The 69,186-nt window shown below is 47.8% G+C and overlaps 5 protein-coding genes and 1 pseudogene across 8 annotated transcripts in view; 4 read left to right on the top strand and 2 right to left on the bottom strand.

Annotated features, from left to right (window-relative positions):
* Positions 1 to 19,651: 19,651 nt before the first annotated feature.
* Positions 19,652 to 27,079, top strand: LOC118621288 (annotated as a pseudogene).
* Positions 27,080 to 30,167: 3,088 nt separating this feature from the next.
* Positions 30,168 to 34,692, top strand: RNF39 (ring finger protein 39). 2 transcript variants are annotated; one of them, XM_036247909.1, is made up of 5 exons: positions 30,168 to 30,792; positions 32,223 to 32,245; positions 32,457 to 32,548; positions 34,001 to 34,290; positions 34,489 to 34,692. In XM_036247909.1, exons 1-5 carry the CDS (start codon positions 30,430 to 30,432, stop codon positions 34,576 to 34,578), a joined length of 858 nt encoding a protein of 285 aa, XP_036103802.1. In that variant the 5' UTR covers positions 30,168 to 30,429; the 3' UTR covers positions 34,579 to 34,692. The 2 variants fall into 2 exon arrangements, with proteins under 2 accessions (XP_036103802.1, XP_036103801.1); XM_036247908.1 differs by having other exon boundaries at positions 34,001 to 34,692.
* Positions 34,693 to 35,079: 387 nt separating this feature from the next.
* On the bottom strand, positions 35,080 to 38,701 carry PPP1R11 (protein phosphatase 1 regulatory inhibitor subunit 11). Its single transcript, XM_036247913.1, has 3 exons — positions 38,418 to 38,701; positions 37,030 to 37,138; positions 35,080 to 36,590 (listed from the first exon to the last, which is right to left on the bottom strand). The coding sequence occupies exons 1-3, from the start codon at positions 38,484 to 38,486 to the stop codon at positions 36,388 to 36,390; spliced, it is 381 nt and encodes a 126-aa protein (XP_036103806.1). The 5' UTR covers positions 38,487 to 38,701; the 3' UTR covers positions 35,080 to 36,387.
* Positions 38,702 to 41,319: 2,618 nt separating this feature from the next.
* Positions 41,320 to 45,854, bottom strand: POLR1H (RNA polymerase I subunit H). Of its 3 annotated transcripts, none has more exons than XM_036247914.1 (5): positions 45,823 to 45,854; positions 45,119 to 45,271; positions 44,781 to 44,881; positions 44,470 to 44,579; positions 41,320 to 41,551 (listed from the first exon to the last, which is right to left on the bottom strand). In XM_036247914.1, exons 2-5 carry the CDS (start codon positions 45,252 to 45,254, stop codon positions 41,527 to 41,529), a joined length of 372 nt encoding a protein of 123 aa, XP_036103807.1. In that variant the 5' UTR covers positions 45,255 to 45,271; positions 45,823 to 45,854; the 3' UTR covers positions 41,320 to 41,526. The 3 variants fall into 3 exon arrangements, with proteins under 3 accessions (XP_036103807.1, XP_036103809.1, XP_036103808.1); XM_036247916.1 differs by lacking the exon at positions 45,823 to 45,854 and adding an exon at positions 45,664 to 45,783; XM_036247915.1 differs by lacking the exon at positions 45,823 to 45,854 and adding an exon at positions 45,452 to 45,514.
* A 1,978-nt stretch (positions 45,855 to 47,832) lies between these two features.
* Positions 47,833 to 50,752, top strand: CUNH10orf120 (chromosome unknown C10orf120 homolog). The gene is given in 6 exon segments (XM_036248616.1): positions 47,833 to 47,852; positions 48,098 to 48,183; positions 48,186 to 48,234; positions 48,493 to 48,565; positions 49,163 to 49,801; positions 49,803 to 50,752. Coding segments are annotated over 6 exon segments (999 nt in total). The 3' UTR covers positions 49,935 to 50,752.
* Positions 50,753 to 65,830: 15,078 nt separating this feature from the next.
* The window catches only part of ZFP57 (ZFP57 zinc finger protein), a 4,019-nt gene continuing 663 nt past the window's right edge, over positions 65,831 to 69,186 (top strand). Inside the window, 5 exon segments of the mRNA XM_036248615.1 lie at positions 65,831 to 65,947; positions 66,379 to 66,505; positions 67,407 to 67,511; positions 68,054 to 69,104; positions 69,106 to 69,186. The exon segment at positions 69,106 to 69,186 is cut by the window's right edge and continues 663 nt beyond it. Coding sequence (XP_036104508.1) covers positions 65,831 to 65,947; positions 66,379 to 66,505; positions 67,407 to 67,511; positions 68,054 to 69,104; positions 69,106 to 69,186 — 1,481 coding nt within the window.

Raw genomic sequence — 69,186 nt, 5'->3', positions numbered from 1 at the left:
TTAGAAGAGACTTAAAGGACATATCAACCAAATGCAGTGGTGGTCTTGTTTATCGTGTGGGTTGAACAAATCAACTGCAGTCTAATTTTTTAAATTATGAAACAGAAATTTGAACATTGTACATTTATATTAAAGAATTGTGCATTTTAAAGATGTGATCAATGTACTTTTTTAAAGGAGTTTTTTTTTTTTTTTTCCTACTTAATTCCAAATGTATAAAAGAAACTGCAAAATGATTATTCTCTGGAGGGTTTGAGAGCTTGCGTCCTAGCATATGCTGTCAGTTTGGCTCAAATAAACTCACAAAATATTCTTTTTAAAAAGTTTTTTACATATTGATGTGTTTACCAATGAAATGTGAGGTTTGGGATTTGCTTAAAAATAGCTGTGGGAACCCTGGCCAGCGTGGCTCAGTTGGTTGGAGCACCATTCCATACACAAAAAGACTGAGAAAATCTTGGGTTCAATTTCAGGTCAGGGCATAAACCTACCTAGGTTTTGGGTTGGTGCCAGGTTAGGGGTTCGTCTTGTCCCCAGTGCCTGGGGTGGGGGTGGGGCACAGATTGATGTTTTCTTTTCTCTTATTAAAAAATAACAGTGGGAGCCTGGCCATTGTGGTTCACTGGTAGAGCATCGACCCTGCACCAAGAGGTCGCACGCAGGTCCAATTCCCAGTCAGGTCACATGCCCAAGTTGTGGGCCTGAACCCCAATGGAAGGCATTCAGGAGGGGGCCAATCAATGTTCTCTCATCGATGTTTCTATCTCCCTCTCCCTCTCCCTCTCCCTCTCCCTTCCTCTCTCTCTAAAAATCAATAAAGAAAAAAATATTAAGCCCTGGCCTGTTTGGCTCAGCGGTTAGAGCGTCGGCCTGCGGTCCAGAGAGACCCAGGTTCAGTTCCCGCTAAGGGCACGTACCTCAGTTGCAGTTTGTCCCCGGCCCTGGTTAGGTTGTGCGGGTGGCAACCATTCGATGTGTCCCTTTCACGTCGATGTTTCTCTCTCTCTCTCTCTCCCTCCCACTCTATCTGAACAAAAAACGGAAAAAAAAAAATGTCCTCGGGTGAGGATAAAAAAAAAAAAAAAAAAGAAAAAATATTAAAAGAAAATAACAATGGGGAACATTCTCAAAGAGAGACCACATGTTAGGGCACAAACTAAGTCTCTATGAGTTCAAGAAGATTGAAATCATATCAAGTATCTTCTCAGATCACAATGGCATGAAACTAGAAATTAATTGCAACAAGAACATGCAAAGATATTGGAACACATGGAGGCTAAATAGCATGTTATTAAACAATGAATGGGTTACCAAGAAGATCAAGGAAGAAATTTAAAAATTCCTGGAAACCAGTGAAAATGAACACACAACAACACAAAATCTATGGGATGCAGCGAAAGCAGTTCTGAGAGGGAAGTTCATAGCACTACAGGCCTACCTCAAGAAACAAGAAAAATTCCTAATAAACTATCTAACCTCACAACTTAAAGACTAGAAAGCAAACAAAAAGAAAACCCCAGAGCAAGTGGAAGGAAGGAAAGAGTAAAGACCAGAGCAGAAATTAATAACATAGAGACCAAAAAAAATTCAAAGAATCAATGAAACAAAGAGCTGGTATTTTGAAAAGATAAACAAGATTGATGGGCCCTAAGCTAGACTCACCAAGAAACAAAGAGAGAGAACCCAAACACACAAAATCAGAAATGAAAGAGGAGAAGTCACAACTGACACCACAGAAATACAAAGGATCATTAACAAATACTATGAACAATTATAAAGCAACAAATTAGACAATCTAAGCAAAATGGACAAATTTCTAGAAACACATAGTCCCCCAAAACTGGACCGAAAAGAGATAAACAATTTGAAAAGACCAATAACAACTAAGGAAATTGAAGAGGTAATCAAGACTCTCCCAGCAAACAAAAGCCCAGGTTCGGATGGCTTCATGTGGGAGTTTTACCAAACATGCAAAGAAGAACCAACCCATTCTCCTCAAACTATTTCAAAAAATTTAAGAAGGAAGACTTCCAAACTCATTTTATGAGGCCACCATAATTCTAATTCCAAAACCAGAAAAAGACACTACAAAGAAAGAAAACTACAGGCCAATATCCCTGATGAACATAGATGCCAAAATCCTGAACAAAATACTATCAAACTGAATCCAGCAATACATTTAAAAAATTATTTACCATGACCAAGTGAGATTCATCCCAGGGAGGCAAGGCTGGTACAATATTCACAAATCAATAAATGTGATACACCACATAAACAAAATGAAAGATAAAAACCATATGATCATATCAATAGATACTGAAAAAGCATTAGGAAAAAATCCAGCACCCATTTCTGATAAAAATGCTCAGCAATCTGGGAATAGAGGGATCATATCTCGACATAATAAAGGCCATATATGAAAGACCTACAGCCAACATCATACTCACTGGGCAAAAACTAAAAGCATTTCCCTTAAGAACAGGAACAAGTTAAGGATGCCCACTTTTGCCACTCTTATTTAACATAGTACTGGAAGTCTTAGCCACAGCAATCAGACAGGAAGAAAAAATAAAAGGGATCCATATTGGAAAGGAGGAAGTAAAACTGTCATTATTCGCAGATGACATGATACTATACATAGAAAACCCCAAAGACTCTGTCAAAAATTTACTAGACTTAAATGAATTCATTTATTGGCAAAGTAGCAGGATACAAAATTAACATCAAGAAATCAATGGCATTCTTATACACTAATGATGAACTCACAGAAAGAGAAACTAAAAAAACAATCTCATTTACCATCACGGCAAAAAAATTAAGATACCTAGGAATAAACTTAATCAAACAAATAAAGGACCTATTCACAGAAAACTACAGGTCATTGAAAAAAGAAATAGAGGAAGATATAAAAAAGTGGAAGCACATACCTTGTTCATGGATTGGAAGAATTAACATCATTAAAATGTCCATACTACCCAAAGGAATCTATAGATTCAATGCAATCCCCATCAAAATACCAATGACACACCTCACAGAACTAGAACAAATACTTCAAAAGTTCATATGGAACCAAAAAAGACCCCAAATAGCCACAGCAGTCTTGAAAAAGAACAACAAAGTTGAAGGGGTCACATTACCAGATTTCAGATTATACTACAAAGCCACTGTAATCAAAACAGCCTGGTACTGGCACAAGAACAGGCAGATAGATCAAAGGGACAGAATAGAGAACCCAGAAATGGACCCAAGATAATATGCTCAATTAATATTTGACAAAGGGGGCAAGAGCATACAGTGGAGCAAAGACAGCCTCTTTAATAAATGGTGTTGGGAAAATTGGACAGCTACATGCGAAAAATGAACTAGACCATCAACTTACACCATACACAAGAATAAATTCAAAATGGATAAAAGACTTAAATGTGACTCATGAATCCATAAAAATCCTAGAAGAAAATGTAGGCAACAAAATTTCAGATGTCATACACAGCAGAATTTTCATTAATACATCACCTAAAGCAACAGAAACAAAGGAAAAAATGAACACATGGGGCTACATCAAACTCAAAGCTTCTGCACAGAAAAAGAAACAGCCACCAAAATGGAAAGGCAATCCACTCTATGGGAGAGCATAATTGCCAATGATTCATCAGATAAGGGGTTAATTTCCAATATATATATATAGAGTGCTCATACAGCTCAACAAAAAGAAGACAATGAACCCAATTAAAAAATGGGCAGAGGACCTAAAGAGACACCTCTCCAAACAGGACATACAAATGGCTAAGAGACATATGAAGAAATGCTCAACATCACTAATCATCAGGGAGATGCATATTAAAACAACGATGGGTACATATACACAATAGAATACTATGCAGATGTAAGAAATAAAGAGCTCTTATCCTTTGAGATGACATGGAGGGACCTGGAAACTATTATCCTAAGCGAAACAAGCCAAAGAGAGAAAGACAAGTATCATATGATCTCATTTATTTGTGAAACATAATGAATATAACAGTCTGAAGAACAGGCTCGTCCCAGAGACGTGGAAGTAGGGTACAAACTAACAATCCCAGAAGATGGGGTTGGAGTGGGAGATAAAGCACAGAACTTATATGTAGGTATGCATGACCAATGGACATGGAGAATAAAGCTGGGGACAGGGTGGGGAGGGAGGGAGAGGAGGGTGTCAGTGGGGGGAAAAGGAGAAACATCTGTAACAAAAATAAATTATAAAATAAAAAAATAAAACAACATGAGGTTTCACCTCACACCAGCCAGAATGGCAGCCATCAACAAATCATCAAACAATAAGTGCTGGTGAGGGTGTGGAGAAAAGGGGACTCTAGCCCTGGCCGGTTTGGCTCAGCGGTTAGAGCGCCCGCCTGTGGTCCGGAGAAAAGGGGACTCTAGTACACTGCTGGTGGGAATGCAAACTGGTGCAGCCACTATGGAAAACATTGTGGTGTTTCCTCAAAAAAAAAAAAAAAAAAATTAAATTAAATTGCCATTTGACCCAGTGATCTCACTTCTAGGAATATACCCTAAGAAGCCTGAAACACCAATCAGAAAGAATATATGTATCCCCATGTTCATAGCAGCACTATTTACAATCGCCAAGATCTGGAAACAGCCAAAGTGTCCATCAGTAGATGAGTGGGTAAAAAGGCTGTGGTACATTTACACAATGGAGTACTATGCAGCTGTAAGAAAGAAAGATCTCTTATCCTTTGATACAACATGGAGGGACCTCGAGAGTATTATGCTGAGCAAAATAAGCCAAGCAGAGAAAGACAAATACCACATGATCTCACTTATTTGTGGAATGTAATGAACAAGGTGGGCTGATGAATGAAATAGACTCAGAGACATAGAAAGGAGTATGTTTCAGACTGACAAACCTCAGAGTGTGTGTGTGTGTGTGTGGGGGGGGGTGGATGAGATGAACCAAAGAAGTTATGTGCATGTATGCATAACCAATGGACATAGACAACAATGCTAGGGGAGTGGGGGGAGGCAGGATGGGGAGGAGGGAGGTCTGGGGGGAAAAGAACCATCTGTAACAAAAATAAATTAATAAAAATTGAAAAAATAAAAAAAAAAACAAAAATAAATAATAAAAAAATAAAATTATAAAAAACAACAACGAGAAAATAACAGTGGGAATGTAGGAGGGTGAGTGGGTGGTAATTGACAAAACTCGGTTGAGTTGGTCACTGTTAAAGGGGGTAACTGGTACACAAGAGTTCATCATATTATTTTCTCTATGTATGTTTGAAATTTTCCATTATAAAAAAGTTTACACTTTAAAAAAGTTAAAAAGACGTCCTCTAAGTATGGTCTCCTACAGTGACTATTTGGGAGAGAACCTGACTCAGAAGTCAACATCCTTTCAAAGACGCTGAGAAGCTGTGGAGTCTCACGGGCGCCTGTAGGCTTGGAGGGCGAGTGGGTGAAGTTGCTCTCCCGGCCGGTCCGCTTTCCTGACCCGGGAGCCAGCGAGGGCAGGGGCTGCTCCCTCCGTCTCGCCGGCACCACCGCCCGCAACCAAGGTCTCGATCATTTCTGGTCTTGCCATGTGAGGGATGAAGGAAACTCAGAGGACTGCCTCTGTTTCCATGGAGATCCCGAAAGAGTGAAGGGGCAGGGCTTGTGGACCCGGAGCCCACGGAGACAAGAGGAGGACGGAGAGCAGGAGGCAGGGTCCCGCGCACCTCAGGCGTAGTCAGTACGTTCCCTGGTCTTGGGCTCCCTTCAGCCAGGCGGCAGGCGGGCTCCCAGGTGCCCCCTGCCGCCCTGTCCCGGGGGCGCTGGCGGGACCCCCGCAGAGTGGGGCGCAGGGGCCGGGCCGGGCCAACGCCGAGCGCGGCTTCCCGGGGGCGCAGTCGGCCTGCCCGCGCCCCATCCGGCCTCGCCCGCTGGCGGTGCGGCGGGTTACAGAAGCAGCGCTCACCTGTCCGTCAGGTGACAACCACGGACTGGGGACAGACGGACCAGGACATGCAAGATCCAGAATCATCGCCATCGCTACAGATTCCTCATTTCCGGCACGCAGGGCCCCAGTCACTGACGTCACATAACTTATATTAACTTCCCTTAACCGTATGCAGATTTAGCTTCCTTACTAAAAGGGAGATAGTCTTCCCCGACTGAATTATGTTGATTTCATACTTTTCTTTCTTCCTCTCCTAATCCTTGACACTGAGCACAGACCTGAGAAGGAGGTAGTCGATTAATAAATATTTACTAAATTGAAACCATCTCCTGATTCCTCTTTCCTTCTCAGTGTTGGTAGCCCGGCTTCACCTCCGTCCTCCAGGCCGCCTTCCCCATGCGGGGTTCCCAGCTCCTCCACATTCCCAAGGCCCCCAGCCTGCCACCCTCCGACCCAGGAGGCTGTGAGCTCCTTGAGGGCAGAAGCAACTTTGCCTCATCGGGTTCCACTGTTCCACCCTCCTGGCAGTTCTTTTATTTATTTATTTTATCCTCACCCGAGGACATTTTTCCATTTTTTTGTTCAGATAGAGTGGGAGGGAGAGAGAGGGGGAGAGAGGGAGAAACATTCACATGAAAGGGACACGAGTGGCTGCCACCTGTTCAACCCAACCAGGCCGGGGACAAACTGCAACCAAGATACTTGCCCTTAGCAGAAACCGAACCCGGGTCTCTCTGGACCACAGGCCGATGCTCTAACCGCTGAGCCAAACTGGCCAGGGCCTGGCAGTTCTTAGTGAATGAAAGAAGGGATACTTTATGGCAAGGTATCTGGGGAGGTCTTCCTACCTGGTCCTTAACTTTGGACTGTGTCCATTCCGACTCTGGTCCCTGGGGGAGCATTGTTTTAACGTTTCAGAAGCTGATATACCTGAAGAGGGTCCTAGCCATTCATTCAGTGATATGGCTGGAAAATCAAGTTACTAAGGCCAAGGGCCTAGATTTCCATGATCTAGTTCTGTGTTTTCTGCTCCTCCACAGGGTTATAATGTACTAATAATCATGTGTTTACACACCCCAATAGTTTACTAAATAGTCTGATAGATGTTATACCATTACTCTTCTCAACCTCTTGAAAGAGGTATTATCACATCCTCCGGTTCCAGATATGACAGGGATGTTCAAACTCAGGTCTTTTAAAACGAAGCACATACAAAGCCATCTTGAAAATATAAAATCCCACAAACTGTACTACAGTGTGGTTGTAGCAAAGAATAACCCTTCCATGGTGTTGCCTTCCACCCTGACACCCTTAACAGTGTTATTTTTCTTAGAACTGCTATTACAAATTGCCACAAACTGGTAGCTTAAAACACAAGAAACTTATTCTTTCACAGTTTTGGAAGCTAGATGTTTGATATCAAGGTGTCAACAAGGCTGTGCTCCCCAGAAGTCTCCAGAGAAGAGCTGTGCCTCGACTCTCCCCACGTCTGGTGTGTGCAGGCAGTGGCTGGTGCTCCTTGGCTTGTGGGCACATCAATCCAGTCTCTGCCTCCATCTTCACATGGCCTTCTCCCATCTCTGTGTCCACATTTTTATCTTCTTATAAGGACCCCAGTCATATTGGACCAGATATCCAGTTCACCCTAATCCAGTAAGACCTCATTTTAACTTGATTACATTTGAAAAGACTTTATTTCCAAATAATGATACATTTATAGGTCACAGGGGTTAAGACCAACATATCTTTCAGGCAGACACAATTCAACATATAACTTTATCTATCACCCACTGGGAAGCATAGGTGAAAGAATAGAAAGACAATGACACTGGGTAAGAGAGCCAAGAATAAGATTTGAAAAAGACTAAAATGAAGACAAAGGAAGACAAGGCAGTGGGAGTAGAGGATGTATTCTCCAGAGAGAGTCAAGTTTGGGCATCTGGGGACTGGAGAAAGGAGAGAGATAGACTTCAAAAGGCAGAAAAGGAAAGTGCAGTGGGAGTTGAGGAGGCACTAGGAGGGCAGGAGAGCTGCTCCCCAGAGAAGGAGAGTGAGCAAGAGCCACCCCACCCTTAGGGAAGTCCATCAAAAGCTGGGTAAGTGCCTAGAGAAGGAAACCCACAGTGCTGAGCCCTCCTTCCACCTCAAACAAGGCCCCCTGGAGGGACCAGGAGTCTGTGAGTCCCAGAGCATGTTCCTGCAGACACTTCAAGATCTTCAAGTCAGATTGTCCCCATCCCCAGATCTGTTCCCACTGCCCTGTTCTTTACTCATTTGATGCCACCGATTCCCACCAGTCGCCCTCACCTGAGTGTCACCCTCAACTCCTTCCTCCTCACTCTCAGCCCCTCATCCTGCCACTGCCTAGATGAGGCCATCTGGATTGTTCCTTTTTCCTTTTATAGTTCTCATTTTCTAAATGAAAAAAAAAAAAAAGTTTTTCAATTACAGTAGACACATAATATTATATCAGTTACAGGTGTACAATGTAGTGATTAGATATACCCAAGACTGTTTTTATAACTGGCAGTTTGTACTTAAACTCTTCCCCTGTTTCATGCATCCCCTGATACCCCTTCGATCTGGCAACCATCAAAATATTCTTTGTATCTTTGAGTTTGTTTCTGTTTTTCTGTTTTGTTTTTTAGATTCCACATATTAGTGAACTCATACAGCACTTGTCTTTCTCTGACTGACTTATTTCACTGAGCATAATATGCTCTAGGTGTAAGGTGTCTCGCCCAGGAAGAAGGAGAAACGGGGCTGCAAAAGCGGACAAGAAAGTTTTAGTGAAGCTTCCCAGGCGAGGTTCACTGTCCACGTGGTGGGGCCCAGGGAAGTCGCCTGCTACTGTCACCCGGGAAGCTTTATAGGGGCGTTAGGGACCTGGGTGGGGTGATTGGGCGTGGCGGCAGGTGACTGGCTGGCTGCTGGGGAGACTCGGGTGTGGGAATGCTGATTGGCTGGGAAGGTGGTGGGACGTGACCGGGAGTGTCCCTCAGCCGCATCCGGGTAAGGCGGAGCCTCCGAGTCAGGTTCCGATTTCGCCTCTGGCCGCGCATTTCCCGGTCATGCGACTCTAGCTGGTTTGGCTCAGCGGCTGGAGTGTCAGCCCGCAGACCTGAGAGTTCCGGTTCCCCCTAAGGGCACGTACCTTGGTTGCAGTTTGTCCCCGGCCTGGATGGGGTCGTGTGGGTGGCAACCACTCGATGTGTCTCTCTCACATGGATGCTTCTCTCTCTCTTTCTCCCTCTCACTCCATCTGAAGATAAATGCAAAAAAAAAAAAAAAAAAAAGTCTTTGGATAAAAAGTCTTTGGATGAGGATAAAAATAAATAAAATCATCACACAAGGATATTTTTTAAAATATTCATCTTCAGATAGAGTGTGAGGGATGGAGGGAGAGAGAGAAAGAAAAACATTCATGTGAGAGAGACACATTGACTGGTTGCCTCCCACATGACCCCGACCAGCGCCGGGGACAAACCACAATCGAGGTCTGTGCCCTTGACCGGAATCGAACCCATGACTCATTGGTCTTCCGGCTGACACTCTAACCACTTAGCCAAACTGGCCAGGGCAAGATTTTATTCTTTTTATGGCTGAGTAGTATTCTGTTGTATACATGTACCACATCCTGATTATCCATTCGTGTATTGATGGACACTTATGTTGCTTCCATATCTTGGCTATTGTAAATAATGCTGCATTGAACATAGGGGTGAATTTGTCTTTTAAAATTAGTATTTTGGATTTCTTGGGTTTTTTTTAATCCTCACCTGAGGACACTTTTTGCATTTATCTTCAGATAGAGCGGGAGGGAGAGGAGGAGGAAGAGAGAGAGAGAGAGAGAGAGAGAGAGAGAGAGAGAGAGAAAGAATGATCAATGTGAGAGAGACAGATCGAGCTGCCGCCAACACACAACCCCAACCAGGGCCTGGTACAAACCGCAACCAAGGTTCTTGCCCATAGCCAGAAACAAACCCAGGCCTCTCTGGTCCATGGGCCGATGCTCTAACCACTGAGCAAAACTGGCCAGGGCTGGATTTCTTTTAATAAAAACCCCAAAGTGGGATTGCTGGGTCATATGGTAGTTTTATTTTTAATTGTTTGAGGCACCTTAATATTATTTTACATAATGGTTGTACCAATTCACAATCTCACCAACAGTGCATGAGGGGAATGTACCCATCCCTCCACATCCTCACTAATACTTGCTGTTTGCGGATTTATTATTGATTCTGATAGGTGTGAGGTGATAGCTCATTGTGCTTTTAATTTGTATTTTCCTGATGATTAGTGATTTTTTGCATTTTTTCATATGCCTGCTGGCCTTCTGTATGTTCTCTTTGGAAAAGTATCTGTTCAGGCCCTTTGGTCATTTTTAATCAAATGGTGTGTAATTTTGGTGTTAGTTGCATGAGTTCCTTATACATTTTACATATTAACCTCTTATCAGATGTATCATTAGCAAATAGCTTCTCCCATCCCATGGTTTGTCTTTTTGTTTTCTTGACCTCATCTAGATTATGATAACCGTTGCCTCCCTCATCTGTCTGCCTCTGGACTTAACCTGTCCAGTCCATCCTACGTGACTGAGGCTAAACTAAACATTTTTCCAATATTGTACTATGAACATTTTTAGACAGAAGAGTTGAAAGAATTTTATGGCAACCACCCAAATACTTACCACCTAGATTCTATTATTTCTATTTTACTAATTGATTTATCAAATGTTTCCATCTATCCTTCCCTTTATCCATTCACGACCCCATCTTATAATTTTATGCATTTTCAGATAAGTTCAGACATTCTAGTGATTTCTAAAAACATAATGTGATCAAAGTTCTGATTAAGATGGTGAAGCTGGTTGACTCTGTGTTCACCTCCTCCCATGACCATTGTCAAATTTACTACCAAATTATAGAAAAATTAACCTGGAGAACCATCTGAAGACTAGCTGAACAGAAGTCCTACAACTAAGGGTATGAAGAAGAAGCCACATTGAGACTGGTAGGAGGGGTGGAGACACAAAACAAACTGGCCCACAGGCACAGGTGGTGGTGGAGTATCTGGAGGGACATTGCAGTTACAGAGGAGCCCTGAGGAGCAACAAAACATATGGGTGTGAAAATCAGTGGGGAATGTGTCCCCCTAAGACAGAAGGCTGCTGGAAACACAAGCATCCTCTTAAAGTGCCCAAAGGCTCTCACATACAGGCACTCATTTGGGCTCTGGGGGAGGGTCAGGGGCTCAGGGGGTACCCGAGACATACAGGGAGAAACTCAGTTGTGTGGCTTCAGGGTGAGGGCTGGAGGGATGGCCTCTATTGTTCCTGTGTTGAGCCCTCCCCCACATGACCAAATCTGAATCTACATTAGAAATCTGGTGATTTCTACTCTCTCAACCCTGACAATCCCTGAGAAAACACCCCACACAAAGGTCTTCAGGCCTCAGGCAGGTGGTGGCTGGCTTTGGCGTACTCTGCGACTTTTACTGAGTAGCCTCAGACTCAGCGCTGGTAACAGATCTGAATCTGCATTAACCTGATGAGCACCACTTGCCCCACCTTGGTGACACCCTGAGACCCTGCTTCAGTGAATTCATATATATCTGAGGCTCTTTCAGTGGCTGAGCATTATAGACAGCTGGCAGGTGGTGGCAGGCCTCAGGGCACCCTATGTTTTTTGCTGACCTGCCCTGGGCCTGGTACTGATGGAAGTCTTGGTTCACAGTGTGTCTTCTCTCACATGCATCCAGGTCTAGAATAAACAGTTATCAATCACAGATCACCTTGTAGCTCCTACCAGGAAGTGCTGGGCTGGTCACAGGCAGCATCTGACATTGACCTGCATCAGAATCCCAACCAAGAGATCCCCAAACCAACACACCTGGTGGCCAGCTTCAGACCACAAGAGAGTACCACACAATTATCTCCACAAGTGGAGCACCCAGAGGTGGTCTAGGCAGGCACCAAAACCTGCTGGGACTAGTCTTGCTCGGTGGGATCAGCTGCCACTCTGTCATCATGGCCAATGCTCACAGCCAGTCAGCCTGAGGGACAATCCCACCCACTGACATGCCAACAACAATCAAGGCTCAACTGCAATAGGCGGGCACACATGTACACAGGGACACTCCTAGAGCACCTAGCTCAGGTAATCAGAAAGACTGTGCCACTGCACCACAGGACACTTACTACATAAGGCCACCCCACCGAGAATGGGAGATATAGCAGCTCTATCTAATACACAGAAACAAACACAGAAGGACAGCCAAAAGGAGGAGACAAATAAACATGTCCCAATTGAAACAACAGGATAACTCTCCAGAAAATAACTAAATGAAATAGAGACAAGCAATCTACCAGATGCAGAGTTCAAAGCACTGGTTATAAAAATGCTCAATGAATTTAGTGAGAACTTTAACAAAAGAATAATAAGTATAAAAAATGATATAGAAACCATAAAAAAGAACCAGTCAGAAATGAAGACTACAATAACTAAAATTAAGACTACACTAGCCCTGATCATTGTGGTTGGGTGACATGCCATACACCGAAGGGTTTTTGGTTCAATTCCTGGTCAGGGCACATGCCTGGGTTGTGGGCTAAATCACCTGTAAGGACCATGCAGGAGGCATCCAACCAATGTTACACTCTCACATCAGTTTTTCTCTCTCTCTTTCTCCTTTCTCTCTCTCTAAAAAACGATATTAAAAAAAGAATATACTAGCTCAGCCCATGTGGTTCAGTGGGTTGAGCATCAGTCCCATGGATTGAGAGATCCCAGTTCAATTCCTGGTCTGGGCACATGCCCAGTTTGCGGGCTTAGTCTCCAGTTGGGAGCATGCAGGAGGCAGCTGATTAATGTTTCTCTCTCACATAGATATTTCTATCTCTCTCTCCCTTCCTCTCTCTCTAAAAAAAATATATTTTTTTTATAAAAAGAATACACTTTGAGAAATAAACAGTAGGTTGGATGAAACAGAGGACTGAATCAACAATTTAGAAAATAAGGTAGCAGAAAACACCCAAAAAGCAGCAAAAAGAAAAAAGAATTTTAAAAAATTAGGAGAGTTTAAGGAAACTTTGGGACAATATAAAGCATGACAACATCCACATCATAGGGTACTAGAAGGAGAAGAGAGAGAGTAAGGGATTGAGAACATATATAAATTAATATCTGAAAACTTCCCTAATCTTGTGAAAGAAAAAACACACAAGTCCAGGAAGCACAGAGAGTCCCAAACAAGATAAACCTACACCAAGACACATCATAATTAAAATGGCAAAAGTTAAAGACAAAGAGAGATTCCTAAAAGAAGCAATAAAAAGACAGTTAGTTACTTACAAGGGGGTCAGCTGATGTTTTAACAGAAAAAGTTCAGGTGAGAGGGGATTGACATGAAATATTCAACATGATCAAAAGCAAGGAACTACAACCAAGACTACTTTATCCAGCAAGGCTATCATTCAAAATTGAAGGTGAAATAAAGATCAGTAGATGAGTGGGTAAAAAAACTATGGCACACTTACACAATGAATACTGCACAGCCATAAAAAAAGGAATAACTCTTACCATTTGTGACAGCATGGATGGATTTGGAGATTATTATGCTAAGTGAAATAAGTCAGTCAGAGAAAGACAAATACCATATGATTCCACATATGTGGAATCTAATGAACAAAATAGATTGATGAATGCCCCTGACTGGTGTGGCCAGTTGGTTGAGTGTTGTTTCATGCACCAAAATGTCACTGGTTTGATTCCTGGTCAGGGCATATGCCCAGGTTTCAGGCTCAATTTCCAGTAGGAGGCATGCAGGAGATAGCTGATCAATGTTTCTCTCTCCCTCTCCATTTTTCTCTCTCTAAAATCAATAAAAATATTCAATAAAATAAAATAAACTGATGGACAAAATAGAAATAGAGGCATGAATATATGAAACAGACAGACAGCCATCAGAGGGGAGGTAGGAGAGGGGACTGAATGAAAGGTGAAGGAATTAGCCAAAGAACACATATGCATAGCACACAGATAAAGACAACAGTGTGGTGATGGCCAGAAGGAAGTGGGGGCAGGGGCAAGGTGGAGGCAGGCAAAGGGAGGGTGGGGAATGGGAACATCTGTAATAGTGTCAATTTAAAAAAAAAAAAGCTAGCCTTGGCCAGTTTTGCTCAGTGGTTAGAGCATTGGCCGGTGGTCCAGAGAGACCTGGGTTCAGTTCCCACTAAGGGCATGTACCTGGGTTGCAGTTTGTCCCTGGCCCTGGTTGGGTTGTGTGGGTGGCAGCTACTTGATGTGTCCCTTTCACGTCAATGTTTCTCTCTCTCTCTCCTTCCCACTCTATCTGAACAAAAAATGGAAAAATGTCCTCAGGTGGGGATAAAAAATTTTAAAAAAGTGCTAAAGAAGTTCATTACCACCAAAACAGTATTACAAGAAATGTTAAAAGGTCTTCTTTAAGAAGAGGAAGAAAAAAAACACAGAGAGAAGGATATAGTTATAAAGAATAAATTGCAATAAACACATAACTATCAATAATTGCTTTAAGATGGTGTCTAGAAGGAAACATCTGTAACAAAAATAAATTAATAAAAATTTTTTAAAAATGCCTTAAATGTATTAAATGCTCCAATCAAAAGACAGAGGGTAGCTGAATGGGTAAGAAAACAAGACCCATATTTATGCTGTCATATGTCAGAATGAAAGATGTACACACGTTGAAAGTAAAGGGATGGAAAAGAATATTTCACGCTAATAGAAATTCTTTAAAAAACCGGGGTAGCAATACTTATATCAGACAAAACACTTTAAAACAAAGACTATCATAAGAGACAAAGAAGGACACTACATAATGATAAAAGGATTGATCCAACAAGAGTATTCAACCCTTGTAAACATTTATGCACTCAACATAGTGTAATAGTGGGGAATTGTAACCCACCCCACCATTCTTCTTTTTTTTTTTTTTTAAACTTTTTTCCCTTTATTGATTTTAGAGAGAGAGGAAGAGAGAGGGAGAGAGAGATAGAGACATCTACAAGAGAGAACATCGATTGGCTGCCTCCTGCATGCCCCCCACTGGGGATCAGGTCCACAACCTGGGCATGTGCCCTGACTGGCAATCAAACCAGCGACCTCTTGGTGCATGGATTGACGATCAACCACTGAACCACACTGGCTGGACCACCCCACCATTTTTTTAACATTGTTTCTGTAAATGCTGACTGACTAATATGTAGCTTGTAGATAAACAACGTGTTTTTATAAGAATTGTAGGAATTAATTTCAAAAGATACAGACTCCGACCTTCAGTTGTCACAGCTATGGAAGATTTGCTGACCTTCAACCATAAAACCAGGATGATGAAGACCTGGATGATGCACGTCAGACCATCACTTGACCAGTTTTGAGATTCTTATCAGAATGGACTGTGCTGGTCTGCATGTAGAGAATTTTTCAGCCCCCTCCCCTTAATGTCTTTGTTCTGCTTTCCCTCTCCCTCCTTATAAAAACCTCTGCCTGCACTGAGATGTTGAGATAGGCTTTGGGACAACAGCCCCTATCTTTTTAGGTTGTCGACATTTAAATAAACCTTTTTCCTTCTCACTAGTGCCCATCTCACGAGTTTGGCTTTCTTTGAGGCAAGCAGCCGAATGTGGGTTTCAGTTACAATAGGAGCACCTAAATACATAAAGCAAATGTTGACGAATGTAAAGAAAGAGATCAACAGTAATACAGTCACAGTAGGGGATTTTAATACACCATTGAAATCAATTAATAGATCATCCAGATAGAAAATTAACAAGAAAACAGAGACCTTAAATAGACAACTGAATAAAGCAGAGGTGGTACATATATACAGTGGAATATTACTCAGCCACAAAAAGAAAAAAATCTTACCATCTGAACCAGAAGGTATTAAGTAAAATAAGTCAGAGAAAGATAAAATACCAATTGATTTTGCTTATTTGTGGAAGCTAAAGAACAAAAATAAACAAAAAACCAAAACAGAAACAGACTGGACTGATGGTTGCCAGATGGGAGAGGGGTTGTGGGGATGGGTAAAAAAGATGAAGAAATTAAGATGTAAAAATTGGTAGTTACAGAATAGTCATGGGAATGTAAATTACAGCATCGAGAATATAGTTAATAATATTGTAATAACTATGTGTGGTGCCAGATGGGTACTAGACTTATCGGGGGAATCACATCATAAATTATATAAATGTCTGAGCACTGTGCTGTACACCTGAAACTAATATAAATAATATTGATTGTGAACTGTAATTAAAAATAAAAATTTTAAAACATAATATGGTAATGTCAGGGCTTACTGAACTTTCAATAGGATTTCAATGAATGCCCACTTTGCTAAAGAATAAAGCCCAAACTACATATTATGATTCGTAAGTGCCTCCAGCCTAACCCCTCCCCTAACCTGCCTCCAGTTTTTCACTCTAATTAGATCAATTGCATGTAAAATTCTCTACTCACCATCTCGTTTATCATCTCCCTGACCTTCTCTTGTCCATTCTCATGAGATTGTCCTCAGCCTGCAGGGCCTCAAGTAACCCCCTTCCTGGAAAACCTTTCTTGATTCTCTATTTCCACTACCTCCAGTAGCACACTAGTGTAGATGGAACTGTCCCCGGGGCACACCTCAGTCATTACACTTACCTCCATGAGTCATAGTGATCTGTTCAGGTATCTACCCACTCCTGCTGCCCACTGAGAACTTCCTGATAATCATGGGTCCTGCCTTATTTGTCTATTGCCCTTGGCACCTGGAACAGTCTGTGGCACATGTGGGTGCCCAGTAAATATTTGTTGAGTGAATGCATAACTTGTTTCGTCCCTTCTGACAGCACCTTCTGCCTTTGTACCATTTTTTTCCCCACACACCCTGGTTCCAGACTCTCAGTGTAGATCCCAGAAGGTAAGAATCCAGCCAAAGACCCCTGCAGTTGAACAAGTTGGGTTTATTGCTCTTTGCAGCAAGAGTGGGTGTATACCACAAGGAACTGTGGGACATCTCAGTAACAGAGTGTTAGGGAAAATACCTATTATAAGATTTGGGCTTTGGTTTGGTGATTTGGGGGAGGGTCTAAAGAAAGCAGGGATTTGCTCTAGATTGAATACTGTCAGAAAGCAGAGAACATTCTATGACTGGTAATGCCAATTAATCCTATCTATAGGTAGGGAAAACTAGAATGAGAATAAAGCTGTAATTTTTTTATATGCTTTTTAAAAAAAGTAGCAGTCATTCTGTGGTAGGCAGTTACACAGACATGAGCAGAGCAAGGACAGTGGGCCAGGTACAGAAGGTCACCAGGGTGGAAAGCCCTGGGTGCCTAGCAAAGGACAATTGCAGGGGGTGGGACATTGTCCCCAGGGTGACCTTTCCTCCCCTAGCATATTGCTGGTCATGAGGTTTGGACCTCTGACCCTTCTCTCCTAGAGATAACATCTAGACCTCAGTTGTATTTCAGCTCCAGTCCCAGAAAAGCAGCACAATCTGCCTGGCCGGTGTGGCTCAGTGGTTGAGTGTTGACCCTGCACCAAGAGGTCACCAGTTTGATTCCTGGTCAGGGCACATGCCCAGGTTGTGGGCCAAATCCTCAATGAGGGGGCATGCAGGAAGCGACCAATCAATGTTCTCTCTCATAGATGTTTCTATCTCTCCCTCTCCATTCCTCTCTCTAAATATCAATAAAGGAAAAACATAAAGAAAAGCAGCAAAACCAGACCAGCAACACCATGGCTGACCTCAGGATCAGCTGCATTAGATAATGACTCCCTGCCCTGGTGCTGACCAATCAATCAGTGAAGACCTAGACCCTGAAAGGACACACCTGGAAAGCTGATGAGTATTCTATTGAGACCTTCCCCTAGGACGTCCCCTAAAATCTTCACCCCTAAAACCCTTAGGATGGAGGACCCAGAGGCTCTCCCTCCTGGGCGCACACCCTCGCCTGTCCCTTCCCCTTCCCCCAGGTGCGTCACCATTACCTTCCTCTCTGCCAAGCTCCTAGGGCCCTTCCTTTACCTCCATAACTTGTTTTCTAACCCATTTCTTCTATGAATCACTTCTTCTACCTCTGTGACTTTCTAAGTAAATTTTCTCTTATAGTTTGAGTCTTGTCTCTGAATTCTTTCCTAGCCAGAACTCAAGTACTGAGGTGCTGAACCCAAGTCCGGCCTTGCCCCACTGGTCTAACAGCTGGCGTCATTCCACCACCTACAATTCTTTTTGGTCAAGAGAAAGGATGTTTGCTATTTTATGGTTGGCAGAGTGACCTGTTTTTGTCTATGTTCACACAGAATTATGAACTAGACTTACTTTGCCTCTTTATCATAGTCTCAGAGTAAACTTATCTGAGGTTGGTGTTCTGTAAGGTAGTTTATGCCTAATAGGAGAATGACATGGTTTAGAGGCTGAGTGTCTGAGGCTGCTCTTTTTCTCTCTCTCAGTGTGTAGGTGGGAAATGGAGGGGAAGGATGAATTGGGAGGGTTGGGGTATATGTATATGTCTATACAGAAATCACTTTTCAAATAGAGCAAGTCTTGAGTTTATCTCCAGTGTCCAACCCCCACCTAGTCCTATTATCCCAGGTCATAGGGCTGCTGTTTTCAGCCCTAATAGTCACCACCCCGTGGCCATGGGAGGGCCAGGTGCCCCTGAGCACTGGTGCAGCTGAGTCGTGGTTAGGGAGGAGCCAGCTGTCTTGGTGGCCTTGGCTGTGACCTCTCCCAGCCCACTCCTCCCCAGCATTCCTATTCTGTCAGGGCAGAGACTGCAGCTTGTTTGCTTGCCCGGCTGTTTCTGTGAGTCATCCTGCCGGTATCACAGCCTCCCAGTGACTCCCATACCTACTCATTTGGGCCTTGAAGAAATCCTATTAGATATGAATTCTTTGTTGATTTTGTGACATTGGCCTCAGACCAGATGGGTCAAGTTCCCTGTTGTCTCTGCTCCCTGCCTTTTGGGGTGATGATCTCATTCTTGCTGTCAGTTTCTGGGATCCAGTCACTCTCTGCAGGTGCCTGGCATCTGAGCTCTCTGGGGATGCTCTCTAAGGATTGATGTGGGGTCATGACCTTTTCTCCTTTAGTCCAGTACTTCTATTACTGAGTCCCCTTCCTCCACAGAGCCCTTAAATTTCCTTCAAACCAACAGCTCTAGTGTTTCCACCTTCTGCTTTCTTTGTCCCTTTCTACCAGAGAGGGCAGCCCTCCTGGGAAAGGTTCCCGGTCCCCCACCCCCACCCCAAGCCTGGCTTTCTTTCTCACTTTTGTTTTGTTCTGCCCTACTGCTTGTGCTTCCTCTTCCCTTAGGTTCAAAGCCTTTTGTTTTTACCAGCTGTACTTGCTTGCTGTAAGACCTTGAACAAATTCCTTAAGTCTCTGGGCTTCAGTTTTTGCATCTGTAAACTGTGGGTAATAATTACCCTTTTGTTTTGTTGTGTGGATTAGGTTTGCCCTGCTTTGTTTTTATTACACAAGTAATTAGTGTGTACATTCATTTGTAAAGAATTTAAACCAGACAGGTAGAATGAAGTTCTCTTTTAGTCAGTGTCCCCCTGAATCCTCATTTCATGTGGTCCTTCCGGACATTTTTCTGTGCATTTACATACACATTTATGTACATAGGAAATGTATATGTGGTGTGTGTGCATGTATTCTTGAAATAGCTATAAAGTAAGCATGGTGAGATGGTGAGGATATCTGTGAATCAAGTGATATTGGTGCTTTTAAAAAGGTGTCTTTTGCCCAGCTGGTGTGGCTCAGTGGATGGAGCTGGTCCCATAAGCTGAGAGATGCCGGTTCCATTCCCAGACAGGGCACATGCTCGGGTTGTGGGCTCCATCCCCAATAGGGGGCGTGCAGGAGAGATGCTTCTCTCTCACATGGATATTTCTCTCTCTTCTCTCTCTCAAAAAAAAAAAACACAAAAAAAACACACAACAACAAACCAATAAAAGATATTTTAAAATAAATAAAAATTAAAAAGGTATCTTTCATAAAAGCAAATTATTACATAATGCCTGAAATTGATAGCACATGCAGTAGTAATATAATCTTGGTGTTTACAGATACAGAGGACAAATACCAGAAAGCAAATCAGCTGAAAGAGTTGAAAGTGGTGAAGATGGGGGTGGGGCCACTCATTTTCTCATTAACTCATCTAATTATTTGACTCTTCCTGTGTGTGTATAACTTCAAATACAAAGCTGAGAAACGATCTGTTCCGTGCTCCTTTCCCCGTCGGCCATGTGAGGTGTGCTGCCCGCTCTCCCTCAGCCGGTTCACACCCCTTCTCAGTTTCCGCCGCCGGCCTTGCGCAGCCGTCCAGTCGGTTCTCCACCTGCGGACAGCACCATCCCTGTAACGTGTTTAATCAGAGCGTGTTTCTCCCCACTGAAAAATGCTCTGAGACGCACCCAGGAGAACAGGGTTGACCCGGAGCCCTAGCATGGCGAGCCCCGGTCCGTGCCAGCTGCGGCCTCAGGCGCACCCCGGCCCTGGCACACACGGAATCCTCCTCCAGGGGGGCTGCTTGCCCTTCTCCAGACAGGCCTTCTCTCTGGCTTGCCTGGCTGTCCTCCCGGGTCTTGCCAACCAAGCCCTTCCCTGTGTGCTTCTTTATTATGTATTATAACTCATAGCACGAAACATCCTGCACTTATTTTTCCTTTGACCCATTGGTCTTAGAGACCTTCTCATCCGTCCAACGGGTCGTCCTCACTCCTCTCAGGGGCTGCATGGATGAAACCCCACGCGTGTATGGAAACTGTGCGCTCAATGAGTGCTTCTTTACTTCGCTTAAGCTCCCATTACCCCAACACAAGGGAGAAACACCCTTGGTATCTGGTAACACTCCAGTTGTAGGATCGCTCCTCACCCCTGGACAGCTATGCAGTGGTTTTAAATAGGTCAGAAATTAAGTGTCTCTGCTCTCTGTCCAGTCCCATCACACCCTCTTTTGTCCCGGGGAACCCCCCCCCCCCCACACACACACTCTGCTTGCTTAGGTCTGCAAAATGGGGTCAGGATTTCTACTTCAAAGGATGAAATAAAGTATATGAAGATGCTCTAATATGTGAAGAGTATTCTTCCGTCTTCTCCAAACTCATTTGGAAATTTACTTTAGTTCTGACACAATCTTCTCCCCAGTCCAGACACTTCTGTGAGACCATCTTTCTCCTCCCCATCTATGCCCCATCCATTTCTGGTGTTCCACCCTCCCTCTTCACCTAATTCCGGGGCCCAGCTCTCCTCCAGCTGCTCCTGCGGCCGGGTGTCTGCAGCCTCCTCCTCCCTCCTCCCAAGTGTGGAGTTTCCTCAGTCCCCAACCCGCCCCCGCCGCCCCCGCCGCCCCCGCCACCCCTGCACCCCCGCGCCGCCCTCCCCGCCACCCCTCCACCCCTCCACCCCCCGCCACCGCCCTCCCCGCCACCCCTCCACCCCTCCACCCCCGCCACCGCCCTCCCTGCCATACCCACCCCAACCCCCACACTCACCCGGGGCAGCGGGACGCCTGGCGTGGGCGTGGAGGCCTCTACCCAGCACTGGTTTCAAGGACGCTTGCAAAGGTGCTCAGAGATGACAGATAAAAGGGCGCGAGAGGCCTGTGCGCGGGGAGGGGCTTGATGAAGGGAGCCGAGAACCGGGGCTGGTCTCCGGGCCGGCGTCCCGTCTGGATGCGGGGCGGGGCAGGACCAGGACCGGGCGGAGGGGTGTGCTGGGGCCAGAACACCTGAGGCTCGGGGCGTCACCGGGAGAAGCTCTGGAACGAGTTAGCAGGCTGGATGCCAGCGCCATGCCAGTGATGTTTTGGTGACAGGTCACCAGGAGCAGGAAGGAAGGGAAGTGGAATCTGTCCTGTGGGAGAAGCACGTGGGCCCCTCGCAGCTCGCTCTCCAGCTCGGGAAGCTTTTCTAGGTCACTCTCTGTGCTGCCCCCCCCCCCCTTTCATGTTTCTGACTCGGTTTCTCTGAGTCATAGACCATGTCCCCGGCTCTCTTTGTGTCTCTGCGTCCCTAGGAGTCCGGAGTCAGGGCTCAAACACTGTATTTGCAGAAGAAGCACTTGGGTCCCAGCCCTGACTCTGTCCCTGGCAGCCTTTGACCTTGGACCCAGTTTTTCCCTGTAATGACGATATACACTCTTCTGGAGTCATTAGTGAAATTTAAAAAATAAAAATAAGAAGCTTTGAAGATTATAAATGGCTATATAAATGTGACCTATTCTTGTTCTTTTTGGTTCTGCAGCTATGTACTGATAATGACATATGCTTACGGGGCCGCGCAGCTCACAGAGCTATTGGACACCTGACAGGCATCGGCTTCACCGGTCCACAGATTAACCCCTGACCTGCCCCCAAGCCCGCCCTCCCAGTCCTCTGCACCTCGGTCACTGGCACTCGGGCCTCCCAGGTGCTTGGGCCAAACCCTTGGAGCTTCCTATATCCAATCCCGCGGCTCTCCATCAACTCCCACACGGCTTCTCGCCACCTCCACGCCCAGCAGGCTCACCGCACCGCACGGAAGCAAGTCCCGGACTGGCAGAGGCGGCCTCTCCGACTTCCTCCCACGCTCCCCGCTGCGCCCTCTGGTGCAGCCGCACGGCCTTCGTGTTAAATCTCACATACTAGCCGCTTAGGCCCCCTGGCCACTGCCTTGTCTTTCCCTCAAAGTGGACCACTCCTTTCCAGATAATTCTTTCACCTTCTTCAGATCCTTGCTCAAAATTACCTGTTAAAATTGTGATCCTGCCCCCTCTATCCAGCACCAATACTACATGTCACTTATCTGTTTTCCCCGTTAGAATGTAATTCCCATGAGGGCAGACTTTTGTCTGCTCTGTTCTTTGCTGAGTCCCCAGCACCCAGCACAGTATCTGGCATATAGTTAAAAAACATTTGTTGAGTAAATAAATGTAAATTATTTCTTTGATCCTTAAAACAATTCTTCAAAGTAAGTATAATTGTTTCACCTTATAGTCACAAAACTAGCAGGAGTTGGAAACCCAGTTTCCGGGTGGGTATGCTCCTTCTTACTGCACAGGTTCTTACCCCGTTCAGTCAGAATGGCCTGAGGCTTTGGTTTCCTCAGTTGTGAAATGAGGAGTTTGGACGAGTGGAATCCCCTCTGCTAAAGGATGATGTCTCCTCAGCTGCTCTGTCTAGTTCTTGGCCCCTCCAGCAGTCCCTGCCTGGGTCTGGGGAAGAGATGCTGAATAGTTTACCAGGTCCGCTCGGAAACTGCAGACTACAGAATCATGGCAGACCTTTCTATTTCTAGCTTCCTACACTCCATCCATCTCATTGGCTGAGCCTTTGATTCTCTCCAGAAAATGAAATGACTATAGCACCCAAAAAAGGAGAGAGAATCAGAAAGTGAAAATGATGGAGGAGAAAAAAAGGCTGGGAGGGAGGGCAAGAAGGAGCAGCAGGTGCGTGCAGGGCAGGGATGTTCCAGCAGACCATGGGCTCGACACTCTGCCCTTGCCTCCTCCCTGATCCCATTTCAACACCCAGAACTCCGTAAGAGCGCTTCCCATTTCTGTAACAGCACTTGTGTCAACCCCGTAGTCTCTTCCAGGAACTAGGGATTTACCCTTGACTTTCCTCGTCCTCTCCTCCCAGTGACCACTCCAATACTTGTCAGTTCTATCTACCAAATACACTTCCAATTGGCCTGCTCACTTTCAGCTTTACTGGCTCCCACCAGACTTAAGCCGTCATTATCTCTCACCTAAATCACTAGAATCATTTTCTCTCTTCAGGATGACCATCTTGCACAGATCGGGGAATGCCACTAGCATGTAGTGCCTCTGGGTCTCTCCCATTTTAGACTTGTTTTACTTCACTACTCAAAACTTCAGACATTGCATGATCTGGTCTCTGCCTAAGTCTTCATCTACTTTGTACCACTTTTACCTCCAACTCACCATGAGACAGCTTTGTTTGAATTGCCCAAATTGCTCTTGCCTCTGAGTCTTTGCAGAGGTGTTCCCTCTGCCTGGAATGCCCTTCCCTTTTTTTCTGTGCCTGGTGACTCCTTTTCATCTCTCAGGTCACCCCAATCTAACTGAGGGCACCCTGCTATTAGTCTCTGTGCTGGATTTTTTGTATAGGCCAGATTTAGCAAATAAACATACAGGACACCTATTGAAATTTGAATTTCAAGTAAATAATGATTTATTTTTTAGTATAAATATGCTCCATACAGTTTTGGGGAGCTACTTATACTGAAAAAAATTTCATTGTTTATCTGAAATTCAAATGTAACTGGGCATCTGTATTTTGTCTGGCAACTGTAGATATATGGATTGACTTTATTCCTATTGGAGAGGCTGGAAAGTAAAAAAAAACCTTTTATTTCTCAGAAATTTTTGCAGCTAGGTCCGCACAGAAATGAAGTTCTGCTAATTAGATGTATCTGTGAGATTTTAAAGGCAGAAATGAGGTGGAGGCTGTTTTCCTCTAACAGATTGGGTAGACAAGCTCCATCAATATGAGAGGCCCGTGCAAGCAGGACAGTTTGGGGGTGGGGGAGTACCTATTATGCTAGGAGTCGCTGCAGCATTTCTGACCTATGACAATTGACCTTGAAGTCAAGTGGTCCTGTGAGGACCAAACCTTAGAGCAATTTTCTTATGATCTGGTTCCCTTGTTGCTTAACACATCAGGAGTGATTTCTGCTTCCTGTACTAAGGCCTGCCTGACATAGTCCTCACCACCCTGTACCTGCCTTCACAGCACGGTTTGTGAACACTGTGTGATTGCAGCGCGTCGCTCTTGCCTATAAATTCTAAGCTGCTTGAGGGCAATGGGTGGCTGTTACGCTCACCAACATAGCCCAGTGTGGCTGTCCGTGGACCTCGTCATTCGCTCCCTCTGTTCCTTGTGAAGATGGGCCCTAATTCTGGACATATAGTAAGTGGTCAGTTAACACCTTTTTAAACTGAAATGAGTGTTTAAGAGACAGGAAACAACCTGCTCTGTATTCCTAGGGGTAAACACTCCCCCACTTCACATAGGAGTTATCTTCAGAAGCTAGGTCATCCCTTTGGGCCTCTATTTTTTTATCCATAATGTAAGAACTAGATTACATTTCATTAGTGTTCCTTTCGACTCTAATATTCCGCAAATCCATGATTCTTTGACCTAATAGAGATGGGAACCAGAATCGAGTTAGCCACATTTGCTGCAGAGGTTAATTAATAAGCGGTTTGTCTGGAGACTCATCTCTCCCCTGGGACAGTAGCATGAAAATGGGAGGCTCATCTTGAAAGTAAATGTGCAAAGGAAGATAAGAGTTAGACAAGAACATGGAGAAGAGACTAGTAGGACAAAGTGAGTGTCTAAGTACCTACATTGGACCATGTAAATTCCCCATTTGAGTCCTTCAGTGGCATTCCACTGCTCTTAGGACAAAACTCATCGCCTTAGCCTGGTTCCTAAGAGCCTGCACAGCCTGGCCCTAGTGCCTCTCCAATCTCATGTCAAACCATTGTCATCACACCTCATGCTTCATCAAGATCTTTCCCACTTCAAGCCTGGCTGGTGTGGCTCAGGTGGTTGGATGTCATGCAGTGCATTGAAAGGTTGCAGGTTTGATTCCTGGTTGGGGCACATGCCCAGGTTGTGGGCTTCATCCCCGTAGGGGGCATGCAGGAGGCAGCCAATTCATGTTTCACTCTCACATCAATGTGTTTCTCTCTCTAAAAAAATCAATAAAAAATGTTTTTTAAAAAAGTCACATCCACAGAGAAGCTTTTTCTAACACCCTATTACAAGTAGTGCATACTTCCTCCACTTAAATCCTCTTATATAACCCCCTTTATTATCTTCAAAACACTTGTCACATCTATAATTATCTTCTGCTTACTGTTAGTCTTTCCCAATAGAATCTAAATGGCCAGAGGACAAGGGAGCATGGCTGGCTTCCTCACTGCTGTGCCCTGACTCTTAGAACAGTGCTTGACACATGGTAGGTGCTTCATCAACAGTTGTCGAGTGATTAAATGAACAAATGCACAGCTTCTAAAGGAACACTGCTAAGGGGGTGAAGGATAAGTAGGACTAGGGAACATTCAGAAGAGAAGGCTTAGTAAATTTTAAAGGGGAATTTAAAGGGTGGAGGGCCTTTCTGTGCTACCCAGAGAGGGGTCCACATGGCATTGTTTGTGGTTGTCACATAACTTAAAGGGAAACTTGCACAATATCTGGAGCCCTTGACATCCTGAAAATGAAGAAGGATGTCCCCAAATACCTTGCAGCAGGAACCCACTTAGGTGGCACCAACCTTGACTTCCAAATGGAACAGTTCATCTACCAAAGGAAAAGTGATAGCATCTACATCATAAATCTGAAGAGAGCCTGGGAGAAGCTCCTGATGGCAGCCTGCGCCGTTGTTGCCATTGGAACCCTGCTGTCAGTCACATCGTCCAGGAACCTGGCCAGTGAGCTGTGCTGAAGTTTGCTGCTGCCACGGAAGCCACTCCCATTGTGGCCACTTCCCTCCTGGAACCTTCACCAACCAGGGCCAGGCAGCCTTCCTTCCAGGAGCCACAACTTCTGCTGGCTACTGATGCCGGGGCTGAGCACCAGCCTCTCTAAGTGGTGTCCTCTGCCAGCCTGTTGCCACAGCTCTGTGTAACCCCCTCTCCTCTGTGCCATCCCTGCAACAACAAGGGGCTCACTCAGGGTGTCTGGGGTGGGGGAGGCTGGCCTGGGAAGTTCTGCACAGGCGTGGCACCATCCCCTTGAACACCCATGGGAAGTCATGCCTGACCTCCACTTCTACAGAGACCCTGAAGAGATTGAAAAGGAAGAGCAGATCCCTGCCGGAAAGGCTGTGACCAAGAAGGCGTTTCAGGGGGAAAGGACTGCTCCAGCTCCCACGTTCGCGGCTGAGCCTGAGGTCGCAGCCGGTCTGAAGGCGCAGGCGCCCTCTGTGCGCACTGAGCAGTTTCCTCCCGAAGCCAGCGCTCAGCGGCCACCAGCACTGGTCTGCAGCCCCCACTGCGCAGGCCGCCCAATGGGTTGGAACGACCACTGAGTGGTCGTCAGCTGTTCTTCTACCAACTCTCAAACAGAAAGGAAAGAAGGTTGACGGAAAATAAACAGTTCCTAAAGAAAATACAGAGTGGATCAAGAAAGATCAGTGACATTGATAGGGGGTGTCAGAAGGAAAGAGAACAAATGAGCATCTAGGATAAACTTCTCTGACGAAGCTATAGGCCCTCAGCAGGGCTTTAAAGCGAAAGGGCAAAGGAGGCTTACAGGAGGGACGAGAGGAAAGAGGAAGTCATGTTTAAGGGAAAGAGCACCAAATTTGCAGGCCATAGGTCTGAATTTCAGCCCTGGCTCTGCCTCTAGCCTACCTTTTGAGCTGAGGCAAACCCCTCACCACGTGGAAATCCCAGTTCTCATTGTAAATGGTTAGACTCTTGGTGCCATGGCAGTTAAAGGGGTAAACAGGAGACTGGGCTTTGAAGATGACATTCCTATGACTTGGGTCACGTATCTAGGCACCTGGGCTGTTTGGTCAATCTGGTTGAATGTCTAAGTGCCCAAAAGTGCACAGACTTACAGACAGGTACATTCACATAATGCAAACATCACAGAGATGCCCAAATAGTCTCACACACACTGAATATCACAGAGACAAGCACCAGGTATTATTCAGGGGCAGACAGAAAAAAACCTAAAGGCATTTCCCCAATACTGTAGGCCCAGAACAAGAAAGAACCCAATGTCTAAGAGGCCTTGGGGTGGGGATAGAGCCAAATAATAATAATAATAACAACAACAACAACAATAATAATGCAATACAAAGCAAAAGAGACAAAAGAGGATAGACAAGAAGGCCAAGAGAAATTCAGAGAAATCCAGATAAATTGCAAAGGGCAAACAAGTGCAGACCGTCCCAGGAGCCAGAGACGGGGAGAGAGGGAAATCTGCACAGTGGTTTCCTTTTCAGTGCTGTCACAAATGATCACAAGCCCTGGCCAGTTTGGCTCAGTGGTTAGAGCGTCAGCCTGAGGTCCAAAAAGACCTGGGTTTGGTTCCCGCTAAGGGTGCATACCTCGGTTGCAGTTTGTCCCTGGCCCTGGTTGGGTCATGTGGGTAGCAGCCACTTGATGTGTCCCTCTCATGTCGATGTTTCTCTCTCTCACTCTCTTCCTCTCTCCCCCTCCCACTCTATCTGAACAAAAAAAAAAAGGAAAAATGTCCTCAGGTGAGGATAAAAAAACCCAACAAAACAAATGCTCACAAACTTGTATTTGAAATGTGTGGAACAATGCACATTTATTTTCTTACAGTTCTGGAGATCAGAAGTCTGAAGTAGGTCTCAGAGTCTAAAGTCAGGTGTCAGCAGGGCTGGGGTGCTGCTGGAGGCTCCAGTAGAGAATCTTTCCCCTTGCTCCTTGCAGCATCCGGAGGCTGCCCACTCCCTTTGCTCTCACCCCCTTCCTCCGTCTTCAAAGCCAGCAGTGCCAGCACAGTACTTCTCATGCTTCCTCTCTGGTTGTCCTCTTCTGTTTTCGTCCTCCACCTGGAAGGCCCTTGTGATTATATTAGAGCCACTGAGATCATCTGGAATAATCTCCCTACTTTAAATTCAACTGCTTAGCAACCTAATTCCATCTGCAAACTTAATTCCCCTTTGCCATGTAAGGTCACATATTCATATGTTCCAGAAATTAAGATGTGGACATCTTTGGGGGACACAGAAGTCCACCTTTATAAAATAGATTTGGTCATATTTGTAGTCTTTTACTTGGGTAGCTGAGTGTTTTATGAGCATTGAGCTGGGATGTTTGTTTCAAGATGAATGTGCGTGTGTTTATTTGTGTTAGTTTATCAGGGTGTCATATTTGAATGTCTGCCTGTTAAGTATGCAGGGGTAGAAGAATGCCTGGAGGGGATCCCTAACACAGAGCTGCTGCTCCCAAAGGCGCACTGCGGGTGTATTGTTGTTCTTAGTGACAATAAAACTAATGACAGAGTGTGTCTGCATGTTTTCTTTGACTATGTCTATCTGTCCCTGAATAACACCCGGTGTTTGTCCCTGTAATATTCAGTGTGTGTGAGGCTATTTTGGTGTCTGTGATGTTTGCATTATGTGAATATATCTGTCTGTAAGTCTGTGCACTTTGAGGAACTAGACATCGATATATGAATGTTTGTACAATGGTGTGAATGGTCATAGTTGTAGACATAAAAATGTTTACTTATTCACAAACCCTTCAGGGTGCCCAGATAGAAAGACTTAGCTGGAGACAGGTGGAAGAGCGAGGAAGAAGAGGGAGCAGAGAGGAAAGGAGTAGAGAGAGCTAGGGGAGGGGAAAGGACGGAAGAGACGGAGAGAGAGAAGAGGAAAGAGGGCACAAGGAAAGATCGTGGGAAAAAAAATCAGAAAGCAGAAGGGAGATCTAGGAATCTGAAATAAATGAGAGGCAGATGGAGTCACAGAAAGGACACAAATGAGAAGGTCTGGGTATGTCTCCACTTACTGGGTGGCCTTGGCAACACCAGCTCTCTGGGTCCCAGTTTACCTAGAGATTTGAAATAGATAACCATTGGATACATCCCAAAGAAGGAGAGAGAAAAAAAGTAGATATAAAATTACACATAGGGAAAAACAGAAAGAAGGACACCAGGAGACAGTAAGGAGAGAGGCCCTTGGAGCCAGCCAGAAGTAGAGCTGAGAGAACCCTACCCTGACTCCTTGAGGCAGCAGTGTGGGAGCCTGCTACCCACCCCTCACCCCAAAGCTTCAGAGTGTCCTTAAGCCCTTAATAGGTAAGGCCGGAAGCTGAAAAGAGAGGGGCACCTGGAATGACAGCCACACACCGACACTCAGAGGCCTGCCAAAGCCACACAGACCAGGATCCGTGCTCCGGCGCCAGCCCCGAGATGTAGGTGTGCCAGCCACCTGGGATGACTCACACCCTGGCGATGTGGGCACACATGCCAAAAGCGAGCCTGGGCACCCTGCCCACCCGCACACCACAAGTTGAAGGGGGAGGTGAGATTTGGGCTCTGCAGGGGATGAGAGGGGGCTACCTTCCCCATAAATGGCTGCCTTGCTCCCAGAGCGCTCCCTAGTGACCACCTTCCTGGCTCGAGGCCCCCAGGTGTCCTTTCGGCGCGACCTCCTCCCCCAAACCTTACTCGGGACGCTGGAGAAGCAGAGGGGGTGTTACGCAAGGCCCGGTGTTTACCTCCCGCAGGGGCCGCCTCCCTCCCTATAAAGCCTGACGTCGCGCGGAGAGTGGAGAGTGGAGATTGGGGCTGAAGGGAGAGAGAGGAACCCCAGGAAAGGGGCAGAGAGCGTCAGAAAGTTAATGCGGGAGACGGGGAGGAGGGCATCGACTCAGCAGGCAGCGGGGCCGGCCGGCCATCTGCGCGCGCGAAGGCGGTCGCGGCGGTCGCGGCAGGGACGGCGCTCGGACACCGGCTTCCCATGGAGGCGCCCGCGCTGGGCCCCGGGCTGGTGGAGCGTCTGGAGCAGCTGGCGACGTGCCCGCTGTGCGGGGGCCCCTTCGAGGACCCGGTGCTCCTGGCGTGTGAGCACAGCTTCTGCCGCGCGTGCCTGGCCCGCCGCTGGGGGACCCCGCCGGCGAGCGGCCCCGAGGCGTCGCCCCCCGCCTGCCCCCGCTGCGGCCTGCCGTGCCCCCGCCGCAGCCTGAGGTCCAACGTGCGGCTGGCGGTGGAGGTGCGCATCAGCCGCGGGCTGCGCGAGAAGCTGGCGGCGCCCGGGGCGCGCGCGGGGAGACGCCGCGGCGGCCGCATCCCCACCATGGGCAGCCTGGACCCGCTGGGAGAGGTGAGGCCGGGGGGCTCCGGGGACGGCACCTCCCGAGCGGGGGCCGCCACGGCAGCTGAGGCAAGGATGGGGCTGAGGAGAGACGAGCCAAGGACGAGGGGGCGGGAGCTGACCGCGGGTCCTCTCGGTTCAGTCAGAGGTGGCCGGAAGGACCGTGGGAAGGAGTTGTCACTTTGCCCGAGTCCTGTGAGAGCTGGACGGGATGCGGGATCCCTCGGAGGCCCTGCGGGGCGCGCGGGCGCCGGCGGGAGGGGACCCGCGGGGCAGAGGGAGCCGCGGACTGGGGCGAGGCGAGCGGGGATCTGGGAGGAGGGTGCGGGGGTCCGAACTAAGGCCGGTGGGGGAGTCCGGGGGCGGGGGCTGAGAAAAAGCCGCGATGGAGGCCGAGGAAAGAGGGCGCCGAGTAAAGGGGAGACGGAAGGCCAGGGGAGCAAATCCAAAAGCCCCCGCCGCGCCGCGGGCCCAGGCCCCGGCGAGCCCGGCGCTGTTTGTTATTGTTGTCCTCGGCTCCTCCCAGGGCCCCCGGCAGAGGCGGTCGGGTGGAGGCGAAGTCCGGAAGAACTGCCTTTGGGGCCCCTGGCTCCCCTACTTCCCAGCCTTATCACCCACCCACCGGCTGCGCCCCTCTTGGGCCCCCACTCCTTGGCGGTCAACCAACCCATTCCCTTGCACGACCCTCGGCTTGTCCCCAGCAGCTAAACCATCTAGGGTCTTGCTTCCCCAGGTGTAATTGGCATAATTAGGCCAAGCCTTTCCTCTCCCCCTCAACACACACTGGTCCGCTCCCGCGGCTCTCCCTGGACAGGGAAGGGGGAAGGAGGAATCCCCGCATCTGGAGGCGTGGGGGGCGGTAATCAACGCTCTCTCTTGGCTCCTACGGGTTCCTGCAGATCTGTTGAGCCTCCTGAGACACAAGTCCAGCGGCCTCCTTGGCCAAAGTAGAGCGACCACAAAGCAAAGGGCTCAATAAACGCCACTGGGCTTTTATGGCAAGAAGTGAAGCAACTTTATTATAAGGCTTTTATATACCAGCCCTTAGCCCAGGGGCTCTGAGTGTGTGTGTGTGTGTTGGTCTGTATGATGTAAGGGGATACACCCACAGGAAGGTGGATAAGGACAGCGTCAGAGACAGAGAATGGGGTTGTGGGGGCAGCAAGGAAAGGTAAGGACTCTGAGAGCATGAATGCGGCTGGGCACTGAGGGCCCTGGGAAATGGGGGGGCACAGTGCAGATGGTGTTAGGTGAACAAAAGGCAGGAAGGAGTGAGGAGAAGAAAGGAGCGTTGTGAAGGAGGAGGAGACAGGAACAGAGCACAGGGGTAACAAGGAGATGTGCAGAGGGAAGGGAGGGGCCCTCACCTGAGCTGGGGAGGGGGCTCCCCACAGTGTAAAGCTCAGAGCTCACATCCATGTTTTCTTTTGCCCATCCAGGATATGAGGAAGACATGGAGAAGGTGAGTTCCACTGTTACTGTTGCTTCCTTTCTACTACCATCTGCCACACCCATCGGCTTCTCACTGGGCCCCCCTCTGTGCCCACTCAGACGGGTTCCCTAGAGGTGCCTTGCCCTTCTCTGCTCCAGAAATGCCAGTTGGGTAGGAGAGGGGGCAGCAGAGGGTAGAGGGTGTCTGCTGGTTTCCTGACCTTTGTCCCTCATTTGTCCAGATCTGACGCCCCAACACCCAAGTCATCTACCTCAGAGGACGATCTCCCTGAAGATTACCCAGTGGTCAAAAACATGCTTCACAGACTGACGGGTAAGGAGGGCAGAAGGGAGGAAAGTGAATGAGACTCTGTCTTAGGTTTGCCCCCTTTTCTCTCTCAAAAATAATCAAGTCCTTTTTGAGGTAACCGTTTCCTAGGGATGCTGCAACAAAGCGTCACACACTGAGTGGCTTGAACAACAGAAACCTATTGTCTCACAGCTCTGGAAGTAGAAGTCAAGGTGTTGGCAGTTTGGGTTCCTTCCGAGGCTGTGAGAATCTGGCCGGTGATTCTCTCCTGGCTTCTGGTAGCTCTGACATTCCTTGGCCTGTAGGTGGTATTCTTCCTGTGTCTTCATGTCACATTCCCTCTGTCCGCATTGGTCTCTAGGTCCAAACTTCCCTTTTATAAGGACACCAGTCATATTGGACTAGGGCTCACCCTACTAACCTCATTTTAACTTGATTACTTTTGTAAAGACTATTTCCAGATAAGGTCACATTCTGAGGTACTGGGGAACTTCAACAGATCTTTTTGAGAGGAAATAGAATTCAACCCATAACAATGTCTACCCTCAAATCCTCATATTCCAGCCATTCTCCCCTCTTACCTTTTCAAACAATCATACAGCAGACCCCAGGAGTCAGCTGCCTCCAGGAATCTCTGCTCCACCACTGCTCACTACTCTCCAGAAGGACCCAGGACCCCTGCATTTCCCTGCCCTGGACTCTGGGGCCTTCTCTGCGGCTTCTCAGAGTTCCTTCCTCAGTCACTCCCAAGGCTGGCCTCCATCCCTCTTTACACTGCCTGGAGAAGATGCTCCACCCTCTTGGTCACCCACCATCCCACCCACCCTAGATTACTTCTAGTACCCCGAATCCAGAAATCTTTTCTCAAGGCACTCCATATACTCAAGGACAATAACTAGTTCTCTGGCCCCTTTGGCTATTACCAAATTCCGCCCAACTCTGCCACACTCTTCCGTAGAAGTAGGCCTGTTCACTCCCACCTATTCCTGTGGGTGAGTGGGCTGGTTTCTCCGGATACCTAGGATTCCTTCCCTTGCCCCTCCCCTCTGACACGTTCCGGTATCTGGTATCAGTCTCTCTCTTTAGATCCACCTTCCCCATCCTGCTGACCCAGCTCCGGGGCCCCACCCCAGATACTGCACATTGAAGTATCATCCTCCCTCCTCCCTCCCTGTCAGATCAACTTCACTCTTCCCCCACCCGACAAATCTGGCGATCTGGCCTTTGGTCTCTGCACTGCGCCCTGCCCTGGGCCAGCCAGTGTTTCTCCAAGTCCAGTTCTACAGAAATGGTGCATCAGTGCACAGGCTGGGTCTTGCCTAAGTCTACCTTACATACACCTTCACCGTCTTTGATCCCACATCTCAGCTGCTCTGGGACCTGTGAAGTGCCCTCTGCTGTGTATTCCCTGTCCTGTCCCACCCCTAACTCAGGAACCCCTCTCACTCGGTCCTCTCCCTGACTTGTGCTCCCCAGCCGACCTGACCCTGGACCCAAGCACTGCACACCGCCGCCTGCTCATCTCCTCTGATCGGCGCAGCGTTCAACTGGCCCCACCAGGGACACCGGAGCCTCCTGACAGCCCAGCGCGCTTCGATCAGCTCCCAGCAGTGCTGGGCGCGCAGGGCTTCGGTGCTGGCCGCCACTGCTGGGAGGTGGAGACCGTGGGCACCGCCTCTTGCAGAGACCCTGGTGGGGAGGACGAGGACATGGAAAGTCACTATGCTTTGGGTGCAGCTGGGGAATCGGTGCAACGCAAGGGACGTGTAGGGCTGTGCCCCGCGGGCTCTGTGTGGGCTGTTGAGGGCCGAGGCGGCCGCCTGTGGGCACTCACGGCACCGGAGCCCACCCCGCTGGGTGGCGCCCGGCCCTCACCACTGCGGATTCGTGTGGACTTGGACTGGGAACGGGGTCGCGTGGCCTTCTACGATGGCCGCTCGCTCGACCTACTGTTCGCCTTCCAGGCTCCCGGGCCCTTGGGACAGCGTGTCTTCCCACTGCTCTGCACACGAGACCCTCGCGCCCCTCTGCGCATTGTGCCTGCCGAAGGATGAGAACCTCACCCATAACCTCATTCTAGCTTGGCCTGCTTTAGCTCTGCCCGCAGCTAGCCTTGTTCTTGGCTCGGAAATCCCTACTCAGCCAGGGGTCATGTCCACATATCCCAGCCAGAGTATTGATAAGCAGCCCCCACCCCACCCGCCTACACTGTCTCTTTTCTCCCAAATAGTGAGACCTCAACTGGCCTCCAGTTTCCACATCCACTCCCAAAGCCCAATCCATTCCCACCCACTCCTTTTGGGATACTTCTCCCCCATAGCTATCCCAGTACCTCCCAGCTGGTCTCCCCCCTTCTATCTTACACTGCTCGGGCCTGAGTTGGGGAACAAGCCCTGCCCCATTGGAACTGGTCAACAGGTCATGTTTACTACACAGAGTCCCTGCTCCTCAGGTATTTCCCTTCCACTTCTGTCTCTGCTAGTCTCACAGAAGAGCCCAGTGCCTCCCCCACAGCCGTAAGGCTCCAGCTCCCCCCCCCCCCCCCCATTCTCAGGTTTCTCAAGAGAAACAGTACCCTCCCCCTGAAAAGCAAGAGGCTTGGCTCTGGCCTTAGGATTCTCTAGGAAGCTTAATATCGAGGTGTGTTTTTTTTGGGGGGGTGGTCCTACTCCATGGTGACTAATTCCCATATTCAGTCTTTTCCATTAAGAGCCTTCTTTAAACTACCACCTGCACATGCTCACAGTAAGAAACCAGTGGTGCTACCTCTCCTTTCCTCCACCTGGGAAGGCCCAGACACCCTGAAGGCATCTTGTATATAGCCTCACATTTCCCCCATGTGTATAAATGGGCCCATATTTAACACGTTTTGTGATGTTGGGTTATTTATTTTGTGCATCTTGTGGCAATAAATGAAATCTCCGTGGTGGTCTGCATTTGACTGATCCCTGCAAGAGGCCTGGACAGTGACATTCAGATCCCAGTGAGGTGTGGGGGAGGCCAAGGGACTGGACATCTGGCCTGGCAGACATCAAAGCCTAGGAAGGAGGTGGTGAGAGTGCAGTGTGGGGACACACCCCCATCTTTTTCTCTCTTTTCCTTCCTCTCCCTGGGACTATGTTGGATCTGTCTCCAGAGCTGGAAGCCCAAACAAAGGCTGAGGAGAGAGTTGTCCACTCCCGAAGACAGCTTCATCAGAAATCCTAGACCACATGAGAAGGGTGAGGTGGGAGGACACGACTGTTTTCATTTTCCATTAATGGTGAGAATGACAGATCTTTCTCTCCCCCAGCTCCCCTTGAGGGCATGAGAAGTGGGCAGGAGCAGTGGAGCGGAAGGGCTGGGAGCCTCCCATAGCACCTCCCGCACCACAGGCAAGGACTAAGAGTCTGGACTGTAAATACATTAGCGCAAGAGCTCAAGGCCAGGATTAACAAGCACAGCTGGGGCAAGGTTGCCTGGAATCGGACTGGGACCCTGGCAGTGAAAGTTGGGGCTGGTGGAAACCCAATCTAAGTGTTTAGGACTCAAGTACAGAGTGCAGACAGTCAAGATAACTGGACCCCAGGACAGGCAGTTTGGCAGTGGGGACAAAGGGAAGAGACTGGGACCAAGATGCCTGGACCCTGGGGAGAGGAGGAGGAGTATTGAGGAACAAACAATGAGGCTGGGGCAACCCAGAAGCTTGGGTTCTAAAATAGCAGCAAACCAGAATTCCAGGATCTCTGACCATTCTCCTATCCTTCACTCTAAAAGGCAGAGGAGGAGGGCACTGCAGAATAATCAAACCATGGGTTTAGTCCCCAAGTAGCCACATGAACACAGTCAGGGCCACACAGACACAAGAATGGCGGGGGAGGAGTTTAGTGCTGCATTGGCCCTGGAGGGGGCTGAGAAGGGTCAGGGGGCTGGGGAAGGGTGGAGGGGCTTGGTCCAGGGGTTGCACGGCTCCGTCCTTTGCGGTGGCCCCGTACACAGTGTGTATGACCACAGCCTTCCTCTTCCTCCTCATCACTTTCCGTTGAGCTCTCACCAAAGGCCCGAGGTTTCTCATAAATACAGCAGCCTAGATTTGGAAGGAGGAGCCCAGTTAAAAAGGAGGACGAGTAAGATATAGAGTCAGTTCCACTCCCATTGGATCTCAGTAAGAATTCCTACTTCCATCACCATCTCCTACTACCTTCCAGAATCCGCCTTCCCCAGGCTCACCCCCTGGCACACAGACACTCAACCCCCTTATCCTTTTAGAGAGCCAGGAACCCGAAGCTCCACTTCTCTCACCTCTGATACCCCTTGCCTTCAAGCTTTGTCACATCCCATCCCAAATTGAGCCCTTTAGCACCTCTTCCTCCTCTAACCTCCTCTCCTTGATACCAGAGAACCACCAAGGCAGCGACAGGACTGGGGCATCTGGGGCTTCAGGATGGCCAATGGATGTGAGAAGGTAGAAGGCATGTGAACGGGAGCTAGAACCCCAGGGTGACTGTGGGCCAATAATCACTCACATTTCGATGAGCGGCGCCCCATGTGTTCGTTGTCTACAGTGTCACTCGTCCATTCCACCTTTTTCTCTGGCTTCCTTTTCCGCAGTTTGATGGTTAGGCTCCGGTTCTCCTAGGTTAATAGAGATGGGCATGCCTTTGTAGTTCTCTCCCATGGACCATTCCCACTCCCCCCCAAGGACCCCCTCAAAGCTCTATCCTAGCTCAGTTAAGTATCATAGACAGCACCAAAACAGCTGAGTAGTGGGAGAAGGTGAAATAGAACAGGTCTCTGTCCTCCTTGAGGAATCATGAAGTAATATTGTTCTTGATAACCACTGGTATACAAAGTCACAATTCCTAATCAAGGGAAGGTTCCAGCAAATCTTCAAGGGAAAATATAACCCTTGTTGTTTCTCCATTTTCTTCCCCAAATTATCCTTGGTGGTATTAACATGAAACATATTTTCTCAATCCCAATGCCTAATCTATAATCTCTTTTTCAAGAACCCCCTATTCTTTTTCCCATTAAATAAAGAAGTCCATTCTCACTTCTGTCATCCTCAAGCTGAGCCCTCCCTACCTCTTATCCACCTATTCTCTAGCAACCTGGAATCTCTGGTAACTATTATTATGAACTCTCTTACTCCAGAGGTTATTAAGTCCAACACAACTTTCCCCCCTTGAAAACAATTTAATTTGTTTGTGCAAAAATGCCACTTTTTCTCTATTTACATCTCTGATTTTTCAAAATATTACCTTCATCTCCTTTTTTGTTCCCTCATTCTCTCTGCTTCCTTTTTTTTTAAAATTTACCTTTATTGATTTCAGAGAGAGGAAGGGAGAAGAAAAGAGATAGAAACATCAATGAGAGAGAACATCCACTGGCCGCCTCCTGCATGTTCCCCACTGGGGATCGGGCCCACAACCTGGGCATTTGCCCTGACTGTGAACTGAACCGATGACCTCTTGGTGCCTGGGTCCACGCTCAACCACCGAGCCACACCAGGGGCTCTCTGCTTCTGTTTACATTCATCCCTTGGACAAATACTTATTGATAAGTATTCTAAGTTCCCCCACAGCTGGCCTCCAACCATGTTTTCTTACACAGCGCTTCATTTCCCCTAACACTTTCCTCGCTCCTAAGTCCCAGGTTCCCATTCTTCATTATACACACCACCACCCCCCAAGCAGCATCACCTACATCCTCCCATGTCGCTTGACCGGCCTTCTGCACAATCTCTGCCACTACAAATACCCCCAAAACCTTGAGATTCTCCCAACCCCAGATATTCAACCCCACTCCTCCCATATTCCCCAGCCCAGCCCTTCCAGCAACTCTCCAAAGCCCTGTCCCCTCCCTCCGGGTATCTCCCAGACCCCTAAAGAGCACCGCCCCCGGCCTTGCTCACGGGCTCGGTTGTCACGGTAACCGTTGTCTCAGTGACGGTCTCACTCAGCCCGGGCCCTGCCTCGGCCATGGCTAAGGCTGAGGGAAGGGAGGTGGGGAGGAGGGGGGATGAGGCGCCCTTCCCCTGTTCTGTGCCTCTGGGATCTAAGAGGGCCGGTATCGGGATCAAAGTAGCAGCCAGGATCCTCCACCTTCTTTTTTTCCCCTCCTCCTGGGCCTCCGCTTCCCCACCCCTGGGGATAACCTGTCCAACCCTACTTCCGGCTCTCCGCTTCCGGGTGTGACGCAGTCTGTAGTCCCCCTCTTCTGTTCCCCGGCACTCAGTGCGTCAAAGCGCAGGCGTCGCCGGATCAGTTCCGTCGTAACGTAGCAGTGCGCAGGCGCCCCGGGACGCGGCGGAAGAGAGGGCTCTGCGGCGGTGGGGGAGGGCGGCCGAGGGCGGCGCGCTCCGCGTCAGGCGGGAGGGCGGTCCCGACGGGGGCGCTGGGGTAGGCGCCCCTCCCCGGCTGGGGAAACGAAGGAGCCAGGGTAATGACCTACAGAGGTCCGTTCTGCTTCCCTATTGTTTCGTCTGGGAATTACAGAAACCGGACCTAGGAGCAGTTGGAAACACACTTGATTGAGAATCTGGGTTCCAAAAAACAGAAAGTCTGGGTTCTAGTACTCGTCCTGTGCCTTAAGTGTTCGAGTGGGCACTTCAGGCGCGTCCAACCTGGACGTTTTCCTGCGATTGCACTAGGCCTTGGAGATGGAGGCGCGAGACACTCAGACCCTGCCCGTTAGCTCGCAGTCTGGTGGGGAGAGTGGCATGCTTAGCACTAAAAAGCACAGCACGTTGGGGTAGTAATGTAGATGTAAATCTCATCTGTGGAACGGAGTTTACCCGCATACTGCCAACACTTTCTCTGGGGTAATGAGTAAGAGCAGGCAGAGAAATAGTAAATTACAATACAGGACAGTTTACACTCTGATAAAAATGTTTGTTTTTCAGGGAGCAAGAGTAGTGAAAAGGGAACCCGAAGGCTGACACATGGGGTTTTTTTGGGGGGGGGTACAAAGAGCAGCTTCAGAGACAGGTGTGTGCACTGAAGGGCATGCGGTGGGGATGTATAAAGCTGGGGTGTAAGGGGAGTGCCAAGGAGGCTTGACAGATGGGCTCGGTTACATGCTTTGCTGAGAAACTTGGACTTTATCCAGTCAATGTTAAGGGTCAGGGAAAGGCTTAATGGTAGCGCAGAAACATGAACAGATTTGTTTCAGATTTCCAGTTGGGCAGGGAAGTCAATTGCTAGAACAGTTCATAGGCACAATGCAGAAGACCACCCTGCCCATCCCTCAAAGTTGCTGAGGAGGTCAGACAAGATACATGTCTGAAAACTCTGAATACACAAAGGGTCACACAATTACCAGATAATCATTTTCACCTTTAAGCCAAGGCATGCAGGAATACTGATTCCCAGACTACAATTTGAATGTTTACTGTGCCTGGACTACAGTCGTCCCTGACCACTTCACTTCACTCTATGGCGGGTTTTTTAGTATTTGAAAAAAAACCGATAGAGTGAAGCCGCGAAAGCATGAAGTGGCAAGGGATGAATGTGTGTGTGTGTGTGTGTGTATATATATATATTTTCTTTTTTTATCCTCACCCGAGAACATTTTTCCATTTTTTGTTCAGGTAGAGTGGGAGGGGGAGAGAAGAGGGGAGAGAGGAAGAGAGAAAGAAACATCGACAAAGGGACACATTGAGTGGCTGCCACCCGCATGACCCCAACCAGGGCCGGGGACAAACTGCAACCAAAGTACGTGCCCTTAGCAGGAACCGAACCCGGGTCTCTCTGGATCGCAGGCTGATGCTCTAACTGCTGAGCCAAACCGGCCAGGGCATGACTGTGTATAAATAAAGAATCCTACTTCACAGAAATTCATTTATCGCTGTAGAGTCTGGAACTGATTAACCGTGATAAATGAGGGCTGACTGTATATATTTGTTCCCTTTTTTTTCTTATCCTTACCTGAGGACATTTTCACATTTATCTTCAGATAGAGCAGGAGGGAGAGAGGGGGGAAGAGAGAGAGAGAGAGAGAAACATTGATGTGAGAGAGACACATCAATTGGTTGCCGCCCACACGACCCCAACCAGGCAGAGGACAAACTGCAACCGAGGTACATGCCCTTAGGCAGCGGTTCTCAACCCGGGGGTCAAACAACCCTTTCACAGGGGTCGCCTAAGACATAACAGTAGCAAAATTGCAATTATGAAGTAGCAATGAAAATAATTTTATGGTTGGGGGTCACCACAACATGAGGAACTGTATTAAAGGGTCACAGCATTAGGAAGGTTGCAAACCACTGCTTAGTGGGAACCGAACCCGAGTCTCTCTGGTCCACAGGTGACGCTCTAACCACTGAGCCAAACCAGCCAGTGCAAAACTCTCATTTTTTGTTTCCTTAAATTTAGGAAACAAGTAGATTTAGATAGTGAGAAAATACTTATATATATATATTTGTTTATATTCGCCTCATGTTTGCTTCATTTTTTTGGCTTTTTTCTCTTTTCAATATGTTTTTATTGATTTTTTTTTTTTTTTTTTTTTTTAGAGAGAGAGAGACAAAGGGAGAGAGAGATAGAAACATCAATTGGATGCCTCCTGCACACCCAGCCAGAAATCTGGGCATGTGCCCTGACCGGGAACCAAACCAGGACCTCTCAGTCCATGGGGTGACACTCAGTCCACTGAAGCACACAGGCCAGGCTCTCCTTTTTCTTTCTAATCATCTAATTTGTACTCTTTTTGTAGTTGATATACTTGTTGAAAGAACAAATATATCTCTATGAACTCATTTAAATTCCATTTGGAACAAGACAGATTATAAGTAATGTACACCTGTCTGTGTCTTGTTGAAAAATATAGCTTTAATAGGAAAACTCAAGTAGGAATAGGAGCACCCTGGGGACAGTAGTAATCCCCATGTGATGATCTGCTTCTCCTCTGGGAGCAAATATTGCAACCAGGGGATGGACAAGGATCTAGGAACCCAATATCCTTCACCTTCCAAGGAAGAGGAGAGGGAGAGATTGTTGAGTCACCCAGGGGAAAAAAAAAAATCAAGAGTCTTCCTTCTCCTGGAACCTATGGAAAAAGAAAGGATTTCTTTATTATATTGGACCAAAGGAAGAGGTTCTAGCAGTGTAAGATGAAATACTCAAGTAATCAAGGAAGGACTTTTACTTATCACACTGTGGAAGGCTAGCTCCCCTAAACAATCTTCCAACTTCGAGCCAACTAAAAATGCTGGGAATAAAAATATATCTAATGAATTATGACCTAGAAGTATGCAGAGATGTCTTGGAATGCAAAAAGCACTAGCCATAAAATGAGGGTGGGAAAAGGATAAGCTGGACCTAATAAAAATTTAAAACTTTTGTTTATTTTATTATTATTATTATTATTTTTATCCTCACCTGAGGACACTTTTCCATTTTTTGTTCAGATAGAGTAGGAGGGAGAAAGAGGAAGAGAGAGAGAGAGAGAAACTTCGATGTGAAAGGGACACATTGAGTGGCTGCCACCTGCACGACCCAACCAGGGCCGGGGACAAACTGCAACCGAGGTACATGCCCTTAGTGAGAACTGAACCCGGGTCTCTCTGGACCACAGGCCGACGCTCTAACTGCTGAGCCAAACCGGCCAGGGCTATTTTTTAAAAGTTAAGGAAATAAATAAGTAAGACTGGGGAATATACTCTCAAAAGATATAGCTAACAATACATATATATATATATATATATATATATATATATATATTTTTTTTTTATCCTCACCCAAGGACATTTTTTCCATTTTTTGTTCAGGTAGAGTGGGAGGGAGAGAGAGAGAGAAACATCGATGCGAAAGGAACACATCGAGTGGCTGCCACCCTCACGACCCAACCAAGACCAGGGCCAAACTGCAACCGAGGAACGCGCCCTTAGCGGGAACCGAACCTGGGTCTCTCAGGACCGCAGGCCGACGCTCTAACCGCTGAGCCAAACCGGCCAGGGCTAACAATACATATTTTTAATCCATTGATGAGATGGCAAAAAAGTAAAGGCAATCTTCACAATGGGTAAATGATATAAAACCAGAAAACTAAACCCGTGCTACCATAGTCCTCTTGCTGTTTTGACAGCCATAATGGAGGAACCTGAGACAGACCTACAATGTCTGATAGGAGATAACTCTACATAAATCTGGGACTGACAAAGGACTACCCCTCTGTGTAAAAGTGACCAAGAAAAAAAATCTAACACTGCAGAAGGGGAATTTGTGTCTCTAGGTAGAGGAAGAAAAATCTCTCCTGAGCCCTGGCTGGTTTGGCTCAGCGGATAGAGCGTCATCCTGGGGTCTAGAGAGACCTGGGTTTGGTTCCTGCTAAGGGCATGTACCTTGGTTGCAGTTTGTCCCTGGCCCTGGTTGGGTCGTGTGGGAGCCTTCATTGTGTCCCTTTCACCTCGATGTTTCTCTCTCTGTCTTCCTCTCTCTCCCGCCTACTCTATCTGAACAAAAAATAGAAAAATGTCCTCGGGTGAGGATAAAGAAAAAAATCTCTCCTGAGATTTTCTAACTATAAGCTGGCCCTTGCATGAATTTGCAGCCCAAATTCATACTACCTACAGAGTCCAAAAAAAATGGAAACCAAGTTTATTTAAAGTGATTTTGGCTTGGTAATGCCTCAAGGCACCTGAACAGGAAACACAAATGCTGAGAATACAGCATTCACCTCACGCCTCAAAGAATTACCATAGTTCAGATTCTAAAAAACTGAACTTACAGTCAAAAATCACAAAACAGGAAAAAATTACCATGGGAGAGTCAGCAGAAATAATGGACAGCAGCATCATACCCACAAAAATGGTGGGTATTGGAACCATGAGACACAATATAAATGGCACTGTTTAATATATTTAATATATATTTTAAGAACAAAGGAGCAATTTAAAATATGTTAAGGAATTGGGAATTATTAAAAATGACTGAGGCAATTTAAAAAGCAATCAAGTAGAATTCAAAAAATAATTAAGGTATAGCCCTGGCCGGTTTGGCTCAGCGGTTGGAGCGTCAGCCTGCGGTACAGAGAGACCCGGGTTCGGTTTTTGCTAAGGGCATGTACCTCGGTTGCAGTTTGTCCCCGGCCCTGGTTGGTCATGCGGGTGGCAGCCACTCGATGTGTCCCTTCACGTCGATGTTTCTCTCTCTCTCTCTTCCTCTCTCTCCCTCCCGCTCTATCTGAACAAAAAAATGGAAAAATGTCCTCGGGTGAGGATAAAATAATAATAATAATTAAGGTATAGCTGAAATAAACTGAAGACAGAATTAGTGACACTGGAAGAGAAACCTGAAGAAGTTACCCAGAAGCAGCACAGAGAGAACAAGATGGGAAATATGAAAGGCAGGGTGGGAGAAATAGAGGACAGTCTAATAAACAACTAATTTAATTAGATTCCAGCATGTGACAATTGAGAACACGAGGGAAAGCAATATTCAATGAGATAATGGTTGACAGTTTTCCAAGGTTGATGGGGAAAAAAGAAGAAGCAATCCTCCATATTGAAAAGTCCAACAAATCCCAAACAGGACAAATTTTAAAAAGCCACGTCTTGATGTAAAGCAGTAAAGCTGCAGAACACCAAAGACAAAGAGAAGTTCTTAAAGCCATTCAGAGAGCCTGTGTTCTTTAAATCACGCAGGGCTAATTCTCCCAAAAGTACAACTTCCTTGAGTGTAATGGAAGATTCTAACATAACATGCTGACCACTAAGCAATACTTGCCTTCTGCATTTTTCATTTCCTTTTAAATATGTTAAAAGGTTTAGTTCACTGGCATTAAAAGGACAAGAAAAGTGTAATTTTAAAAAATAAAAATGACCAATCTCCCTATTGCCAGACCTGTACAAAAAATGGATGGGACCAAAAGAAACAATTGTTTATTCGGTCCAAAAAGTGAATGCTTAGATTTGTTTAGCTAGCAAACAGACGAGAAAGGGCGGAGGCAAGGAAAAGGGTACGCACTTGCAGTTGGTACAGGTGTAGAAGACAGTTTGCCCTTCGTCGGCTGAGCGCATCTGTCTGGTGTAGTATGCCATTCCCTCGTGACCACAGCGAGAGCAGCGCCTGTCAATCTGGGAAGCAACTGGTGGGTTAGGGAGGCCGAGTCATACCCCTACTTGTCAGAAGCTGTTGTTACACTGCCTGGGCACCGCTGCTCCAAAGGCCCTCTTCTGTGTTGGAATTGGGTACAAAACTCTCCAGATCTTAACAATCCCTCCTCCGTTTCTTTCCCACCCTCCCTGTGGGGCCCGTCCTTGGTGTCATTAACTTACCACGGGTCCCTGGAATCCGGGTCCTTCCTCCATCGACACGGGCACGGCTGTCCCCAGTTTGTGGAACAGGACTGAGGTCTTCACAACCTTCCCTTCGAAGTCTGCGCAGGCAGTAAGAACCGGTTACACCAACAGCAGAGGGGCTGGCGCGCGCAGCCCCCTCGGGGTCAGGCCGGGTGGCCTTACACCCTTCCCTTCAGGTTTCGTCCCAGACGAAATGTATTGGTGCCTGATCCGCCTTCGCGTCCCACTCCAATGGAACTGAGCTGGACTGCCCCAAGCCTGCGACCCTTCCACCCTGGGACCTCGGCCGGGGCCGCTGCCTGGGGGCCCCTCACCTCGCACGTTGATGGAGAAGCCACAGCGAGTGCAGATGACTGTATCCCGAGTCCCTGGTAGAGGCAGGACTGAGCCGCACTCCGGGCAGAAATCCAGGTCCGACTGGAAGCTGGAGCAGCTGCCGGCGAGGTCCATGGCAGACGGGTCAAGAGCTGGGAAGGGGATGTGAAGGTTATTAATAAAAGAGAGAGTCGCCCCCTCTGCACTCAGGGGTCATTCCTATTCCGTTCCTGGACCTTAGCGTATATAACTCAAGCCCTCCTCCCACGCGTGTCTCGTGCCTCTGCGACCACGGCGCCCCGCGTCCGGAAGGCCCAGCCCGCGTCGGGTACCCAGGCTTGGGGGCTTGCGTGGGGCAGGCGAAGGGAGCCCGGGACTCCGCGGGCTAGAGCGCCGGCTCGGCGCGGGCAGCGGGCAGCGAGCGCGAGGCGGCTAGAGCGTCGGCGTCCCGGCCCACGCTGAGCTGAGACGTCGTGATTAGTCGCAAACAGACCCCGAGCGCCTTCGGGAGTGGAACGTCTCCGAGGGGAGACCGTGGCGTCACCTTCAGCTCGGTTCTGCGGCTTCGGGTGAGAGAGCGGGTAATCGATGCGCCTCCGCTACTTTTCCTCTTAGGACCCAAACCCGGGACATTTATTTCCTCGGTCTCGCATCTCAGAGGGACCCCGTGGAGGGGGGGGGTGTCCTCGAAAGTCGTACTAACCTTACTGAGTATTACTGTGTTAGGGATGCAGAAGTACACTCCCGCCGTTCTTGAGCCGGATTTCCCCTTCGCGGTTCCGCGCTGGTTATAAACAAAGAAAGCTAAGCATTTTGGGAGTTAGAGTTTTAACGTTCCTTGGGCCTAGCGGGCCCAGTAAAGACTTTCTGTGGAGCCCAACCTGGCTCTCGTGCTCTAGGGCTGTCTGGGGCCTGCGGAAGGGGTGGGCCGGCTTCTTAGGAGGCAAGAAGTGGCGGGGGTGCTAGGGTGAAGTCGGAGGAGTGCTTAGTCCCTGGTCGTGAAAGGAAGCAATGATGCATGGGATAGACTCAGGACTTTGTAGGTGGTGAAACGGGTTGGACCACCCCTCTTCAGAAGCTAGCATTAGTCAAAGGTCAGCTTTGGGTAGGATTTCACTAAGGCTTAGGTCGAGTTTGGCTTTCATTTGTACACCTATCTCCAGTTACCTCGTCCCTCACCTCCTGTCCAACCAATTCTAAATCATCATCAAGCATTAGGTGGACAGTTGACATTTCTCAGATTTTTTTTTTCCCTCACCCGAGAACACCTGTCCATTTTTTGTTCAGATAGAGTGGGAGGGAAGGCGGGAGGGAGAGAGAAACATCAATGCGAAAGGGACACATCGAGTGGTTGCCACCTGCATGACCCAACCAGGGCCGGGGATAAACTGCAACTGAGGCACGTGCCCCTAGCGGGGACCAAACCCAGGTCTCTCTGGACTGCAGGCCGATGCTCTAACCACTGTGCAAAACCAGCCAGGGCTCAGATTTTTTTTTTTTTTTTATAAGACATGAGAACAAACAGCTTTAGAAAATCTTGCTTCTTTCGATCGTCCCTGAGTACAATCTACAGTAGAAACTTGTCCTGAAGGGACAGCTTCTGAATGAGTTTCTTACTTCCCTGTCTGCCCTTCCATCCTTGCCCAACCATATAGCTGTTTTAAGCTCTACATATAAAAGTTCTGGAGCCATCACTGTTTGTCCCCTGAAAGAGATAAGCTGTGGTCTCCCTTGAAAAAGACTGTGGTCTTCCTTCTCTGCAGTAATGGAAAGACATACGATAGTGAAGGGGTTACAGCTCTGAACAAGACACCAGAGAGTGACAAGCCCCATAATTTCTGTCTGTCTCACAAAGAGAGATCTGTTGCTGAGCCCAAGATGGGAGGCCATTGCTGTTCTTACTTCTCTGTGTGTCTGTCTCTTTTGAACATGGAAATTGAAGTTAGTGCTCTGCCCTCACCAACTTTCCCTTTTCATTGAAGATCAACCATGAGTTGAATACTGTCCTAAAACGCAGTAAAGGAACACAAGCATTATAAGGTATGGTCCTTTTCCAGTGAAAGCTCACGGTCTGTTCAGTTAGTATTTATTTAGCACTGTGCCAGTCTTTGAGCTGGGACTCGGTGGCAAAGTTGCAAACTGTTCTCGGATCTTAAAAAGTGCAAATGAATAACTAAAATACAATGAAAGTATACTAGTAGGGCAAAATGTAAGAACCCAAGACAGTCATCTAAAACAAATATGCCTGTATACTTCAAGGAAGACTGGTAAATGTTTTAATAAAAAATAGATACAATATTATGGGGAACGTAAGAGAGAAAGATGCTCAGATACTATGTGATAAGGATAATCACCAATCAACAAATCATTAATTACAAGAACTTAGGATCACAGACTAATGTTAAATACTGTGCTAGATGCTATATTTTGAGAAATAAAAGTATGGTGGTCATTTTTTTTTTTTTTATCCTCACCTGAGGATATTTTTGCATTTATCTTTCAGATAGAGCAGGAGGGAGAGAGGGAGGAAGCAAGAGAGAGAAACATCGACGTAAGAGAGACACATCGAGTGGCTGCCACTCACACGACCCCAACTGGGGCCGGGGACAAATTGCAACTAAGGTACGTGCCCTTAGGGAGAACCGAACCTGGGACTCTCTAGACCGCTGAGCCGAACCGGCCAGGGGCTCAGTCAGAATTTTTAAAGTGATATATGAATACAGATACCACAATGTAAACCATGATTGATTTTCAAATGAGTTGTAGAAGTAAAAATGTTAAGTATTCAGAAGAAGACAGAACCACGATCAGATAAAGTAAAACAGAAAGACTTTATAGAGTTAGGGGCTTGACCTGTGGAGGATAGACAACTAGTATTTACTCTGAGAACTTATCATACATCAAGCATTATACCAAGCTCTTCAATCTAGTTTACATTTCTTTATTTACTCAAGAGGCAGACTTTTGTCTAAGTCTAGAATTATCTCAGAAGACAGAGGCTGGGGGACTGAGCAGTCTGACATAGATGTGCTTGGACAGTGCTTCACCAAGGAGCCTGTCTCCCCTCTCCCATGATACAAGATTCAGAATGGTTTGTGTTGAGTCCACAAGAGAATTACACTTTTAATTTATATGACAGGATGATATGCCCTTATTAAAAGAGCGTTCGTTTCACTGGCCACCACAGGAATGCAGTGGTTTCCACGGGGAAATGGCCCTGCTGTAGTCTTGCCTGTTAGCAGGTTTACTCTTTCTAAGCAGAAATATCCTTGGCCTGAGCCAAGACAGTTGGATTTTTTTTGTTCAGTCATTGTGTGAGATATGTTCTGACACCTCCCACATTCTAATCTACCTTTGCTTTTTTATCTTTTAGATTGGCCTGAGTTAAAGCATCTAGAGACCCTAGGATTGCTTCAGATCAGCAGTCCCCATTGGAGAAAAAATATTGGTAGATAAATTATCTTCACATCACACAGTTTGGAACTACTAAGAAAGAACCTTAGCTTCACAATCTTTCTGCTGAAGTGACACCCTCAAGTAGTATGTCTACACTGGTAACTGTTTTCTAGCTATTATCCATATTTGAAAAACAAAGTATTATTTTTGAAAAGTCCCAATACTATGTTTTTCAAAAATTTGTTATTGATTTTGGTAGAAGGTGCTTCAGCTTTCAGAGCTCACAGGCTCATGTAGGAATGATGGGAGTAAGATCACTGTTCTTACACTAAAGTAAATAAAAGACCACTCATCTTTTCTTGGTGTCCGTAGTCAGGGTAAGCTCCTGTTTAAATATGTTTAATGTAGCCCAGCCAGTGTGGCTCAATGGACTGAGCGTCAGCCCATGGACTGAGGTCCCAGTTCAATTCCCTGTCAGAGCACATGCCCAGATTGCAGACTCAATCCCCAGTAGTGGGCGTGTAGGAGGCAGCTGATCAGTATTTCTATCTCTCCCTAAGAATCAATAAAAACATATTTAAAAAATACAGATATATGTTCAATGTAAAAAAATGGTCACACTATCAAATTCTGTCCCTCCCCTCTGATGGAATCTTGGTGGTGTACTTACAAAAGCAGCAAGACAACTGATAACTCAAAAAAATCAAGAAAAGTTTCAGACACTCTGTAGGGAGCAAGATCTTTCCCTTGACCACTGGCTTGTCCAAGTGGAGTCTTATTATAATAAAAGATTGGTGGAAATGATGAAGGAGCAAGAGACAGGCAATGGAATTGAAAAGAAATGGGAGGGGAAGCCAACCCAAAGCACAGAGAGACAGAAACGGCACCACTTGGTGCCTGAGAGAGAGCTGAGACGCACAGAGGGGCACATGCATGGAGCAGGACAGGTCAGGGAACTAACAAAGAAAACGTTTAGACAATTACGACCTCCTACTGAAACAACGTTCCCAGACATTGTGCCAGAAGGGCATGGTGTCCAGAATGCACAGAGAAGAAAATAGGTAAATGAGAGGGAGCAGGCACAAATGAAAGGTCACCAGGAACGCATGATTCAAGGACGAGAACTGGTGGAGCAGAGGTTCAAGGAGAGAGTGTTGAGAAGAAGCCAGAACCAGCTGTGCACAGCCGAGAAGCACGAGAGGATGAAGACAAAGGTCAAAGGGTTTAAAAGTGTTACCGCATACCCCCTTTTCCAGCCATGTGGAAGTCGGATTAAAGTGAATGTTCTTAATGAAAAAGTCTCAGAATAAAGAAGAGAATACAAGTATAAAACCTTATCAAAGAAAATTCTTAACTCTGTCACCCTTTCTGAAAAGTCAAATAAGACAAAAGATTAGTCAAGTTTCCGTGCTTTTCTGATAAAATCATGTCTCTTAAATGAACCTTTTTTTTTAATGCTAGTTCTCAACCTGTCCCCAGAGTTCAGTGAATAGTCCTATTTGTCTCAGCTACAGAAATACCGGATAGCTCTGGCCTTGAACACTAGCTCAGGTATTTTTAGTTTGTTAAGTTGATTTTATTCTCTTTGATGTTCAGTTTTATCATCTAAAGTGGGGTTAATAATGTTTTATAATTTTTCTGGGTGGATTATGATTTCTGTGAAGCATATGTTTCATAAATGTTAGTTTCTCCACTTGGCAAGACCTGGGTTGGACAATGAAGGTGAATAAGGAATTGTTCTCATCTGCTTCTCCCATTCCCCTTGCTCCCAACCCTGGAAGATTATCTTGATGGAATTGCTGTAGGTAAGTATATAGTCTTTCATTTCCCCTTCATTCCTTTATCAGGGAACTGTTAACCGTGCCCAGAAAGTCTAATGTGCACCATGCCATTTTGTATGAAACTTAATTTTGAGAACTTCTTTTGTGCCAGGCATTGTTAGTTCTGGGAGTGAATAAAGAGAAGTCTCTGCCCTTGAGTTTACAACTCATGGCATAGATCACTCTAAGCAGATAATAAGATGTGGTGAGGGTTATGGTAGAAGTGTGCAGAGGAGATGTACAGAAGAGGGTCACCTAACCTGGACTAGGTGAGCAGAGTGAAAAGGGAAGTCAGAGAAGGGAGTGTGGTAGTCTCTCGGTTTTCTTCCAGCTCCACACTTTGGCACTTTTTAAAAAATACGTCTTTATTGATTTTTTAGAAGAAAGGAGAGAGATACAAACATCGATGTGAGAGAGAGAGATTGATCAGTTGCCTCCTGCATACCCCCTACTGGGGATTGAGGCTGAAACCCTGGACATGTGCCCTGACCGGGAATCGAACTGAGACTTCTCAGTCCATGGGGCAACGCTCAGTCCACTGAGTCACACCAGCCAGGCCATTTTGGTACTTTCTATCACCCATTTAAGCAAGACTTTTTTAATATACGATGTGTAAATGATACCATAATAATAAGTCACACTTAATGCTTTTCTTTTGTCCTATATTCTGTTTTCTTTTTATTGAGAAATGTAATATACAAATGAAAATGTGTATGTGCATTTGGAAGCACAGTAAGAGATGTCCAGGTTCTTACTCCTCAGGCTGAGAAGTGGGCCCTCACCATACCCGAGCCCTGTGGCTCTCCCCACTCACATCCCTTTCCTCCTCCTTAGGGGCAGCCACTCTGCAGAACTGTGTGGTAACTGTCACCTTATTACAGTTTTTACCATCTATGCAGGTACATTTGACCCTTAATGAAGGGGTTAGGGGCACTAACCCTTACCCCAAACTGTCAAACATCTGCGTATAACTTTTCCCTCCCCCAAAACTTTACTAATAGCATACTGTTGCCCAGAAGCCTTATCAATAGCATAAACAGTCGATTTACACATATTTTGTATGTTATATGTATTATATACTGTATTCACAATAAAGTAAGCTAAAAAAAGAAAATGTTATTAAAATAATAAGGAAAATATGTTTACAGTACTGTATGTATGGAAAGAAATTCACGTAAAAGTTGACCCAACAGTTCAAAACCATATTCATAGGTCAACTGTATTTGTAACTGACATGATTGTTAATAGTTGCCTCTTTATGTCCTTCATAAATGGAAATATATTGTATCTAATTTACTTTCTTTGCTTGTTAACATTTTTTAGTTCATTTATGTTGATGTGTGGCCCTGTAGTTCTTTTTTTTTGTTTTGATTCTCATCTTCCCAGTCTGTTGGAGTTCTCCAGCTGCCTTCAGACCTCTTCTCTACACTCGCTCTCTCGTTAGTCTGTCTCGTGGCTTTAATACATCTGTACGCTAATGCACCAATGATCCAAATGCGTGTTTCTAGTGTAGTTTGTTTTCATGACGTGAAATATGCCACAGCTGAATGACCTGTTGTTGTCCTTCGGGTTATTTTCATTACTGCTTTTGTTTTCTTTTACAAATGATACTTCTGTAACCCTTCCTCTAACATGTTTCTGGTGCAGGTGTGCAAGGGTTTCTCCAAGGTTTGTAAGTTGTGGTATATCCATTATTACAAGCTTGGTCCTGGAGTTTGTTAGGGTTTTATTCCATTGTGGTTTTATACCTTCAGGTTTGTTCTGTAGAGTCTGGCACATACTACACAGAGTAAGTATTTTTTTGGGGGGGAAAGGACATTTGTTAACTCCTGGAAACAGCTGTGTCCAAGAGATCCAGGCTCAGAATACAAAAACAGCTGCCAATATACCACTATGCCTTCTTACATCCTGTCTGTGCACAGTCATAGTCAGCCTTTATTTCTATTTTAGTTGAGATACTAAAATATATTTATTTGATTTGTTTTTTAATACCCTTCTAATAAATTCAGGATTTGTTTCTTCCTCTATTCCCTTCCCCAAAACTCTTTCTTCAATGCCTTCTGGACACGGTCACCCACGTGTCCTGTGAAGACACCTGGCATCATTATAAAGTTTCAGTAAGTCTAAACAAAAGGGTTCCAGAGAAGGAGTACTGGGAGTTCTCCTGTGGTATTGGTGCTCAAGTCCCTGGCGTACCATGGACTCTAACAGTTCCTGGTGTCTGCTGGACAAGAGTCTGAGTTTCTTAGCTCTCAAGTATTCTATGACTTAGCCCCAGTGGAGCAGTGAGTTTGGAATTGGGAGATTTGTTTTGGGTCCCAACTCAACCATATATTGGCTGGCTGATATGAGGAAGCTCTTGCCCTTACGATGACAATTGGGATAATAAAACCTTTCTCACCCAGTTGTTCCCATGAGATGAGAAATAGTGCTTTATAAGCATAAAATGCCACAATATGAATTACTGCCCTACTATGGGTTTTCTTTCTCTACTTTCATGCTGTGCTATAAATTTCTCCCCAAGCAGAAGCATTTAAATTTTTATCCTCACCCGAGGACATTTTTCCATTTTTTGTTAAGATAGAGTGGGAGGGAGAGAGAGAGAAATAACGACGTGAAAGGGACACATCGAGTGGCTGCCACCCACACGACCAACCAGGGCCGGGGACAAACTGCAACCAAGGTATGTGCCCTTAGTGGGAACCGAACCTGGGTCTCTCTGGACCGCAGGCGACGCTCTAACCGCTGAGCCAAGCCAGCCAGGGCGGATCTTGAATCTTGAAAGGACAGTTAACATCTGTGAGATACTCTTCAAAGAACTTGGGTCAGTCACTGCTGTGGATGTTTCTTAAATTACCTTTGTCTTCAATCTTGTAGTGTCTGATTTTCTGGTCTTCAAGCCAAACAATGAAGTTTCTAAATTCTGTTCCATCTTCACAGTTGAAGCCCGCAGGATTGTGGTAGTCGAAGGCCATCAGTTTGCATCAGAACATGGTCCTGGCTTCTCGCTCTAGTTCCCCAGGGCTTCTGCCGGGAACGGACAGGCAAGGAGCAGCAGGCAGCGAGCAGTGAAGGTCTGGAATTTCTTAGAGTCAAGAGCCTGTTATTGTCCTGGCCAGTTTAGCTCAGCAATTAGAGCGTCAGCCTGTGGACCAGAGAGGCCCGGGTTTGGTTCCCGCTAAGGGCACGTACCTCAGTTGCAGTTTGTCCCCAGCACAGTTGGGGTTATGTGGGTGACAGCCACTCAATGTATGTGTCTCACATTAATGTTTCTCTCTCTCTTCCCCTCCCTCCCCGCCTGCTCTATCTGAAGATAAATGCAAAAATGTCCTCGGGTGAGGATAAAAAAAAAAGTACAGTAGCATCGTGGTCAAAATTCCTTGTTTGCAAGCCTTAGAAACTTACTTGGGTTAGTATAAAGAAAAGGGAAAATCAGTAGGCAGCATCTTAAGATATTTCACATTATTAGGCCTCATAGGAGATTGGAACCCAAGCAGTCACTTCCACTACCAACTCGTATTTCTGCTCCTGTTCTTGCATCTGCTCATTCAGTTCTGCTCACTCCTTTCCTTTGTGTCTTGGTTCTCATAATGGGAGATGGGGGCTCTCTTCTTTTTTTTTTTTTTTTTTTCTTATCCTCACCCGAGGACATTTTTCCATTTTTTTTGTTCAGATAGAGCGGGAGGGAGAGAGAGGAAGAGAGAGAGAGAGAAACATCGATGTGAAGGGACACATCGAGTGGCTGCCACCCGCACGACCAACCAGGGGCCGGGGACAAACTGCAGCCGAGGTACGTGCCCTTAGCGGGAACTGAACCTGGGTCTCTCTGTACCACAGGCCGACGCTCTAACCGCTGAGCCAAACCGGCCAGGGCGGGGCTCTCTTCTTTCTCATGACCTCATGCTATCGGCTTTCTTTCTCTGCAGTGTATCCAACTGCTCCCTCTCACCTGGATCATTCCTGTTGACCTATAAACATGCTCAAGGTTTTCCCGTTTAAATAAGCTACCACGCTGTCTGCATTCCTTCAAAGTTAGGTGTCTTAGAGAGTTTGTAGCAGCTGTCTGCATTCTGGCTTCAGTGCCCTTTCACTGAGTCATGGAAGAGCTCCATGTGGCTGAGTCCAGTGGACAGGTAGAGTGGGTGGGGAAAGGACAGCAGAAGACTTGACAGGCATTTAGCAGCAAAGGCAGCACGGGACAGGGATCAACAATTCAAGGGTAGGAATCCCGTCCTAGAAACAAGAAGGCAAGGGCATTGGTGAACCTGAGGGGCTGGAGGTCAGGCAGGGGCCAGTGGACCATTCAAGGGACTGGGCAAGGGTGCCAAGGGAACAAGATGCGCAAGCAGTGATAGGGCTCGAGATAAAGAACCAGAATAGGAAAAGAAATGCTGACAAAACCAGGTCTGTTGATTTGGGTTCCACTAGGGATGGGGCAAGTCTTAGTCTTAGGCTGAGCTAATCCAACAGTTGAGGGTTAAGAAAGCCCAACATAGGAACATTATCAGGTTACAGGGACAGGAGACAAGATAATTACTATAACCCTTATACTCTACCAGGTTCATGAGATAAGGCTGAACTCATTAAGACATGCCTGATACTATCTTTTTTTTTTTTTTATCCTCACCCGAGGACATTTTCCCCATTTTTTGTTCAGGTAGAGTGGGAGGGAGAGAGAGCAACAGAGAGAGAGAGAGAAACATCGATGTGAAAGGAACACATCGAGTGGCTGCCACCCGCACAACTGACCAGGGCCGGGGACAAACTGCAACCGAGGAACGCGCCCTTAGCGGGAACCGAACCCGGGTCTCTCAGGACCGCAGGCCAACGCTCTAACGGCTGAGCCAAACCGGCCAGGGCTGCCTGATACTATCTTAACCATGAAAGTTGAAGTGCTTGAAAATTGAGCCTCAGGATTTAAGGTGTAGAAGATTGGTGTTTTGTTTGAAGTAGATCTCATGATAAAGTCTTGTTGAATTAGCATCATGAATTATAGTTAGGCTGATGAACAAGGGTACTTTTTATCCCTGAAGGTGGGTAGTAAGCAGGTCAGCAGTGCCATGATAGTATAGTAGCATAGGCTTCCTAAAATTCACCTGTTCGGGCCCTGGCCAGGTAACTCAGTTGGTTAGAGCATCATCCCCATATGCCAAGGTCGTGGGTTTGAACTCCAGTTAGGGCACATAAAAGAATCAACCAATGGCCTTGGCCGGTTTGACTCAGTGGTTGGAACGTCAGCCCATGGACCAGAGTCTCAGGTTTGATTCCTGTCAAGGTCACATACCTTGGTTGCGGTTCGGTCCCCAGCCCTGGTCAGGGTTGTGTGGGAGGCAACCAGTTGATGTGTCTTTCTCATGTCGATGTTTCTCTCCTTCCCTCCCTCTCTCTCTCCCACTCTATCTGAAGATAAATGGAGTGAGGATTTTTTTAAAAAAAGAACCAATGAATGCATCAATAAGTGGAACAACAAGTCTATGTCTCTGTCTCCCTCAATAAAAAATAATTTAAAATTAAAAATAAGTAAAATTCGCCCTGGCCAGTTTGGCTCAGCGGTTAGAGCTTTGGCCTGTGGTCTGGAGCGACCTGGGTTCGGTTCTCGCTAAGGGCATGTACCTCGGTTGCAGTTTGTCCCCAGCCCTGGTTGGATCATGCGGGTGGCAACCACTGGATGTGTCCCTTTCACGTGGTGTTTCTCTCTCTCTCTCTCTCTCTCTCTTCCTGTCGCTCCCTCCCACTCTATCTGAATAAAATATAAAAAAATGTCCTCGAGTGAGGATAAAAAAAAAAAAAAGAATAAAGTGATAAGTATTAAAAATAAATAAATAAATAAATAAAAAGTAGCCCTGGCCGGTTTGGCTCAGCAGTTAGAGCGTCGGCCTGTGGTCCGGAGAGACCCGGGTTCGGTTCCCGCTAAGGGCATGTACCTCGGTTGCAGTTTGTCCCCAGCCCTGGTTGGTCGTGCGGGTGGCAGCCACTTGATGTGTCCCTTTCACATCGATGTTTCTCTCTCTCTCTTCCTCTCTCTCCCTCCCACTCTATCTGTACAAAAAATGGAAAAATGTCCTCAGGTGAGGATGAAAAAAAAGTAAAATTCACCTGTTACCTACTGTCAACTTAAATATTGAATAAACTGCCCAGCTGGTATGGCCCAGTGGTTGAGCTTTGACCCATGCAGCACCCAGAGGCTGCTGGTTCAATCCTGGTCAGGGCACACGCCCAGGTTGCAGGCTCAATTCCTGGTAGCGAGCATGCAGGAGGCAGCCCAGCAGTGCTTCTCTGTCATTGATGTTTCTGTCTGTCTCTCCCACTCCCTTATTCTCTCTCTAAAAATAAATAAAAACATAAAAATAAATACTGAATAAACCACCTCATCTGCTACGACTCGTTTTGTTGCTGACCAACAGCAGGAAGAAGGGAGGAGCAAGGTGCAGGCGCCGCCACGGGCCAGCATACCGCTCACTTCCCATGTAGCCACCAGCCCATGCGGACTGGTGGGTCCTGCTGGGGTGAGCTGTCTAAAGTCTCCCATGTGACAGAACTTCTATTAAGAGGATGAAGAAATTTAGCCAGTGGCCCTGGCCAGTTTGGCTCAGCGGTTGGAGTGTGGGCCTGCGGACCAGAGAGTCTCAGGTTCAGTTCTCACTGAGGGCATGTACCAAAAAAGGAAAAAAAAATTTAGCCAGCGGATTTTTCAGATTTTCTAGGATGTGAATATGACATATCTAGATATTCTTTTATATTTTATATACCTAAAGCTGTGTTCTTTAAGTGTGGGGTTTTTTTTTTTTTTCTTCTTTCTGTAGTTCTTGTCCAATGTCCCTTTTTCAGGTAAACAGAATCCCACCCTCCTTTTAGAGAACAGCGTCCCTGCCCTCGTGCAAGTTCCAACCAATCATAATGCCCAGGGCTCTTGGCTATAATGATTGAGATCAGTATAGCCAGTGGTTGGCTACAGTAATTGGATTGTGGCCCTGATGGCACCAATCAGCCCTTCCCTGTTTCAACAGATGGGACCAAGAACAATTCTATAAAAGGTACAAAGAGCCCTGGCCAGTGGTTAGAGTGTCTGCCTGCACACGGAAGGGCTACAGGTTCAGTTCCCAGTCAAGGGTACCTGGTTGCTGGTTTGGTCACCGGCCCCCATCAGGGCGCATGCAGGAGCAACCAATTGACGTGTCTCACATGAATGTTTCTCCCCATCCTTCACTCTCTCTAAAAATAAAATCAATGGTATCCTGGGTGAAGATTAACAACAACAACAAAAATGCACAAAGAATCTTGGCCCCAGTGGCCCAGTTGGTTGAGTGTCCTGTGTGTAGGAGGCGGCTGATAGATGTTTCACTCTCACATGGATGTTTTCTCTAAAATCGCTCTCCTTCTCCCTTCCTCTCTCTCTCAAAACAAACAAACAAAGACCCATTATGCCACCCCCTGTGGTCTGTGTGGAACTTAAGATAGTGAGCAATGGCCCTGGCCAGTTTGGCTCAGCTGTTAGAGCGTCGACCTGTGGTCCGGAGAGACCCGGGTTTGGTTCCCGCTAAGGGCATGTACATCGGTTGCAATTTGTCCCCGGCCCTGGTTGGTCGTGCGGGTGGTAGCCACTCGGTGTGTCCCTTTCACATCGATGCCTCTCTCTCTCTCTCTCTCTCTCTCTTCCCCCCCTTCCCTCTCTTCCTCTCTCTCCCTCCCACTCTATCTGAACAAAAAAATGGAAAAATGTCCTCAGGTGAGGATAAAAAAAAAATCAATAAAGATAGTGAGCAATGTACTCAATCAAGTGGTCATTATCTTTATAATTTAGGACTGAGTAAATCCATAAGAGAATCCAAACAACTGGCCCAGAGTTAAGTTTGAATCTCTCAGCCCACCCCCCTGCCCTTTTGGCTGGGCTATCCCACCCAGAGGATGTACCAGCCAGGCCAGCTTGGGGTTGTCAGGCTTTTAGGGAAAAAGAAGGAGCATGATGTTCAGGAATATCCAAAACAGGTCTATATAACCTCCTATTCCTTTCATCCTGATTATTACTCAGGAAGTGGCCATGAGGAGATGATCTTTTGCAGGGACAACAGCATTCAGTGACTAATCTGGGCCTAGGAGAGGTGAGAAAGAACGAGTCAGCTTTTAAGAAGACTGTTTCAGCCTCTGAATGATTTTAGGAAGCATGGAAAATCCACGGATGCCCTAACAGCCCACTGTCCAGAAGCTTCGCAATAAAAGGCACACCACTGTTAAACTAAACATAGTCTGGAAAGCCAAGAACATGGCCCAGGTTCGTTTCCAGAGCCACAGTGGTAAGGCTGGAGTAGGATGGTGGGACCAAAATAACACCGGGCCCTTAGAAATGTCAGCAGTACTGAGGCGCCACCCCTGAGGTGGGTCAGATCCGCTGCAGCTCAGTGGGTGTGGACTTTGCCCCTTGCTATGTGGCCTTCCTCAGAAAAATGGACCAAGCTTGGCAGTAGTCAGAAGTCCAAGTCAAACCGAGTCCTTTACTTTGTGCCCAGTCTATGAGAGTGACTTTCTTGCCGTGCCCAGTGCAGTGACGGACCCAGGCAGCAGTGGGGCAATCTGTGCAAAGCAGGCTCTGCCAGCAGCCTGACTCCGGTCAGTCTCCTCGGAGAGCAGGCTCTTGCTGCGGGCCCGATGGTCAGAGCAGCCGCTGTGGTTTGTCTCCACAGCTTGAGGCTCCAACGAGGGATGTCCAGAGGCCAGTGTTTCAAGTGTCAGACCAAGTAGGCCATGGGCTAACAGCCCAAGAGTCAGTAAAACTATGGGAAGATTGATCAAGGGAGTATTGATGAGAACTATAAAAATGGCCTTGCCCTGGCCAGTTTGACTCAGTGGTTGAAGCATCAGCCTGTGAATTGAAGGGTTAAGGGTTCAGTTCCCGGTCAAAGGCTCAATTCCCAGTCAAGGGCACATAGCTGGGTTGCAGGTTTGATCCCCAGCCCCAGTTGGGGTTGGGGGGAGGCAACCAGTTGATGTGGCTCTCTCACATCAATGTTTCTTTCTCCCTCCCTCCCTTCCACCCCTCCCCCTCCCCCCTTCATCCCTTCCATTCAATCTAAGAAATCAATGGAAAAATATTCTCTGGTGAGGATTAACCAAAACAAGAAAAATAAAATGGCCTTGAGTTCTGGCCACCAAATAGAGTGACAGCATCCACTTTGGGTTCTGCATACTGGCACTAAGACTGAGAGGCAGACCACCCTAGATGGGTAGGCGGAAAGTTTGATAAGCAAAGGACCTTCCATATAAAGCTTGTCTTAGGTGGCTGCAAACAAGTAGATCTTCACACCTGCCCGTCAGAATCGTAAAAGTTTGTTTAGAGGTCTTAACTAAGTTCAGTCACATATTCAGTCCAGATGGTCTCAGCATCTTATTCTCAAGGCGATGGCCTTAACACAGCCCCTAGTGTGGGAATGGTGGGCAAAACGTACATTCCAAGAACAAGAGAGGAGACCTATGGAGCCTCTGATTGCCCAGTCCAGCTGATGGGTCAGCTGGCTGTCATGGCCGCTCAGTGACCTCCTCCAACAGTAGCTCAAAGGTTTGGGGAGCTTCAGGGGTAAAAAACTTGCCACAGCTTGCTAGAGTGTGGCAATGGGGTAGCAGTCTTCCATTTTATTGCCTATTAATGAGAAAGAATTGGGGCAATGGTTTAAAGACCGAGAACCAGGAAGTTTATTCTGAGACAGTTGCCCAAATGGTGCAAAAGCAAGTCATGGTCATGGCCAGCGTTTTCCTTGACAAAGGTCAACCTTTACCTCAACTAAGTCTGTCTGTTGTCTTCGTGCATCTACAGTAACCTACCTTTGCAATGTCAGTGTAATTTCCTTTTTTCTGGTCCCCTCACTGCACCAGAGCAAAGACCACAAAACCCCTCATTGTTATTGTTATTGTTATTATTATTGTGTTCATTGTTAACTGTTAACTATCCTTATGTAAAAGAAATGTGTCTATTCCTTTTACTTTTTACCCAAACCCAGAGGTTTCCCCTGCTTTGCTTCCCTACCACCCTAATCTGTCACCAGTGGGTTTCATGTAACCTCCTTACACCTCTTTCTTTGACTGTAAAACAAAGTGCACAGCTGCCATTCCCTGGAGCATTTTCTCAATCCACTGAGGTTTTGCTTCCTGGTAACTGTCATCAGTTTGGCTCAAATAAACTCATAAAAATTCTCTACAGGTTTAAATGTTTCCTATGTGACTGGGTAAACAAGTAAGGCAGGTTCATGCCAGTGCAGGGTCAGATCCTGTCTTTTTTTGAAGGGAGGGTTTAGTTTGTCCATAGTTAATGGGAAGCATATTTGGCATCCCCTCCCCAGCCTGTTTTCATGTTGGGTGTGAAGGTTGTGGTAATGTACATGATTGTTTCAGCCTCATGCTTTTCCTGCTCCTCTCCCCCACCAGCCTACTATTTGGAGACTCCTCAGTCCACAAACGTGAATTGTCTGCCCATAAAGCAGAGCACTGTCATGTACCTTGGGAACACAGATTTAAAACCTGCATTTGCCAGCCGTCCAGTACTAACCATGAAGCCCAGATACCAGTGTGGTGACTTGAAAGCAGAGGGTCTGGCTCAGATCCTGGAATAGCAGTATATGGGCTTTGGCAAGGCTCACCATCTCTAGGCCTGTTTCCTCACCTTTAAGTAAAACGTGGAATACAGTGTTCCCAAAAATTGCTTTGTCGAATCAAGCCGGACCAGAACAAATTGCTCCATCAAGCTAAGCCCTGCCAGAACTATGGCAGTTATCAATAGGTGGCTACAAAACAATGGTCCAGGAACTACCCTGACTTCTTTTAAGTTTGTTTTTCAGATCTAAAGCTAAGCCCAAACCCCAGAGACAAACTCAATACCTGGTTGGAAAAGTCCCTTCCTGCATCCCATAATAAGTGCTGCATAATCCCAGAATGGTTTACTTTGCTGATACATACCTGAAAGTCAGTGTTTGAAAAAAGAAAGAGCCTGCTAACCTGCTCTCTGATTGATTAACCCCAGCAAATTCCATGTCCTCAAGCCAGAAAAAACCCTGAGCTCTACATCTGGGGCGCAGAACCTGAGGCCCTATCTCAGTGTCCTCAGCCTCTGCAGAGCCTCAATAAATCTGCCTTTGCTTTTAATCAGTGTCCCTGGTCTAAATTATTTTATATCAAGAGATAAGAACCCAAACTCATTGGTAACATAAAGACAGAATAACAATTTCTACATCCCATGGTGTTTGTAAGGATTTAATGGAGGCTCTATTTACAAAAGTGTTTTGTAAATTGTAAAACCCCATGCCAGTGTGAAATAGTTCCATTGAACTGATTGAAAAAATCAAAAAGATGCCCTGGCCAGGTGGCTCAGTTGGTTAGAGCATCCTCCCATGTACCAAAAAAAAAGTTGCAAGTTCATTTCCCAGTCAGGACACACACCTAGGTTGCAGTTGGATCCCTGTCCAGACATGTACAGGAGACAACTGATGGATGTTTCTGTTTCACATGGATGTTTCTCCCCCTTTCCCTACCCTATTTTTTTTTTAATTAATAGAAACATGTTCCTAGGTGAGAATTTAAAAATAAATAAGTAAAACAAAAAGATGTTGCTGAGAAACGTTGATTTTAGTTCAGCTAAGTGACTGAGGTAAGTAGAATTTTACCTGGGCTTTGTTCTCACTACTCCCCTACCTCTGTCATCTCTCATCATGTAAAGTAAAGGCAAGTTCAGCTGCCTGCTGAAGCAAAAGCCAAATTCACAAGACAGGTGCTGGTGCAAAAGGAAAGAGGTTTATTCAGGTGCTGACACCTTGGAGAATGGTGAACTCTCAACTCAAAGACCATTTCCTTTTCTTGCCCGGGCCGGGGTTCTTACAGGATACAGAGAGGAGGGCTTTTTTCTTTCTTTCTTTTTTCTCTCCAATTATCTTGCCAGCTTTTGGCCTGCTCAGGCCCTATCCATTTAACTTTCTAGCTTTTGGTAGCTCAGTGTAAGAACTTCTCTATGTAGCCCTGGCCGGTTTGGTTCAGCGCTTAGAGCATCGGCCTGCGGTCCAGAGAGACCTGGGTTTGATTCCCGCTAAGGGCACATACCTTAGCTGCAGTTTGTCTCTGGCCCTGGTTGGTCGTGTGAGTGGCAGCCACTTGATGTGTCCTTTTCACGTCAATGTTTCTCTCTCTCTCTCTGCCTCTCTCTCCCTCCCACTCTATCTGAACAAAAAATGGAAAAATGTCCTCAGGTGAGGATAAAAAAGAAAAAAAAAAGAACTTCCCTATGTAGCATCTTAGCCAGTGCAGGAGACTCCCTGGAGCTCCCTGACTCTACTGTATGGGGGGTGGGGGAGGGGGGAGGAAAGGACCCCTGTCAGAAAGCCTGGAGATACTGCAGCCCTCAGCCCGCCTCCTGAGGCTGGATTGGAGTTCCCAGGCCCCCTAAATCCCCGCGTGCCAGCATCCTCTGTGCAGCGCCCCTCCCCCGTGGCCCGCCCCTCGAACAGAGCAAACTGTTTACCAGAGAAATTTTATTTTCATCCTCACCAGATTTTTTTTTTCTATTTTTTGTTCAGATAGAGTGGGAGGGAGAAAGAGGAAGAGAGAGAGAGAAAGAAACAACGTGAAAGGGACACGTCAAGTGGCTGCCACCCACATGACCCAACCAGGGCCGGGGACAAACTGCAACCGAGGTTCGTGCCCTTAGCGGGAACCGAACCCGGGTCTCTCTGGACCTCAGGTCAACACTCTAACCACTGAGCATAACCGACCAGGGCTACCAGAACAGTCTTGTAAGTCACCATTGTGTATGCTGCCCGTGGCCCTTGCTTTTCTAAGATGGTCTGTGCCTCCACGTCTCTTCTGGGGGCCTGTGAGAGTCTCATTTTTGTCCTGTGGGCTCTAGGTGATGGTGGTTGATGGTTGCTTAAAGCAGAGGTTTTAATGTAAAATTTAATCCTTTTTCCAAGTAAGGTTGGGAATAAGGAAAGATCCTAGCGCTAGGTGGCACCCGCGGTTACGACTGGTAGGAGGGGTGGGCTAGGGGCGGGGCAGTCTGCGTTCAGGACTCCTGGACCTGCGAACACGCCTGCGGGCCCGCAGCCTCCGCTGGGTCTCGGCGCCGCGCGGACGCTCGCCGGCCGCCCGGGACGGAGCGCGCTGGCGGGTCTGCTCTCCTCTGGCCCCGGGTGGGTTCTTTTCGGCGGGTGAGTAGGCAGAGGGGCGTTGGGCTCGCCGTGGTCTAGGCCAATGTAGGGGTGTCTGTCCCGCACGCCTGCTCCCCTGAGCTCGGCCGGCGAGGGGAGCGGTGCGCCTCTGGTCTAGAAGCAGCTTCCGCGCGGTGTGGCCCTGCACGCGGCCGCGGTGCGACCAGGCGTCGAGGACCGGTCCTGGCACGCGTTCGGAAAGTCGGGGTCCCAGAAGGAAAGTTTCGGGGCAGACGGTCGACTTGAGCGCAGAAGTCCCACCCTGTGGGTGTTCAGACGACCTGCCGCGGGAGGTCCGGGCGGGGTGCGGGGAGCCGGCGGCTGAGGGAGCGCGGGCCCGACGCGCAGGGAGCCGGGCCGGGCGCGCAGGAAACTGGGGGCGCAAGGGCTGGGCGGGCTGGCACCCCGCGGGGGCCAGGAACTGGGCGGCAGGGCTGAGAGGGGCTGGATTGAGAAGAGGCCCGAGGGCTGAGTTCCGCTGAACGACAGGAACTCGGGTTGGAGCCCTGGGTGGACGCAGGAGGGCCGATCCCACGTGCCATGAGGAACCGTTGACCGATTTGGGGTTAGAGAGAGACTGGGGGGACTCAGGACTGGAAAATGGTGACACACTCCCGCGGGGACTGCCATTCTGGAAGGGCAGGACAGGCCGCCACAGGCTCCGGAGTTGGCCCCTCTGCCTGCACTGGCCGGTCCGCGCGCTCTGGCGACCGGGTGCGAGGCAGAGGTGCGCTGGGGGCAGCCAGGGCCTTGCGCACAGGCCCCACACTGTTCGGAAATGCTACATGACTGTGTTCCTTGGGAGAGCAGGACGGCGACTCTTCATCTCATGGCAGCACGAACTAATTACTGAAATTCCGGGTCACACCAAAACATGTGTTTTGCCTTTCAGACCAAAAATAGGTATAGTGTTGTGTTGGCCAGTGTTGTGTTGGCTGTTGTCAGTTTTTTTAATTGGACAATTTAAGGGAAAAGTGGTCAGTGCCCCTGACTAAATAGTCAGATACTGCATGTCTTAAAAGTTCTTGCAAACCGGGTGAAAATCGCTGGAGTAGGAGAACAATCCAGACGTGCACACCTCACAGAATGATTGTGGATAGTCTTGAAGGAAAGGAAGGGACAGAGGGACTCAAGTTCAGATCCCAGAAATGCACCTTTCCTATCAACTTTCTTCTTAATGTCCAGTTAACTCCACTGTCAAGTGCCCTTTCCCTTGCTGGTATTTTCAATTCCACCCCCTGTCCAAAAGAGTGCAAGAAAAACGTCAACGGATGTTTACGTCTTTATTCTTTTCATGCAATCTCAGGAGGGAGAAGTGGAGTGAGTGCTGTCAGCAGGCAGAGGGCGTGGGGCCGGATTGGTGTCAGCAGGAGTATCGGCAGGCAACCTGTGCTGGGCTCAGCCTGAGCCCGGAGTAAGTGCTCAATGTTGGGCTGTTACCACTATTGTTCTTTTTAAGTCCTCACGGGAAAACATGCTTAGAGAGGAAGGAGACAGAGACATGGGCCGGCTGCTTTCCCTGTGTGCCCGGCCTGGGGATCGCAGGTGAAACCCGGGTATATGCCCTGACCCGGAGTCGATCCGACTGAGCCACTCTGGCCGGGCATTGCTGTTATTCTTTACAAAGATCTGTATGTATTAAAAATCCAGAGTCATAATTTTTGCTCCTAAATGGGATCTTATTTCATTTCCAATGAAGCCAGATCAGGATGAAGAGAAGTGCTGGCCCAGGGCTTGTCCCCGCGGCACCTGCTGCCCTGGGCCGTGCTTTGGGACAGCAGCATCACGTCCTCGGTTCTGCTGTGGCCCCGAGTGTCCTCGATGAACTTAGCATCTCTGCCCTTTCGGTTAGCGCTGAGAGGGTCCCTGGCACAGAGCAGGAGCTGATAGCTTTTGACCTAGTGAGGAAGCTGGCGTTCCTCCCCACCCCCTTGCTCACGTGCTCTGTGTCTGTCTTGCTCACGTGCTGTGTCGGTCTTGCTGACGTGTTGGTTTTTTCTCTGCCCTTAGGCTCCCAGAGGTGGGCAGGAGCCCAGCCAGTGGTTAGAAGTGGGGAGAAACACAGGCCAACGCCTTCCTAGTCCCATCCTGGCATTACTGGACGGTGGCAACGGAGCCAGGGGTGACCAGGTCCCTGCACTCTGTAGCCTAGGCTTGGGGGCACCCAAAGGAAGGCAGCCCCTGGGAGCACGTGGTCATAGAAAGCCACACCAAACCCCGGGGCCTTTGTGAAGCTCTCCATTGGCTGTCTGCTGCTTCAGGACAGCAGAAAGCCCAGGGGCAAGTCCGGGAGCAGATAAAGCGAGAAAGAGATACCATGGAAGTGCAGACCCTGCTGCCCGGCACCGGCACCAGCACCAGCACCGGAGCCGACGACCAGGAGGCCCTGCAGGCAGCTGTGAAGATAGAGTGCCCGTGGAAGGCCTGGGCGCAGGTGAGCAGACCGCCCTGTAGACAGGGCCAGGTCCTGGACTCCAGCAGCTCGTCCCCCCATTGCCCCGTCTCCAGGTCGAATGGAATCTCAGGCTGTTTCAAGCTGAGCAACAGCCGGACAGGGCCCGCGAGGCCTCTCAGTCCCACATCAGCGGGCACCCTTCAGGGAGCACTTCCTGAAATTGGTCAGAGTGGCAGCCATTTTTCCTTTGCTTCCCTTCCTATTTACTTTTAGTATAAACCCTTTCCTTTTCTCCTATAGTTTTCTTCCCTCCTCTCCATCCTTCCTTCCTTTTCTATACATCACAGTTGCTGGCTATGTGCCTGTTTTCCCCCTACTTCCACGGTTTTATTTTTCTCTTAGTTTCTGAACCTTGAGACCAGATGTCTGTCTGTGTGTACAGACTCCCTGAACCTCTCCTGCTCTTCCAGAAGCCAGTCACCTTCGAGGATGTGGCAGTGAATTTCACCCAGGAAGAGTGGGACTGTTTAGATGCCCATCAGAGGGTCCTCTACCAGGATGTTATGTCGGAGACCTTCAGAAACCTGGTGTCTGTGGGTAAGAAGCTGGGCTTCCCTCAGCTAGCCCCCGTCCCAAGACCCTGTGACATTTGGTTTCCCTGGGCAGGTCGGTCAGCTCAGGAGTTGCTTTAGTGACCCTTGGTTCTCAGATGTGAAAGATCTGGGTCACTAAACTCAGGGTCAAGGGAAAAGAAATGGAAGCCTGCCCTGGCTGGTTTGGCTCAGCGGTTAGCACTTCGGCCTGCAGACTGAAGGATCTCGGGTTCGATTCCGGTCAAGGGCATGTACCTTGGTTGAGGTTTGGTCCCGGTTTGGTCCCTAGCCCTGGTCGGGGTTGTGCAGGAGGCAACCAATAGGTGTGTCTCTCTCTTCCTCTCTCTCACTCTATCTGAAAATCAATGGAAAAATATCCTCGGGTGAGGATTAAAAAAAAAAAAGGAAGCCTGTGCCCTGGCCGGTTTGGCTCGGCAGTTAGAGTGTCCGCCTGCGGTCCGGAGAGACCCGGGTTCGGTTCCCGCTAAGGGCATGTACCTCGGTTGCAGTTTTTCCCCGGCCCTGGTTGGTCGTGCGGGTGGCAGCCACTTGATGTGTCCCTTTCACATCGATGTTTCCCCTCTCTCTCTCTTCCTCTCTCTCCCTCCCACTCTATCTGTACAAAAAATGGAAAAATGTCCTCGGGTGAGGATAAAAAAAAAAAAGGAAGCCTGCAAGAAGGCAAAGATAACACTAATGACAAATGGCAGTGTTCCCAAAGTGTGCACATTGACTTGTTCATCCAACCAGTCCTTACTGAGTCCTTCTGCTGTGACTGGGTGCTCAGCCAGGGGCTGGCCTTGTGAGTGTCTCCCCCTGCATCTGTTGTCCCAGATTCTGGTTCTTAAACTTGTGAAGGAGCCAAGCCTGAGATCTCAGTTCCTTCTCTCCTTCCCACTTTCCAGCCAGAATCTTTCTGTCTAATCCAGATCTGATCACCAAGCTTGAACAAGAAGAGAAACAGTGGAGAGCAGACCTCTGTCCCCCAAATGGAGAAGGCCTCCCTTCAGGTACGAGATCTGCTCAGAGTCCCTCAGCTTCAAGGTGATGAAAGTCTAAGCCACTCGGGATGTGTGACTGTCTCCCGTTCCTAGGGCTGGGAGGCTGCATGGCAGTGATACCCCCTTGATGAAAGTCCTTTCCGGTAGAAATGAAGGGGGTGAGCTTGGTGCCGAGCTGGGGAAGGGAGACTTCTCGACTCTGGAGGACTGGAGAGGAACTGCAGGTGGGGGCCCGGGTTCCCACCTGCTCACTCCCTCTGATTTCCAGCCCCGCCCCCTCTCACTCTGTCCCAGTTTCCATGATGTGAAAATGAGAGGACGTGGATTTCAAAACTGTTATAAGTTAACATTTTAATCTGGTGTTGTTGAAAGAGTCCAGTTAAATTTTTATTTGCTTTTAATTTGAAAAGAACAATAAAGCACCCTGAAGTCTAGCCCCATGAGGTCCGAGGCGAGGCTGAGCGAGCTGGGCGGGAAGGGAAGGAGCTCGTGCTGCAGGCACCTGGGGCTCAGGGTGACCCCAGTGTGCTGTTCTTCCTCGTTCCCTACAGGAGGCAAGGAGGGACTTCGAGAGCACAGTCCGAGCTTGAGAGATGAAGCCGGATGCAGAGGGTCTGAGGGCAGGACCCCCGGGTTCCCAGCGTCCTGGGCGGGGCCTCCCTTTCCCTGCCACGTCTGTGGCAGGTGCTTCAGCAAGCGCTCCAACCTTCGCTATCACCAGTTTGTCCACAATCTCAAGGGGACGAACAACTGCAGCAAGTGTGGGAAGTCATTCCGGAACCCCAAGGCGCTCAGCTACCACAGACGCGTACATCTCGGGGAGAGGCCCTTCTGTTGCTCACTTTGTGACAAGACCTACTGTGATGCGTCTGGCCTGAGCCGTCACCGCCGTGTCCATCTGGGTTACCGGCCCCACTCATGCCCCTTCTGCGGGAAGGGCTTCCGGGACCAGTCTGAACTCAAACGCCACCAGAAGATACACCCAAACCAGGCGCCAGTGGCTGGGCTCCCGGAACCCATGGTCAGGGGCCAGGGGCTTGCAGCTGGGAACCACACGCCAGTGGCCAGGACCCAAGAACCCATATTTAGAACCAAGGGTTCTGTAGCTCACACCGAGCCATCTATAGACAGGAAGCGGGGAGCTGCAGCTGGGAGCCAGGCGGTCACGGGGAGAGCTCACACCCCGGCCACCACGACCCCAGGGCCCGGGCCCAGCACACAGGCAGCCAGCCCTAGAGCCCGCTGCTTGAGTAGCAGGGCCAAGTCTCACTTACCTAAGCTTCCAAGATTCAAGGTCTTCTCTTGCCCTTCCTGCCCCTTGACTTTTGGTAAGAAGGCCCATCTCTCCAGGCACCAGGAGGCCCACCTCGCAGAGCAGTCGAACTGCTGCTGCTGCTGCGGCAAGGCCTTCGCCTCGCTCCCGGGGCTGCTCGGGCACCAGCGGACGCACTGGAAGCACAAGGTCTACCGCTGCCCTGTCTGCGACGTCTGCTTTAGGGAGAGGGAGGACCTCGTGGGTCACTGGGGGAGCTACAGAGGCAAGGGGCTGTGCCTGGGCAGTCCCCACAAATGCTGGACTATCCTGGGCCAGTGGCTTGGCCTCTCCCAGTGCCTCCCCTACAGCAGGGAAGGGAGTGGGTCTCCGAGGAGCCACACACCCAGGGCGGGGGAGGGGGGCAGGGCG

Source organism: Molossus molossus, unplaced genomic scaffold (genome assembly GCF_014108415.1).
Source record: "Molossus molossus isolate mMolMol1 unplaced genomic scaffold, mMolMol1.p scaffold_m16_p_8, whole genome shotgun sequence".
Lineage (NCBI taxonomy): Eukaryota > Metazoa > Chordata > Mammalia > Chiroptera > Molossidae > Molossus > Molossus molossus.
This window is presented reverse-complemented; position numbering and strand designations above follow the sequence as displayed.

What these genes read in the sequence shown, in the direction of transcription:
- RNF39 (XM_036247908.1), top strand. Translation starts at nt 30,430, where the DNA reads ATGGAGGCGCCCGCGCTGGGCCCCGGGCTGGTGGAGCGTCTGGAGCAG. An exon ending in ATGAGGAAGACATGGAGAAG is followed by an intron (nt 32,246 to 32,456) that starts GTGAGTTCCACT and finishes TCATTTGTCCAG; the next exon opens with ATCTGACGCCCCAACACCCA. An exon ending in CATGCTTCACAGACTGACGG is followed by an intron (nt 32,549 to 34,000) that starts GTAAGGAGGGCA and finishes TGTGCTCCCCAG; the next exon opens with CCGACCTGACCCTGGACCCA.
- PPP1R11 (XM_036247913.1), bottom strand. Translation starts at nt 38,486, where the DNA reads ATGGCCGAGGCAGGGCCCGGGCTGAGTGAGACCGTCACTGAGACAACG. An exon ending in TTACCGTGACAACCGAGCCC is followed by an intron (nt 37,139 to 38,417) that starts GTGAGCAAGGCC and finishes CTATTAACCTAG; the next exon opens with GAGAACCGGAGCCTAACCAT. An exon ending in GGGGCGCCGCTCATCGAAAT is followed by an intron (nt 36,591 to 37,029) that starts GTGAGTGATTAT and finishes TTCCAAATCTAG; the next exon opens with GCTGCTGTATTTATGAGAAA.
- POLR1H (XM_036247914.1), bottom strand. Translation starts at nt 45,254, where the DNA reads ATGGACCTCGCCGGCAGCTGCTCCAGCTTCCAGTCGGACCTGGATTTC. An exon ending in CTTCTCCATCAACGTGCGAG is followed by an intron (nt 44,882 to 45,118) that starts GTGAGGGGCCCC and finishes CTGCCTGCGCAG; the next exon opens with ACTTCGAAGGGAAGGTTGTG. An exon ending in TACACCTGTACCAACTGCAA is followed by an intron (nt 41,552 to 44,469) that starts GTGCGTACCCTT and finishes CTTTTTCCATAG; the next exon opens with GTTCCAGGAGAAGGAAGACT.